This window comes from Aegilops tauschii, chromosome 2 (genome assembly GCF_002575655.3).
Source record: "Aegilops tauschii subsp. strangulata cultivar AL8/78 chromosome 2, Aet v6.0, whole genome shotgun sequence".
Lineage (NCBI taxonomy): Eukaryota > Viridiplantae > Streptophyta > Magnoliopsida > Poales > Poaceae > Aegilops > Aegilops tauschii.
In genome coordinates, this window is record NC_053036.3 from 603,296,059 (window position 1) to 603,368,147 (window position 72,089).

Here is a 72,089-nt window from a genome sequence, read left to right on the forward strand (position 1 = left end):
AACTTGGCATGGTGCCTTGAATTGGTCATACAAGCGCATGAACAAAAAAAGAACCATTTCAAGGATGTCAAGAAACAATGTGCTCTCAGACAGAGCTTTCTGGGACTCGAACAACCTCCATTCAACATGGTCTATTTTTGGACATTCTTGAAATTACCTTAACTTTTGCAAGCAGGTGGGCATGCCCATGGTAGGAATCCGTACCAGGTTTGAACGATTTCTGACACCGTATGCAAGTTGTGACACGTCCGGCCATTTATCGGCCTTTTCTCACTGAAAAACTCCATAAAATGCAAAACTTGTTAAAACAACTCAAACAACTTGGCATGCTGCCTCGAATTGGTCATAAAAGGGCATGAAAAAAACTGGGGCCATTTCAAGGATGTCGAGAAACAATGTGCTCTCAAAGGGAGAGTTCTGGCCAACCTGGACATCCTTCATTCAACATGGTGTATTTTTGGACATCCTTGAAATGATCTCTACTTTTGCAAGCAGGTGCAAATGCCCACCGTAGGCATCATGTCAGGTTTGCACAATTTTCGACACTGATGCAAGTTGCGACACGTCCAGCCATTTATCGACATTTTTTCACCGAAAAAAACTTCAAAAAATGCAAAACTTATCGAGAAATGAAACAACTTGGTATAGTGGCTTAAATTTGTCATATAATGCCATGATAAACTGAAGTTATTTCAAGGATGTCGAGAAACAACGTGCTCTCAGATGGAGCTTTCTGACCTATGCGAAGGCCCTTCGTTCAACATGTTCTATTTTTCGACATCTTTGAAATAACCTCAACTTTTTTCAAGTAGGTGGACATGCTAGTGGTAGGAATTCATGCCATTCATCGGCCTTTTTTTACCGGAAAAACTCCAGAAATGCAAAACTTGTCAAAACCCCAATTAAATTTGTGTATGTGTATATTCTTGTTTTGCTTCAGTACAATTTTTTCGCAAAAAGTAAATGTTTCCATCAAACAGAAATATTTGTTTTGCTACATCAGAATATACTTACAATTCATTGAAATGCTACCATAGAGCATAGAAATAATGCTTCTATAGCTATCGAGGCGAAAATTATTTCTATCAATACGGTCAATAAATATGGAATAAATATGTTCTCATCACACCATAAAAAGGATGCTTCTACTGATAAAGAATAATGCTTCCATGCCACTTAAGCTTGTTGGGCTGCACAAAATGCATCTCGAATAACGAAATTCCTATTTTGATCCCGAGATCAAATGCACCCTTAAAAAATTAGTAAACACAATAAAAAAAATCTGATTTTTTTGGTTGTAAACTTTGACAAATTTTTGCATGCCTGAAAATTTTGAGCATGAAATGACATTCGTGGAAGTCGTGGCAAAAAAAAAATTAGTACTTCAAATTGTTTATAAAACTAGCATTTTTTGAGCATTGATTTTGTTTTTTTTTTTTTGCCACGGTTTCCACGAATGTCATAATGTGCCGAACTATGGCAAGCATATATAGCATTTATCAAAGTTTACAACATAACTTTTTTACTATTTTTTCGATTTACTGTTCATCAGGGTGCATTTGAGCTTAGGAGCAGCTACTCCACGTCCCTCGAATAATAATTATTCTCTTATATTTGTATGTGTGAAGCAAATCACAACTTACTAGATTTTTTATAATAAAGGAAATTTGGCGTGATTTATGGGAAGCAATTTCCGGCTAATGGTCAAGTACTATAAATCTTTTTTTTTCAAGTACTAAATCTACCATATGTCGATGCGTACGTTCAATCAGGAAGCACTAAATTAGAAAGCAACGAGAGGGTGCATATGTAGCGGACGTGTTTAGCGGAACGATTAACTAGAGCAATGAATTAAGGATGAAGGATCCAAACCAACAAACCATGTGTGAGCCATATTAAAATATTGGACCTCTATAGTCTGATGGGCAGCCCGGTTTTTAACTAAGAGCAGTGTCATATCATAATGATCACAATAGTTAATCACAAGAGTTAAGGTGGCCTGTTGGGTACCACTTTTCATACGAACGCTAGAGGTCTAGAGTTCGAAGGTAGGTGTTTGCGTATTGTTTGAACTTTAATAGAAGAGAACACAAGGGTGTTAGTGGGCCGGCCCAGGCCGGAGGGATACTTGGACGACGTATATACGGACGGATTACCCATCATACATACGAACTAGATACGATTTGACAAAGGTCTATATTATCCTTTATACGTTTTGTGAGGGGGGTCTACCGAAGCGGGGCTCAAGTTTATGAGTTTTGCTTACAAAAATTGGGTCGATGTTTTAAGAAAAAGGCAACTATGGGTCGGAGTTTGCAACAAAAAAGACCGAGATAGGACAACATTCTGGGCGGAGAAAAACGAGGCGACCAGCAGGAGATACAAATGGGTGTGAGAAAAGCACTAAGGCTTAGTCGCTCCCAAACTTTAAATGAAATATAATGGGCCCAACCCCACACCTCGTTGCACCCTTTTGGGTAAACCAAGTATTCGAAAGCGATGTACGAGTATATATCAAAGTACTACTAATTTACAGTAGATCCAAAAGGGTAGAAGGGTAGCTTCGCCCACGGATGTAGTGGTTGGTATACAGTGTAGTCTGGTTCCATGGCGGTCACCACGGTGGCGACGGCAGCCCAGCTGGCATTGTACGTCCATGGGCTCGTCACGAAGATCACCAAGGCGGCGGAGACAGTGAAACAGAACAAGCTAGAGTGCGACCACCTCGCGCGGCGCGTGTCGGTGATCGGCAAGCTGCTGCCTCGCCTGCAGCTGCAGGACCCGGAGGTGGCGCAGCCGCTGGCCGGGCTGGGCGACACGCTCCAGGAGGCGCACGACATCATCGTCGCTTGCCAGAAATGGAGCGCGAGCAGGAAATTCTTCTACGCCGGCGTCCAGGCCGAGAAGTTCAGGGAGGTCAACGGCAGGATCGACTCCCACCTCATCCTCATCCCCTTGCTCAGCCACATCTCCATTACCCGCCGCCTCGATCAAATCATTCCTGCTCCTACTCCTACCAGAGTTCTTCTACCTATAGTTGCAACTGCATCTGATATGGTGCCATCGCTGGAGCTGCAGGTAAGTAGCCAGCAGTGGGGTAGGTTTCATCTTGTTGCTTTTGCAGCTTGATTACTTGTGTGTAATTGTGCCATCGTCTTCATATATAGGAGTTCACGTCAGCCGAGATCACAATCTTGACCGGAAACTTCCACCATGTGCTCCGTGAGGACAGCTCCATGACGGTGTACAAGGGCCGTCTTCACGATGGCCTGGACGTAACAGTCAAGTGCCTGAAGAATTACGGGCGACAACGGCAGGAACAAGAGGGTGCGTTCGTGGCGGAGCTCGAGATCCTCCCCCGCCTCCGTCACGACCACATCGTGGGCCTCGTGGGCTGGTGCTCGGAGGACGGCGATCGCATGTTCGTGTACCAGTACCAGCACACTAGCAACGGCACGCTCAGGGACCACCTGACGCTGGGCGGAGGCCGCGGTTCTGCCTCTGCGTCGCCGGCGACGTCGTCGTGGAAGGTGCGCGTCCAGGCACTGCTGGGCGCGTCGAGAGCCGTCGACCACCTGCACCGCGTGTCCGCTCCGCAGATCATCCACCGCAACGTCAGCTCGTCCAGCATCCTTCTGGACGAGAGCTGGTTGGCCCGCGTGTCCGGCTTCGGCGCCGCTGTTTTGCAAGCGGCGACGAAGGGCGAGCTACATGGTCAGCTCGTTGGGGAGGTCGTCGGCCACTTTGGGTATATCGACCCGGAGTACCGCCGCACGCACCGTGTGACTCCGGCGAGCGACGTGTACAGCTTCGGCGTGGTGATCCTGGAGGTGTTGACGGGGAGGCCGCCTAGCTGGGAGGAGGCACATACCTTGGTTGGATTTGCTGTCCCGTTCATCGAGGGTGGGAACCTGGGGCCTTTGCTGGACAGGCGCCCATCGCCAGAGCCGACGCCGGGGCAGTTGCAGGCGCTGGAGCTTGTGGCGTACACGGCCGCACGCTGTTTGTGGCGCCGGGACCGGCCCGCCATGTCAGACGTGGTGACCAACCTCGATATGGCGCTCGGGCTCATAGAGCGTGATGACTCTAAGCCGTACACTGTTGGAGCCGAGGCCGCAGCCAAGATTGACGAGAGGGCTACCAAAACCGCCTTCGCCGAGATCAATGTCGAAGAGTCTGTAGAACCAGACGAGGACTCTTGGTCTTGGGGAGAATATCAGATGGCAGTGGCACCATCACTTACATGCTCGTATGACACCAATTTAAAAAGTCTGATTTAAAAGTTTAAAAAGTCAAAAAATATTTTGAATGTTCGCAACACATTGCGTCTACATCTCCTAAAAAATCCAGATCCAAATTCAAAGTACATATAAAGAAAAAAAACAGATGTGAATAACATAGTTTTTGACATTGTGTTAAAAACTCCAGTCTTGTGGTTTTCTCTTTTTTGTTTCTCTATGTGTACTTTGAAACATGTGTTTCGAACATCCATATATTTTTCAGAATTATTCGAAACATTTAAAATTGGCTTCTTCAAACTGGTATTCATGGGAAGAGTGAAATGCACCACTGATTCATTAACTAAAATTGATTGCACACTTTAGGTCAAAAACACTCTCTCGAGCCATTAGCAAAAGCATCGGATGTCCATACTGAATGCCTCAATTTTCAGCCTACTTTCTCCACTCCTTTTCGCGCAACGTGAAAGTACCGCTATGCATTTGATGAGAAAACTTGGCCACATCAGGATCCAAGCTGCCAGCGTTCACGCATAAGACTTTTTCTTCCTCTTTTGTATTTTCATGTACGAGACTCTGCATTCTTTTTCCCCTTGAGCTCATTGCTCTTGGCACATGTCTCCTCCTTCTTCGTCATGATGCATGGACGGAGCCAGGATTCTAACGTTGGTGGGTGGGGGGCGAGATTTTGCCTATAGTGTGGAGGCTTGTCGGAAAAAAACCATTGTAGATATAGCATAGGTTAAGAAACTAAATTTCCATCAAGGGAATTCTGAACAATTTAATTTTGATCAAAAGTTGTCACTTTTTTTTTTGAGAGAACTATGGCGCTATATTGATTAAGGAACATCAGAACACAAAATCTCCCAGATCAGGTTCGGAGCAGAATGAAAGATAGAACATGAAACAACACTCTCACACGACCTAGCTAGGACATGCGCCGAGTAGTTCGAAGTCTGACTAACATGACGAAAGGAAACACGGGAGAAAGGCTCCAGCATCAGCTTGATGTCCGCAACCACTGTGCCCACAACAGATCTGTCGACGACCGACGAATTCATACACTGCACCAGGGACAAGCAATCTGAAGCAAAGATAACCGAAGAGAAACCTTCAGCAGAAGCAAGCAAGACTACATGTCGTAACGCCTCGGCTTCAGCAAGTTCGGACGTTGCCATTCATGACAAGGGCTGGCTGCAAGCAACCAAGCATGCTCCATGGTGGTCTCAAATGACAGCACCCACTCCCACCTTGTGTAGACCATCAAAAACTACAGCATCAACATTGATCAATACCATAGCTGGCAGCGGCGGAGACCATCGACCAGGGGGAGAATTCGTCCCATTGTTGTGTCGGGTGCGGTTTATAACAATGTTGCTGAATTAGGTCCACATAGTCTTGAATCTTGAGGGCAACCTGTTGGAAATATGCCCTAAAGGAAATAATATTTGTATTATTATATTTTCATATTCATAATTAAAGGGTTTATATTCTATGCTATAACTGCTATGATCATGGAATATGCGATTCAGTGAAAAACTCAATGTACGCGTGGAATAATAAATGGTAAATAAAAGGTTCCTAGTCTCGCCTCTAAGACTAGCTCAAATGTTGTTAGTGATCACGTTTTCCAGATCTTAGGATAGCGTTAAGTGTAACGATGATCCTAAAACAACATTGAGATTATGACATTAGAAGAACAATCATATTGAACCGACCCAATCTTGTTTGTTATGAATTGAGTTAATATCGTCTACATTCAATTATAATAACACGGAGTGTTAACATGTGATATTGCTCCTTAGACCATGAGAGTATCGTGGTCACTTCTTACCGTACGGTGGGCTTTGGGGTTGCTCAAACGTCACCTGTAACAAGGTGATCATAACGACAACTTACGGGTTCATCGGAAAGTTTGACAAGTGGCCGGATAGCTCGAGAATGGAATTTGCTCCTCTAACGATGGAGAGATATTCTTACGGCCCTCTCGGTGTGATGGCATTGATCATCGTCTGGCCAGACACACGTAACTTCGTCACTGGGATGCCGAAACACAATAACGAGAAAGAAGAACAAAACCGGTAACGAGGATTTCGGTCTAGTGAGCATAGTGATGACTCAGGAGGATACCGATGCATCCCGGGTTTTGTGAAGTATCGCGAAGCAAAGAGAACATCACATAATAACCAAAGGTTCACTCAAATATCATTCTTCCACTCATAGGGACTGACCCGGACGTCCATGGTCCCGTCGTCGGTCATTGAACGAACGGTTTCGTTCATGTCTATGAGTTACCGAACCTACGGGGTCACAAGCTTAAGGAAATCACGATCTGCTGAGTGTTAGTAGGACGGGGGTCATGAGAATATATTTGTGGAATTATTTCATGAATGTTCGGAATAGTTCCGAGAGGATCCGGAAACGTTTCGGGGTCACCGGAGGGGTTTCGGTGAATATCGGGTAATACCGGGTATTACCCGTGTGTGTGTCTATATATATATAGGTGAAAAATGTTTTCGGAGATGTTAAAATATATATAAAATGATCTAGAGTTATTTAGAACATTTTATATTTAATTTAAGTATCAATGGGTCTTAAAAGGCCAAGAGGTGGAGGAAGTTATGGCCACATAGGCCCATAAGGAAGTGCCCCCCTACCCCCCCCCCCCCCCCCCCCCTCCTTGTGGGGTATTTTTTTGATATCCTACTTTCATCTGGTATAACTGCATGGGACTGTAATTATTTAATGCATTTTGCATCACATACTTTATTACTGTACATATTACTTGTATTTTTTGTTTTTTCTTATTGCTTCTGTGCTACTGATTCCGCCACAGCAAAATTTATTTTGTTCTCGGGCGTAAAACCTTAACTTGAGCTCTTGATTTGTCAAGCTATCCAGCTATTGTCATATATATTATCACACAATGTCATGTTAGAAGGACCCTTGATTTCATCAGACCCCGATGGTTTTAGTTTCTCATGATGGTTGGGGAAGTAGCTTCTGGCCAAGCTATACTATGATGACGAGTAGAGTCAACATTTTTATTGTTGCAAGGATCACAAAGAAAGAAATCAGTATTCAATAGATAGTAGATTGATCTTTTGTAGCATCTTTCTTATAAATTAGCTTGCTTCATAATCAGTTGCTCTATCCAGGTTCTTTGGACTGCATGATGAGACATGGATTCCTAAGGATTGTTCAAGTGCATTCAGCGTCAATGGATGGAACACAGAATAGCCTAGGACACAATGAGCAGGCGAGCCTTATCATCTTGCATCTTCGTAATCTCATGCATTTCATATAGATATGGTACAAAACATACAACAGAAGTGCTACTCTTTTTTCCCCCTTATATCATCTGATTTCTTATCAATATGGGTGACTGCAGGTACGTCCCCAGGGAGACCGCTACTACCGTCACTGTTGAAGGAATCACAGTTGTGCTGGAAGGTCTTGCCTTCCTGCTTGCTGTGTCTGCCTTCTCATCTTATTTATGATCGTTTATGTGAAGAAGCAGCAGCAACCTGATTTGTTTTCTTGTGTAGTAATATGTGAGTTGCATTTGCAGGCATATATGTGTCAAGTCAATCTTTGTTAGTTAGATGTTGTTAGTGTTTTTCTATCAGACATGGTTCTGCAATGAGCTTGACTGCTTAAGTCTCACTCAGATTTTAGACTTGATTATTAACTGCTTCATTTCATTAAGATGTGAGGTCCTGATCCCAATGACAGAGCATCATCGCCCTCTGAACTAATATTCATGAGAGCTCACTGTTTGATTTTGTTGAACCATGCAAGTTCAAAATTTGATGAAGCCATGCATTCCTCGGGAACGAAAGTACCGTGGTCCTTCTGTACTCGATAAAATTAATGTTGTATTTGCCTGGTATAAGAAATATAGTGCAATGCCGACAGATAGTGTTGTATTTGCCGGGTATTAATTTACAGGTGTTGTGTCGAAAGCAGGCTTAGGAGAACACACATGCACGGCCAGCAGCACGGATTAGCCGATGGAACCAATAACAAGAGAAATGACGGAAAATAGGAGGGAGACGGTGAGATTGACATTGGGCAGTCGTATGCAATTGTGTCACTAAGCTAATCCGTGCAGCTGGCCGATGTTGGGCAGACGTATGCAATTGTTGGTCGGATTAGGCCCAGCTAGTCAATTGTTTTTGGGCAGCACTAAGAATTAATGAATGCATGCTGTACAATTTTCTCTGATTTTCTAACAAATGTGAAATGTTGCCCAGCTGATATTTGAGATGTAAATTACTCCCTCCGTTCCAAAATGTAGTTCATATAATTTTTTTAAAAAGTCAAACCACACAAACTTTAACCAATTTTGTGAAGAAAAACATTTACATCTACAATTCTCTATTCATTCCATAATATAGTGCGCCCACGCTTTTTGAGATTCAATTTTGACCATAAATTAGATCAATAATACATAATTTCACTAAAAAAATTATACTGTTGAAAACTTCTTTCGAATACGAATTCAAAGGTATCTGTCATGTTCCCGCCGCAGTCATCCATGTTGGTTAAATTTATGGTCAAAAATAAATCTCAAAAAATGTGGGCGCACTTCATCATATGGTGAACCTTTGAATTTTGTAGTTTCATATTTTATATATTTGATATTATAGATATAAATAGTTTTCTCTATAAACTTGGTCAAAATTTGTAAAGTTTGACTTTATAAAAAATCCATGTGCACTACATTATGAAATGGAGGGAGTAATATTCAGTCGTAGAAATTGATATATGTACTTCCTTCATTTTCCGCTATTTTTCCTACTTATGTGTTCATGCCTTCAAGTCCAGATAGACAACTTCATGACAATTGTTCTTGCTATTTAGATCTACTATTTCGTAGTTTTTTCTACAAATACATTGAAAGTTAAATTGAAAAGATTGCATGAATAGCATAAACACACTATTATTTCTATGTCTCTTCATGCTTCCAAATTCAAAGAGACAACATTATTGCAATTCTGGTCGCCGGGCCTCAATTTGTAATTTACTTTACAAGTACTATGAGGGATTTAACTCTACCAGACTGCGCATGAATAGCATACACGGTGTGATCTCTTCACGTCATGTGTCGAAATAAATCCACATGTATATCGTATGTGCAAAATTGTAGTACTCCCGCAGACCCGTAATCAACAAGTATATATATGAAAAATTATAATACCTCGAAGACCAGTAGGGAAGAGCTAGCCTCTGCCCTCTCTGCCACTACATCACCGAGACAAACTAGCTTTCTCTGGCCTCTGACTATATCACCGAGAGAAACCAGCAAACTCTAAGAGCAACTCCAATGGGGCGACCCAAACGGACGGTGATTTAATCCGCTTTTTGTCCATTTGGGTCGGCCGCTCGTCTGGCGTCCGCCTTTTTTTAGATTTGAGTCGGCAGCACGTCCAACGCGTCGACCCATATGTGCCGGCATGGCCGGCTGGCCGTCCAATATTACATTGATTTGCATTCAAACATATTATCAAATAAACATAGTTTACCCAATAAAATAGTATAGTTTTACAAGCCGGATACAAATAAAAATGTTTCACATAGTTTTGCGAGCGAATAAAAGAAGATACATTTATTGGTTGTCAACATGAGCCCACATATGCTCAACTAAATCATTTTGCAGCTGCACGTGAGTTTCCTAATCACGCATGTCTTCATGAAATTGGGTGAACTGTTCAAACGTTGCCGCTACTCCATGCTCAGGCACAACATTCTCACCCTAAAACTGAAAGCTTTGATCGTACAGACGTTCCGGGCGCTCGTCTTCTACAATCATATTGTGCATGATCACACAAGCAGTCATCACCTGCCATAGTTTCTGCGTGCTCCAGGTATTAGCAGGATACCGAACGATGCCCCATCAAGATTGCAAAACACCAAAGGCACGCTCGACATCCTTCCTAGCACTCTCTTGCTCTTGAGCAAATCTTTTCCTCTTCTCTCCAACAGGGTTGGGTATTGTCTTGACAATAGTGGTCCACTGAGGATAGATACCGTCACCCAGGTAGTATCCTTTGTCGTAGTTGTGACCATTGACAGTAAAGTTCACCGGTGGGCTGTTGCCTTCGGCAAGCGTAGCAAACACCGGCGAGCGCTGAAGCACGTTGATACCATTGTGTGATCCAGCCATGCCAAAGAAAGAGTGCCAGATCTAGAGATCTTGGGATGACACGGCCTCTAGTATGACTGTGCAAGCCCTGACATGGCCCTTATGAAGGAAATATACCCTAGAGGCAATAATAAAGTTATTATTTATTTCCTTATTTCATGATAAATGTTTATTATCCATGCTAGAATTGTATTAACCGGAAACTTAGTACATGTGTGAATACATAGACAAAACATAAGTGTCCCTAGTATGCCTCTACTTGACTAGCTCGTTTATCAAAGATGGTTATGTTTCCTAACCATAGACATGTGTTGTCATTTGATGAATATGATCACATCATTAGGAGAATGATGTGATGGACAGACCCATCCGTTAGCTTAGCACTATGATCGTTTAGTTTATTGCTATTGCTTTCTTCATGACTTATACATGTTCCGCTGACTATGAGATTATGCAACTCCCGAATACCAAGGAACACTTAGTGTGCTATCAAACGTCACAACGTAACTGGGTGATTATAAAGATTCTCTACAGGTGTTTCTGATGGTGTTTGTTGAGTTGTCATAGATCGAAATTAGGATTTGTCACTCCGTGTTTCGGAGAGGTATCTCTGGGCCGTCTCGGTAATGCACATCACTATAAGCCTTGCAAGCAATGTGACTAATGAGTTAGTTGCGGGATGATGCATTACGGAACGAGTAAAGAGACTTGCCGGTAACGAGATTGAACTAGGTATGATGATACCGACAATTGAATCTCGGGCAAATAACATACCGATGACAAAGGGAACAATGTATGTTGTTATGCGGTTTGACCGATAAAGATCTTCGTAGAATATGTAGGAGCCAATATGAGCATCCAGGTTCCGCTATTGGTTATTGACCGGAGATGTGTCTCGGTCATGTCTACATAGTTCTCGAACCCGTAGGGTCCGCACGCTTAACGTTCGATGACGATCGGTATTATGAGTTTATGTGTTTTGATGTACCGAAGGTTGTTCGGAGTCCCGGATGAGATCACGGATATGACGAGGAGTCTCGAAATGGTTGAGACATAAAGATTGATATATTGGAAGGTTATACTCGGACACCGGAAAGGTTCCGGGGGTCACCGGATAAATACCGGAGTAGTTCCGGGGGGGGGGGGGGGTCAATGGGCCTTAGTGGAAATAGAGGGCAGCAAGGGAGCTGTGGGGCGCGCCCCCCTAGGCCCAAACCGAATTGGTTTAGGGCTTGGGGGGCCGGCCCCCTCTTTCCTTCTCCCCTCCTCCTCTTTCCTTCCCCTCCTAGTTGGACTAGGAAAGGGGGAACCTACTCCTAGTAGGAGTAGGATTCCCCCTTGGGCGCACCCTATGAGGCCGCTGACCCCCTCCCCTTGCTCCTTTATATACGGGGGAGGGGGCACCCCTAGAACACACAAGTTGACAATTGTTTTAGCCGTGTGCGGTGCCCCCTCCACAGATTTCCACCTCGGTCATATCGTCGCAGTGCTTAGGCGAAGCCCTGCGCTGGTAACTTCATCATCACCGTCGCCACGCCGTCGTGCTGACGAAACTCTCCCTCGGCCTCAACTGGATCAAGAGTATGAGGGACGTCATGCATCGAGCTGAACGTGTGCTGAACACGGAGGTGTCGTACGTTCAGTGCTAGGATCGGTCGGATCGTGAAGACGTACGACTACATCAACCGCGTTGATAAAATGCTTCTGCTTTCGGTCTACGAGGGTACGTAGACAACACTCTCCCCTCTCGTTGCTATGCATCACCTAGATAGATCTTGCGTGATCGTAGGAAAATTTTGAAATTACCGCGTTCCCCAACACCTTATACTGCCCTTGCCAAGCAGAAGGACAGTTCTTCCACTCCCAGTGCATGGTCTATGCTGCCAAGCATCCCTGGGAAGCCCCTTCTGGCATTCATCGCCAACAAACGGGCTGTATCTTCATCTGTCGGCTCTCTCAAGTACTCAGGGCCAAACACAGCAATAACAGCCTTGCGGAACTTATACAGGGACTCTAGGCATGTAGACTCGCTCATACGGACGTACTCGTCAATGAGATCACCGGGAACTCCGTATGCAAGCATTCGGATGGCGGCAATGCATTTTTGATAAGAGGAGAAACCAATCTTGCCGACGACATCCTCTTTGCACTCGAAATAGTCATCATAGCCGACCACTCCCTCTCTAATACGGTTGAAAACATGCCTACTCATACGGAAACGGCGGCGGAATTTTTGATGTTTGAACAACGGGTTTGTTGTATCAAAGTAGTCCTTCCAGAGAAGGAAATGCCCACTCTCTCGGTTGCGATTCAACGCCGAAGGTGGCCCGGAATGGAGCCACGGAACAACGGCCGCTGGCTGTTGAGGTGGTGATGGACCAACACGGCAGCCAATATCTCCTCCTCGTCGTCGGACGACGAATCGTTGGAGTCGCAAAGGAAATTGTGGAAAAAGAACTCATCGGCGGAGTCCATTTGGTACCTTGGCAAACTGTCGAACAACTTGCGGGCGTCGAAGAAGGAGACAGCCGGCGAGGGGAGTCGCGGCGCGCAAGGACCAGCTAGCTGCCCTGCCGGCGTCCGATGAGTGGGACGGCGTCCGACGAGCGTGCCGGTCGGATCTGGCCGGGGCGGCGAGGCGACTTCTTGGTCGCGGGCGGCTGTGCAGTGGGGGGAGCGGCGGTGGGAAGCAGTTTGCTCCCCTGTGGCAAAACGACGGTGGCGGGCGACGACGGGAGTGGGCGGCGTTGCTGGGCGAATGTGGAGGCGGCGGCAGCTGGCAGAGTCGCCGGCAAAAATGGGCGGCGGCGTCGGCGACGAAGGAGGCGGGCGAGGGTTGCTGTTGGCTGGGGGTGAGAGGGGAGGCCAATGTGCCACCGATCAGCGGGCCCGGGGAGAGGAGAAGGCGAGCGCGCGCGCATCCGTCGCGTGTCCGCGCCGACGCAAATCCGGCTCAAAAATGGGTCGGGAATGGGTCGCCCGCGGACGAAAAGCGGACGCGCATCTGTTTGGGTCAGAGCGTTGGGCCGCCTTTTGTGTCCGCGCCGACCCAAACGAACGGTGGCGGACAAAATGGGTCGCCTCATTGGAGTTGCTCTAACTTCTGCCCTCTGTCACAATATCACCGAGACAACCCAATAGGCAATTCCACCTCAGCTCTTTTTTTCTCGAATATGCACGAGTGTGCGTATCATATATTGATAGAAGAAAGGGGGGAAGAGCCCCGTCCACATTATTTACATGGCGCTTACACAACGCGATCCACCATGCTAGCTAGAGGTGGATTACTCACCGTACACCCACCTCTCTACCTCTACGTCTACTGGTAGGATGTTAAGATCCGCGTGTAGGATGTCTGCCTGCTTCCATACTACGCCCTCAGCCTGTATTCTTCGTAGAAAATGCCGCACGTCCGGGGTCTTAACATCAAACACGACCGAGTTACGATGTTTCCATAGCTCCCAGAGGACTAGAATCTGAATGGCGCGCGCCGTCTTTGTTTATCTCCCAAGCCATGTCGCCCGAGTGCTCCATGCCCGTAAGTCTTCTCCTTGTGCCGGCGCCAAGCCGACCATGCCCACGATGAGGCCTACCTTTGCCCAAACTTCACGCGCGAAGACACAACCGGTCAGGAGGTGATTGACAGTTTCCTCCTCCTGGTCACACAGCGGGCAAGTGTCCTGGTGCGGAAGCCCTTGCCGTGCAAGCCTGTCCGAAGTCCACACTCTACCCATAAGTGCGAGCCACACAAAAAAACGGCACTGCAAGGGTGCCCGCGATGCCCAAGTGAAGCCAGCTGTGGGCGAGACATGATGCGTGGCAAACCTAGCCGCATATGCAGATCGGACCGAGAACTGGCCATTCTTCTCCCATGACCACAAAAGCTGATCTGGCCGCTGTGGCTCCAAGTTCCTTCCCTCCACCTGCGCCCAAAGTTGCATGAATTGGCCAAGCTCATCCTCGTCCATGTTCGGTCCAACATCTTTTGCCCATGTTGCGTTTTGCATTGCCTCCTGCACTGTCCTTGTGCCTCGCACCCTCTTGGCTACCTTGGCATATATATATCCCTGGGGCTAACTCCTGGAGCCGATAGCCATTGCACCACCTGTCTTCCCAAAACAGAGTCGTCTTGCCGTCGTCGAGTTCCACTTTTGCCGCTGCCTGGAACAGAACTCTGGCTTCATCTAGAATGCTGTACTTGAACTCCGCCCACAGCCTGGTAGCATCTGCACGCTGAAGCCACAGCCACTTCGCTTGGAGCGGAATATTCATCCACTTGAGGTTGGTCACTCCCAGTACACCTGCCCATCTAGGCCGGCAAACCATGTCCCATGCTACCGCACACTTTCCTCCACCTGCATCCTCTTTCCCACACCATAGGAAACTTCTGCAGATTTTCACTAGTGCCTTGATCGTTTTTGCGGGCAGTCCCATAGCAAGCATGGAATGTACCAGTATGGCCGACAGTACCGACTGAACTAAGATCATCCTGCTGCTCTTGGGTAGCGATGCCGCCTTCTAGAACGGCGGCTGCGTTGCAATTTGCTCGACCAGGTCCTGGAACTGCGCGGCGCCTTGCTTACGAATAGAGAGAGGCAAGCCCAGGTACAGGCAAGGAAAAGTGGCGAGCGTACATCCCAGCATATCTGACAGCAGCTGCATTTCCTCCTGTGTGCATCTGATAGGCAGCACCGAGCTCTTTTGCCTGTTAACTCTGAGGCCCGAGGCATATCCGAACATGTCCAGAATCGCCGAGCAGGCCAGTATATCCTTTTCCTTGGGCTTAAAAATGATCATCACATCATCCGCATACATCGAGATCCGATGTTTCAAACCAGTCCGTGCTAGAGGGGCCAGCACATCCCTTGTCGTCGCTTGTGCAAACAGCCTCTGAAGCGGTTCCATGCATAGTATAAACAGCATGGGCGAGAGTGGGCTTCCTTGTCTTAGCCCCTGACAATTGAAGATTGTTTCTTCGGGTATACCATTGATCGAGATCTTCGTGGACGGGGTCGCGAGCAAACCACATATCCACGATATCCACCTCAGCTCTAAAGATAAATAATTTCTGCCCTCGGTAGATCTAACCGTACTTCCCAGTTTCTTTGCATCCACGTTCGTATTATGTACAAATTTCGTTAATAAACAACCAGGGCACAATCGTCTCTCACATCTTGTACAAGAGCTGCTCATCCGCAAGAATGGGGTAAGACCAAGAAGAATTAGAAATACAGAAACAGTAAAAAAGCAAGCCTTGTCAAGGCAAACAAGAACCCTAAAAAAAAATTTGTCTTCAACTTCAAAATATTTTGCCAATCCGTCCGAGAGCCAAAACGTGCATCCAGCAACAACTTTAACATTATCTACACAGGAAACAAATCACCAAAAACGAGAGTAGAAGAACTAGGTTCCTTTCTCTATCACTACATCACAGAGACAGACCCAACTGGAGGATCAACATCTCAGGTCTAAGAAAAGAACAAGAGCTTCACAACTCTGCATCTAGTACTCACTGTCACTACGTGTTCTAGATCACTTATGTATGTATGTACCAACTAAATGTACCCTTTACTTGTATGATCTACTTTGTGACGAATCAAGTCTTGAAACGACTTACCAAATATTACAAAAAACTAAATTGCTTATCAATCCATTGGCGCGGCGTGCCGCCGCGCACTACCCACTAGTTCCCAATTATAGATTGGAAAGCTCCTAGACCACGACAACACGCATCGGAGGAAAGATATAACTGACAATCTGACTCCGTCAAATCGTCTTTCGGTGGTGGGCTACTGCGGGCGTAAAATAGATGGGCTTGTTAGTTTAGGTTGGTCGAAACGGACATAAATAGCGTCCCAAGTCCCAACACAGTACAAGGGGCATGTGAAAGATTGCACTGTTATACTTGAAGTAGTGGCTTCACAAGATCTTTGGTTTTGACACTTTTTTTTGGCATGGCTGGTTCTCACAACGATATCAACGTGCTTCAGCGTTCTTCAGTGTTCACAAGGCTTGCAGAAGGCCACTGCCTAGAGGTCAACATTGAAATCAACTGCCACAACTATAACAAGGGATACTACCTAGCTGATGGTATCTATTCTCGGTGGTTAACTCTTGTGAAAATAATATCGAATCCGAAAGGAGAGAAGAGGAAGAGATTTGCCCAAGCACAAGAGAGTTCTAAGAAGGACGTGGAGCGTGCTTTTGATGTGCTTCAAACTGAATGGGCTATCGTTTGACACTCTTCTAGAACATGGAGCACAGGGAAGCTTTGGGAGGTGATGACTGTTTGTGTGATCATGCACAACATAATCATGGAGGATGAGCATGATGACAATATCTACGACCGAGGGTTATAATTTCAGAGTGAAAATGTTGTGCCTGAGCACCAAGAACCGGGAACGTTGGCACAGTTCACCCAATTTCATCGTGAAATGCATGATTGGCAAACTCACATTCAACGCCATGATGACTTCGTTGAGCACATGTGGACTCACATTGCCAACCAGTAAATGTATCGGTTCATTTTTTTCCGATGTATTCGTGACAATTTAAATTTGGTTGTAAACTTTGTGATTTTTATTCGGTTGTAAAACTATTTATTACTGTGCACTATGTGATTTATTTGGTTATACACTAGCAATGTTTCTTTTAGTTAGACATATACATTAAAAACATGTGTACATTTAGCCGCCGAACGACTGGGTGGACCAAATCTGTCGGCTAGTTTGGTGCACTGCCAACGCAAACACAAAAGCGTTCGGAAGCTGTTCTGTTGTCCGACCTAGACGAATTGAATCTGGACAAAACGGACGTTTGTTTGTGGTCAGGTTGGAGTTGCTTAGGCCAACTCCACCGCGCGACCACATCCTGTCCGGGTGCGTCAGTTTGGGGTAGAACGGACGAATAGCGCGGCACAACGCGCGGCCCCAAACGGACAAATGTCCAGATTCCGTCCAACTTGCGCTAAGTTTGGGGTGAAATGGACATCGCGCGGACGGGCTCGACGCACGCCCTTGTCCCCCCTTGGCCCGCCTGTCGGGGACACTAGCAGTCCCTTCGCTTCCAACGCCTCCACCCCCTCTCCCCGCGCCACCCCGCCGCCGGCGCCGCCACTATACTCCGGCCGCCTTCTCACTGCGCACCCCCCGGCCGTCCATACCAAACCATGTCTCGACATGGCCGCCACCACGCCCGCGCTTTCGCCGTAGTTTTGGCCGTCGATTGGAGGAGATTTGGCCGTCGCCGTCGTAGCCGGTGGCAGAGGGGATACGACCGCCGGCGACGTACCACGGCGGCCACGGCAGCTTCCGACGAGTGCTCCAGAGCGGCCAGTAGCCGGCCGCCAACCACCCCTGCTGCATCGAGGTGATCATCGCGACCTCTTTGCCACCACGACCGCAAGGCGATCTGGTGGATGAGTATGTGCGTATGAGTGAGACCACATGTCTGATGTCCTTGTACAAGTTCTGCAAGACCGTGGTGGAAGTGTTTGGCCCTGAGTACTTGAGGCAGCCAACTGCCGCTGATACAGAGAGATTGTTGGCGATCAACGCAGCTAGAGGCTTTCCAGGCATGCTTGCAGCATAGATTGTATGCACTGGGAGTGGAAGAACTGTCCATTTGCTTGGCAGGGCCAGTACAAGGGGCATGTCAAAGTGTGCACTGTCATATTAGAAGCGGTGGCTTCGCATGATCTTTGGATATGGCATTCTTTCTTCGGCATGGCAGGTTCTCACAATGATATCAACGTGCTGCAGCGTTCTCCAGTCTTCGCAAGGCTTGCAGAAGGCCACTCCCCACCTGTCAACTTTGAGATCAACAGCCACCAGTACAATAAGGGATACTATCTAGCTGATGGTATATATCCACAGTGGTCAACTTTTGTGAAGACAATCTCGAACCCCCAAGGTGAGAAGAGAAAGAGATTTGCCCAAATGCAAGAGAGTGCTAGAAAGGATGTGGAACGTGCTTTTGGTGTGCTTCAATCCAGACGCGGTATCGTTCGAAACCCTGCACTGTCATGGAATGAAGGGAAGCTTTGGGAGGTGATGACTGCTTGTGTGATCATGCACAACATGATCGTCGAGGACGAGCGTGATGACAGGATCTTCGACCAAGGATTTGATTATCAAGGTGAAAATGTTGAGCCCCTGCACCAAGAACCGGCCACGTTTGAACAGTTTGTCTAATTCCATCGTGAACTGCGTGATTGACACACTCATATGAATCCTCAAAATGACATGGTTGAGCACGTGTGGAGTCACATTGGCAATCAATATATGTATTGGTTCATTATGTTCATTCAAGACAATTTCGATTTGGTTGTAACTATTTTATTAAGACAATTTCGATTGGGTTGTAAAACTATTTTTATTTTCAGACAATTAATATTTGGACATGCAAACTTGTTTTGATATGAGGAATATATGGGCATTTTTGGCCGTGGCGGACAGGATGGAGCCAAAGGATGCGGCCGCGCGCTGGGCGCACGGCCACCGCATCCCAGAACAGGCACGGACAGGACCCCATTGCCCTACCCAAACGGATCAAATCCGGACAAAGTGAACGTCCGTTTGGGGTCGCGCGGTGGAATTGGCCTTAATAACAACAAGAGGGGAGAGAAGACAAGTCCTGCCGAGCTAGATCGGATCTGATTGTCTAACACGTATCCACATAGAGACATAGGGACATAGGGTCACCCATACCAATAAGTGTTGGGACATAAATGGGCTGCCCATTTGATAAATAAATACAGTGTCAACGTTGTCTGCGTGCAGGCCCGTCGATGATGGGGAGCGAGGTGAGCGATTGCACAGGGCCCCCAAAATCGTGGGGCCCCCGTCGAGAGGAAAACCGCTTCGTTTGCCTCTCTTCCGCTGAAAGATCGCTAAAAAACCAGAAAACCAATGTACGTGTACATTTTTTTTAGGCAACCAATGTACGTGTACACGAGTCGTGGTTTCTTTGCTGCTTACTGGGGGTCTGGGCTGCTAGAGGCCCAAATTATAGACTACAACAAAGAAGGTTAGAGGCCCAATGGCACCATGGAAAGAGTGGTTACAGATCGCCCGATTCCAGCGATTGCAGCCGAACAGCAGCGAACTGCCGCCTCGGTCTCGCAACCGGCGACCGGCGATTGAGGAAGCACCAAACTCTCGCCCTACACCAGGCCCTAGCAGTCTTGCGGTGCCCGCGCAGTTGCCTCCCATCCGATCCCATCGATCGACCGATCGTCTTGCTGCTGTGAAGACGCAACAGTTGTGAACCTTGGTTCCATTCATTGCTTTGATCAGGATTGAGGAATACATCGACGCAGACTACAGACTGTGTTTTAATCTTCACAAGAGCAAGTTTCTTTTTTCAATTTATTTTCTTTGTATTTGAATGATCTTGTAATGTAGCAATCATTACTATTTGTAACTAATTAGATTCCGTTTGATCAATGATCACTTATAATTTATTAGATTTTGTTTCTGAATCTTCATCATGTCTACTAGAATTAGGAAGAAACAAAGATCGGAAGTCGAGGATCAATCTCTAACGGGTGCCCTTGGTAGATATTTGGTGAGAGACTCCCAAACCTAAAATACTAGACGAATGTTCCTTTTTGGTAGAACCTGAAGCTAGCTTATTGCTTTGCTATCCTTTTACCCTTTTAGCATTAGTATTTGATATATGCTAAATAAGGTACAAATATAACATACTTGAAATTATATAATAAAGTGAGTGTAACCTTTACGCATATAAGTTTTTCTATTATGTGATTTTTTCTAAATTTTGGGCCACATTTTTGTTTTCGCCCGGGGCCCCCAATTTCTGGAGACGGCCCTGCTGCGTGTGAACTCACATGATCAAGACGAGTCATTCATGCATGCGTCGCGAGTTGGAAATATGGTTGTCGTCTTGTCGAACAACAAAAATGTACTCATACAATACTACTCCCTCCGTTTCAAAATAACTATCTCAAGTTTTGTACAACTTTATATTAAAATTAGTATAAAGTTGAGACACTTACTTTAGGACGGAGGGAGTATGAGTTATGAGGGGTACTACAAGACATATATGCAAACCAACCCGTGGTTGAATGGTTAGGTGGGTAGTGGTATCCCTGGCCCATCAGGGTTCAAGTCCTGATGCTCGCATTGATTCTGGATTTATTTCAGGATTTTCGGCGATACACCTTCAGTTGTCAACTACGAGACGTCTATGATGACCTCATAAAATCTTAAGATAATATGCATGCTTAATCTTTCGAAGGTGCCCATAGAGGTAGGGTGAGTGTATGCGCATATATATATGAGCGATTGTGTCTGTACTGATGTTAAAAAGAAGATGATGATGACGATGATATTGAATGAACAAGCAACCATCTGAGACAACAATCAGATGTTGGAAAGATGGCACGATCTGCATGTCCATTCGCACTTATTGTTCTACTACTATATACTGTATCCGTGAAAATTTTCCACATTTTGAAAACTTACAAATGTCGCATGCAACACATATATAGACGAGTATTTCACATGCATGTGCAGTGCAGCAGCATTGAATAACCATGCCCTCTGACCTCGGTATGCTTCTTTCAATTTCGGGCGTTCAACGGTACTCTTCTGGATGCTCGTAATAGATCACTTCTTTCTGCACTCCGGTTACTACACCCATCCGACTTACTTCCTCCTCCGTTCCATAACATAAAAGCATTTTTAACACGAAAAGAGTAAAAAGGAAGATACACATGTTTTTGAACTTTGAGTTTAACATTTAACCAATAAATGTGGATTATGTGTCACAAAAGAGAACACATCAATGAATTCTTTTATTTTACTTTTTGCGGATGTGAACAATGAAAACTTATACTATCTTCATTCCAGATCATAATAAGGTGCAGACAATTTCTGAGATTCAAGTTTAATCATGAATTTAACCAATTAAATGTGGGTTGTGTGCCACGGATAGTATCTCATCAATGGTTTGTTGTAGAAGTAGCATGATTCATATATTACTGATTAAATTGATGACTAAAATTAAGCCTTGAAAATATGCACACCTTATAAACTACTCCATCCGTCTCATAATATAAAAACATTTTTAACACTAATACGTCTCCTAATATAATAGCGTTTTTTACACTAATACATCCCATAATATAAGAGCGTCTTTTGACATGGACAGAGGAAGTAGAACAAAAAGAGTACTGACATAATGGGCAAAACCGACAGCTCCTTGCACACATTTGGGCTAACAAAGTTTTAAATTGGTAGTCCTAAGAATATCTTGCTTGCGGTGGAACCGACCTACCGAGGGTTTTTTGTATTTATTCAAGTGTTCCTGACGATGTTCGTTTATTTTATTTTGAGATAACGTTTCCGTCGACTACGAGGAGTGAATTTGTCGATCTCAAGATTTATCGTCTCAGTCTCTCGGAGATGCTCATTAAGAGGTAGCATGTGAGCGCGTGCGTTCATATAGGTGATTGTACGTGAAAGTATACAAAAACGTGTGCGTTTAATTTGTATTGTGTTTCTAGAAACAACTATAAGAAAAGAATGCTATATCAAAATAATTTAGATTCTAAGACGAACATCCTCAAATCCTACCAAGGTCTTTGATCCCAGATGAAAAAGAAAATCTCATGGGGCACCAAGATTTTTAGTTACCACGGTAGCCGACAAATACAGAGTACCGAATGAAATTTTCGAATGAATTTTAAATCCGAATAAATTAATCCAAAATTTAGTCAAAATTCATTTATAAATACAAAAATTTGGGCTATTTTGCTCGGTAAGGTGATTTCTTGTTGGGCACCGAGATCTGCGGTTACCGCCCGATAACCGAATATCTCGAGCGGTAACCAAAACCCTGAATCCTATACGTTATGTGTGATCATAAAATGTCTGAATTATTTTCCGACAGAAATACAGAGAGATAATGCGAAAGCCATAACGCGGCGTCCTATACATCCCACCCCTTGTTGTCGTTTGATTGCTAACTGACGCTTGCTTAGTTAGTAAGTACTCCCTCTGTAAACTAATATAAGAGCGTTTAGATCACTACTTTAGTATTCTAAACGTTCTTATATTAGTTTACGGAGGGAGTAGCATACAGTGTAGAGTGTGGTGTTATGGAGCTTGCAGCTCTGGGAGTGGCTGTGACGGTGACGCGGAAGGCCTTGTACACCTGTGAGCTCATCTCGACGATCGCCAAGGCGGCGGAAACAACCCGGCAGAACAAGCTACAACTGTAACACATGTCGTGTTGTAGAATATTTCCGCAACACGGGTTATGCTGCGATTTTTTTTTGTGACATAGGTCAAGTTGCTGATTATTTTTGCAACAGATATCTTGTTATAGTTTTTTTTTGCAACAAAGGTCTTGTTGTATTTTTTGGCAAAAGAGGTCTCATTGAAATTTAATTTGTCTTCTAACAGAGGTCTTGTTATAGTTTTTTTGCAACCGAGACATTCTTGCAGAATTCACTGTAGTGAGCAGCAAGTAGCGACCACGACAGCCGAAAGAAAGGTCGATGCTCCCTCGTGACGGCGAGGCAACGATGGATGCATCTCCTCGAGGTGGACGTGGACGCCGATGCTTTCCCAGGACGACAGAACTTGAGTGCGGGCGCACCACGACGGCCGGTGTTCATGGTGGAGGCAAGCGGCAGCGACGGCGCCTCGTCGGCGTGCTGTCGGTGGCGAGCGTCGGTGGCGGCGTGTTAAAATACGTTGCCTCAGTTCGGACTTTTGAGAAACTTGGCTAGCGCATCAGTTCAACATGGTATCGAAGCCACAAGGTCTTGGGATCAAATCCTGCCCAACGCACTATTTAATATAAAAGTAGTTGTGATCTAATCTCGACCCCACGTCTAAGGTCTTCCTGTTGACTTTTGAGAAACTTGGCTAGCGCATCAGTTCAATACGGTGGTCGAAGCAGCGCAAGGAGGCGTCGCCTTGATGGGGAGCTCGAGAGAAGCACCGATGGCCACTGCTCTCGGGGAGATCGAGATCCAGATCCCGCAACACACCAGTTGTTGCGGTAGGGGAAATTGCAACAACGACTCAGTTGGAAAACCTAATCTAGGTGATACGTTGCTCCTAGCCATCTGGTTAAAATCCGATTCAATGGCCACGGAGGTGGCAGACGCACACGTCGTTATCCATCGGGTGATCCCAATCATTTTCCTTTTCTTTCTGAACTTTTTAGATTGCTTACCACATGTGTCACGTGCACGTAACAAATTACGGACTACTTATAAATAAACGTCACGTACCCTTTAGGGTTTCCTTCTCCTAGGCAGCGGCCGAGGAGACCTCTTGACTACGGCGAGGCTAGATCGGATCTTGTATCTGGTCTTCAGTCCGGCGAGGTCCTCGCGATCCAGAGGGTGCAACACGAGGGAACAACTGACCTAGGTGGGGCGATCATGGCAAGTGCTGACTCGTCCACATCTAGGGTTAATGGGCGGAAGACCAAGGAGCAGGAGGGAGGGAAGGCGAATGCGAAGGGAGACTGGGGGTCGGAAGGGTCGATGGATGGAGCTAAGGTGTCGCAGGAGGATTGGCTGAACGATAAGCTCAAGTACATGAATCTCAAGGAGGATGAGGAGGAAGACGTGGTACTGGAGGAAGATCTGGAAGAGTTGGAGAAGGATGCTGAATTCATGGCGCTGGCTAGGGTTCATACCAACAAAAAGTTCAGCCATGGTGCCTTTTATGGTAACATGAGGTCGGCGTGGAACCTGGCGGAAGAAGTAGAGTTTAGGGCAATTGAGGACAATTTGTTTTCGGTGCAGATGAGTTGTTTGGGAGATTGGGAGAGGATGATGAACGAAGGACCATGGATATTTAGGAACTGCCCGGTTCTGCTGGCTCCTTATGATGGATGGTCGGAGGTGAAGGAGGTTGAACTATATACCTACCAGGTGTGGATGAGGGTGATGGGGTTAAAGGAGAAAATGAGATCTGCTAGTATTGCTAGGCAACTAGCAAAAAAGGCAGGGGATGTGGAACGAGTGGATGAGCGATCAGTCAAGGGGCAAGGTGGAGGAATTAGAGTGAGAGTCACTTTGGATGTGCGAAAACCTCTGACGAGATGTGCAAGTCTTACGCTAAGGCAGAAGAAGGTGTTTTTTGATTTTGAATATGAGAAGATGCCGGTATTCTGTGGAGTTTGTGGCTTGGTTAGTCATGTCGCCAAGGAGCATGGTAATGGAGTTCATGATGAAAGTGCTATAATATACCCTATTTCTCTAATCGCTCCGGAGTTTAGAAGAGATGAACAATGGGCGCAAATGGGGCAGGAAGGGAGAGGGACAAAGGCCACTCAGGGAGGAAGAGGAGGACGAGGAGGTGGAGTATGGAGGAATCAGACTGCAAAAGAAAGGACCGATGATGATCTGCGTAGTACAGCTAGTAGCCCGGTTAAACATCCGAGCTTATCTCACTCAGACGGCTCCTTTAAAAGACGTTTGGAGTTTGACGAGAAGAACCAGGGGGTTGGATCGCAGATGCTGTTGACTGATGGTAAAGTGGGGGATCAGATAGAGTCAAATGAAGCATGCAGAGAAGATAGAGAGGAGGGGGAGGATGACACAAACTCGCAGGGAAGTAAGAGGCATAAGGTGGACGAGACAGTAACTATGGACTTGGCAACATTGGCGGCCCCTGGCTCGGGGGACCGCCAGGCCCAATGATTCTCTTAGGATGGAACTGCCGCGGGATACGTCATTCCCGGGCAGTTCGGGCACTCCTGGAGGTCCAGAGGTGCTATAAACCAGATGTGCTATTTCTGTCAGAAGCACATTTGTCTGACGCGGGGGCAGAGAAGTTGATGACCAAGTTAGGGTTCCAGGAGAGGCCGGTCGACCCGAGTGATGGTAGGGCGGGAGGTCTAGTGATGTTCTGGAGAAGGGGGATGGACATTACAAAACTCGATGTAACGAGTAACTTTATTGATGTCATTGTTGATGATGGGAGGAAGTGGCGATGTACAGGCTTCTATGGAGAACCGACAAGAGAGCATAAGCATAAATCTTGGGACTATCTACGATCGTTACACCAGGTCATGGATGTACCCTGGATGGTATTTGGAGACTTTAATGAAATCCTCTTTGCTCATGAGAAGGAGGGGGAGCGGCACGGGAGCGGCGTCAGATGCAAGGGTTCAAAGATGCTTTGGTTGACTGTAACCTAGATGATATGGGGGCGTTGGGGGACAGCTTTACGTGGAGCAGAGGACGGATCAAGGAGCGATTGGATAGAGCGGTGTGTAACTCACGATGGAATATCCTGTTCCCGCATGTGGGAGTGCTGAATTGGGAAATGACAAAGTCGGACCATCGACCCTTGGTGGTGAACACTGAATTTTACGCGGAGCAGAGCAGGCCAAGTGGAGTCAAGCGAAGGTTCGAAGCAAGATGGCTAAAGGAGGAAACGGTGGAGGAGGTGGTACGAACGGCGTGGCAACGTGCGGCGATGCTAGGGATTGGGCCCTTTAAGCCAAAGGTTGATGCTGTACACACAGAGTTGCACAAGTGGGATAGAGAAGTGTTGAAGAGACCGAAAAAGAGGATGGCAGCCCTCAAGGCAGAACTGGAGGACCTGAGGAGGGATCCGGCTATAGATGCAGCCATAGGTAGGCAAAAGGAGATACTGCTAGTCATTGAGAACCTGCTGGAACAGGAAGAAATGGAGTGGGTGCAGAGAGGCCGAGCGAATTGGTTAAAACATGGGGATAGAAACACAAACTTCTTTTACATGTATGCCTCAGCTAGAAGGAAGAAAAACACCATAAAGAGTTTGCAAGATGAGAATGGAGTGGTGCACGAAGGGCAAGCAGAAATGGCGAACATTATACAAGCTTACTTTACTAACTTGTTTACCTCGCAGGTGAATATACCAAATGAGGAAGTAATACAAAAAGTTGTGCCTAAAGTATCGGTGCAGATGAACGAGGCCCTTCTGGCGCCGTTCAATGAGGAGGATGTTCGCCGAGCTCTTTTCAGTATAGGAGATTTCAAGGCTCCTGGACCGGATGGATTACATGCGGCTTTTTACAAGCGGTTTTAGAGTATGATCAAGGACGATCCGGTGAAGGAAGTGTTGGAAGCAATTAACACAGGCACGATACCTGAAGGGTGGAATAGCACCACCATCGTGCTGATTCCAAAGGTGGCTGCACCGACAAATATTATGCAATTTAGACCGATTAGTCTATGTAATTGTTGGGGAACGTAGTAATTTCAAAAAAATTCCTACGCACACGCAAGATCATGGTGATGCATAGCAACGAGAGGGGAGAGTGTTGTCCACGTACCCTCGTAGACCAAAAGCGGAAGCGTTAGCACAACACGGTTGATGTAGTCGTACGTCTTCACGATCCGACCGATCAAGTACCGAACGCACGACACCTCCGAGTTCAGCACACGTTCAGCCCGATGAAGTCCCTCGAACTCCGATCCAGCCGAGCGTTGAGGGAGAGTTTCGTCAGCACGACGGCGTGGTGACGATGATGATGTTCTACCGACGCAGGGCTTCGCCTAAGCACCGCTACGATATGACCGAGGTGGATTATGGTGGAGGGGGGCACCGCACACGGCTAAGAGATCCAAGGGATCAATTGTTGTGTCTCTAGGGTGCCCCTGCCCCCGTATATAAAGGAGCAAGGGGGAGAGGTGCGGCCGGCCAGGAGGGGCGCGCCAGGAGGAGTCCTACTCCCATCGGGAGTAGGACTCCCTCCCTTTTCCTTGTTGGACTAGGAGTGCAGGGGGAAAGAGAGGGAGAGAGGAAGGAAAGGGGGGCGCCGCCCCCCTCTCCTTGTCCTATTCGGACTACGGGGGGAGGGGCGCGCGGCCCTGCCCTGGCCACCTCTCCTCTCTTCCACTAAGGCCCACTATGGCCCATTAAGCCCCCGGGGGGTTCCGGTAACCTCCCGGTACTCCGGTAAAATTCCGATTTCACCCGGAACACTTCCGATATCCAAACATAGGCTTCCAATATATCAATATTCATGTCTCGACCATTTCGAGACTCCTCGTCATGTCTGTGATCACATCCGGGACTCCGAACAACCTTCGGTACATCAAAACATATAAACTCATAATATAACTGTCATCGAAACTTTAAGCGTGCGGACCCTACGGGTTCGAGAACTATGTAGACATGACCGAGACACGTCTCCGGTCAATAACCAATAGCGGAACCTAGATGCTCATATTGGCTCCCACATATTCTATGAAGATCTTTATCGGTCAGACCGCATAACAACATACGTTGTTCCCTTTGTCATCGGTATGTTACTTGCCCGAGATTCGATCGTCGGTATCTCAATACCTAGTTCAATCTCGTTACCGGCAAGTCTCTTTACTCATTCTGTAATACATCATCCCGCAACTAACGCATTAGTTACAATGCTTGCAAGGCTTATAGTGATGTGCATTACTGAGTGGCCCCAGAGATACCTCTCCGACAATCGGAGTGACAAATCCTAATCTCGAAATACGCCAACCCAACAAGTACCTTCGGAGACACCTGTAGAGCACCTTTATAATCACCAAGTTACGTTGTGACATTTGGTAGCACACAAAGTGTTCCTCCGGTAAACGGGAGTTGCATAATCTCATAGTCATAGGAACATGTATAAGTCATGAAGAAAGCAATATCAACATACTAAACGATCAAGTGCTAAGCTAACGGAATGGGTCAAGTCAATCACATTATTCTCCTAATGATGTGATCCCGTTAATCAAATGACAACTCATGTCTATGGTTAGGAAACATAACCATCTTTAATTAACGAGCTAGTCAAGTAGAGGCATACTAGTGACACTCTGTTTGTCTATGTATTCACACATGTATTATGTTTCCGGTTAATAGAATTCTAGCATGAATAATAAACATTTATCATGATATAAGGAGATAAATAATAACTTTATTGTTGCCTCTAGGGCATATTTCCTTCAGTCTCCCACTTGCACTAGAGTCAATAATCTAGTTCACATCGCCCTGTGATTTAACATCAATAGTTCACATCTTTATGTGGTTAACACCCATAGTTCACATCGATATGTGACCAACACCCAAAGGATTTACTAGAGTCAGTAATCTAGTTCACATCGCTGTGTGATTAACACCCAAAGAGTACTAAGGTGTGATCATGTTTTGCTTGTGAGAGAAGTTTAGTCAACGGGTCTGCCACATTCAGATCCGTATGTATTTTGCAAATTCTATGTCTACAAGGCTCTGCATGGAGCTACTCTAGCTAATAGCTCCCACTTTCAATATGTATCCAGATTGAGACTTAGAGTCATCTGGATCAGTGTCAAAAACTTGCATCGATGTAACCCTTTACGACGAACCTTTTTTCACCTCCATAATCGAGAAACATATCCTTATTCCACTAAGGATAATTTTGACCGTTGTCCAGTGATCTACTCCTAGATCACTATTGTACTCCCTTGCCAAACTCAGTGGTAGGGTATACAATAGATCTGGTACACAGCATGGCAAACTTTGTAGAACCTATGGCATAGGGAATGACTTTCATTCTCTCTCTATCTTCTGCCGTGGTCGGGCTTTGAGTCTTACTCAATTTCACACCTTGTAACACAGGCAAGAACTCTTTCTTTGACTGTTCCATTTTGAACTACTTCAAAATCTTGTTAAGGTATGTACTCATTGAAAAAACTTATCAAGCGTCTTGATCTATCTCTATAGATCTTAATGCTCAATATGTAAGCAGCTTCACCGAGGTCTTTCTTTGAAAAACTCCTTTCAAACACTCCTTTATGCTTTGCAGAATAATTCTACATTATTTCCGATCAACAATATGTCATTCACATATACTTATCAGAAATGCTGTAGTGCTCCCACTCACTTTCTTGTAAAAACAGGCTTCACCGCAAGTCTGTATAAAACTATATCCTTTGATCAACTTATCAAAGCGTATATTCCAACTTCGAGATGCTTGCACCAGTCCATAGATGGATCGCTGGAGCTTGCATATTTTGTTAGCACCTTTAGGATTGACAAAACCTTCTGGTTGCATCATATACAACTCTTCTTTAATAAATCCATTAAGGAATGCAGTTTTGTTTATCCATTTGCCAGATTTCATAAAATGCGGCAATTGCTAACATGATTCGGACAGACTTAAGCATAGATACGAGTGAGAAACTCTCATCGTAGTCAACACCTTGAACTTGTCGAAAACCTTTTTGCGACAATTCTAGCTTTGTAGATAGTAACACTACTATCAGCGTCCGTCTTCCTCTTGAAGATCCATTTAATCTCAATGGCTTGCCGATCATTGGGCAAGTCAATCAAAGTCCATACTTTGTTCTCATGCATGGATCCCATCTCAGATTTCATGGCCTCAAACCATTTCGCGGAATCTGGGCTCATCATCGCTTTCTCATAGTTCGTAGGTTTATCATGGTCTAGTAACATGACTTCTAGAACAGGATTACCGTACCACTCTGGTGTGGATCTCACTCTGGTTTACCTACGAGGTTCGGTAGTAACTTGATCTGTAGTTACATGATCATCATCATTAGCTTCCTCACTAATTGGTGTAGTAGTCACAGGAACAGATTTCTGCGATGAACTACTTTCCAATAAGGGAGCAGGTACAGTTACCTCATCAAGTTCTACTTTCTTCCCACTCACTTCTTTGAAGAGAAACTCCTTCTCTAGAAAGGATCCATTCTTAGCAATGAATGTCTTGCCTTCGGATCTGTGATAGAAGGTGTACCCAACTGTCTCCTTTGGGTATCCTATGAAGACACATTTCTCCGATTTGGGTTTGAGCTTATCAGGATGGAACTTTTTCACATAAGCATCGCAACCCCAAACTTTAATAAACGACAGCTTAGGTTTCTTGCCAAACCATAGTTCATACGGTGTCGTCTCAACGGATTTAGATGGTGCCCTATTTAACGTGAATGCAGCTGTCTCTAATGCATAACCCCAAAATCGGTAAGAAACATCATAGATTGCACTATATCCAATAAAGTACGGTTATGACGTTCGGACACACCATTATGCTGTGGTGTTCCAGGTGGCATGAGTTTGTGAAACTATTCCACATTGTTTTAATTGAAGACCAAACTCGTAACTCAAATATTTGTCTCCGCGATCAGATCGTAGAAACCTTATTTTCTTGTCACGATGATTTTCCACTTCACTCTGAAATTCTTTGAACTTTTCAAATGTTTCAGGCTTATGTTTCATCAAGTAGATATACCCATATCTGCTCAAATCATCTGTGAAGGTCAGAAAATAACGATACCCGCTGCGAGCCTCAACACTCATCGGATTGTATACATCAGTATGTATTATTTCCAATAAGTCAATTGCTCGCTCCATTGTTCCGGAGAACGGCGTTTTAGTCATCTTGCCCAAGAGGTATGGTTCGCAAGCATCAAGTGATTCATAATCAAGTGATTCCAAAATCGCATCAGCATGGAGTTTCTTCATGCGCTTTACACCAATATGACATAAACGGCAGTGCCACAAATAAGTTGCACTATCATTATTAACTTTGCATCTTTTGGCTTCATTATTATGAATATGTGTATCACTACGATCGAGATCCAACAAACCATTTTATTGGGTGTATGACCATAGAAGGTTTTATTCATGTAAACAGAACAACAATTACTCTCTAATTTAAATGAATAACCGTATTGCAATAAACATGATCAAATCATATTCATGCTCAACGCAAACACCAAATAACACTTATTTAGGTTCAACACTAATCCCGAAAGTATAGGGAGTGTCCGAACGTATCATTATTTAGGTTCAACACTTATTGCGATGATGATCATATCAATCTTGGAACCACTTCCAATACACATCGTCACTTCATCCTTAACTAGTTTCTATTCATTATGCAACTCCCGTTTCGAGTTACTACTCTTTAGCAACTGAACCAGTATCAAATACCGAGGGGTTGCTACGGACACTAGTAAAATACACATCAATAATCTGTATATCAAATATACCTTTGTTCACTTTGCCATCCTTCTTATCCACCAAATACTTGGGGCAGTTCCGTTTCCAGTGACCAGCCCTTTGCAGTAGAAGCACTTAGTCTCAGGCTTAGGTCCAGACTTGGGCTTCTTCACTTGAGCAGCAACTTGCTTGCCGTTCTTCTTGAAGTTCCCCTTCTATCCCTTTGCCCTTTTCTTGAAACTAGTGGTCTTGTTAACCATCAACACTTGATGCTCTTTCTTGATTTCTACCTTCGTCGATTTCAGCATCGCGAAGAGCTCGGGAATTACTTTCGTCATCCCTTGCATACTATAGTTCATCACGAAGTTCTACTAACTTGGTGATGGTGACTAGAGAATTCTGTCAATCACTATTTTATCTGGAAAATTAACTCCCACTTGATTCAAGCGATTGTAGTACCCAGACAATCTGAGCACATGCTCACTGCTTGAGCTATTCTCCTCCATCTTTTAGCTATAGAACTTGTTGGAGACTTCATATCTCTCAACTCGGGTATTTGCTTAAAATATTAACTTCAACTCCTGAAACATCTCATATGGTCCATGACGTTCAAAATGCCTTTGAAGTCCCGATTCTAAGCCGTTAAGCATGGTGCACTAAACTATCAAGTAGTCATCATATTGAGCTAGCCAAACGTTCATAACGTCTGCATCTGCTCCTGCAATAGGTCTGTCACCTAGCGGTGCATCAAGGACATAATTCTTCTGTGCAACAATGAGGATAATCCTCAGATCACGGATCCAATCCGCATCATTGCTACTAACATCTTTCAACATAATTTTTCTCTAGGAACATATCAAAATAAACATAGAGAAGCAACAACGCGAGCTATTGATCTACAACATAATTTGCAAAATACTATCAGGACTAAGTTTATGATAAATTTAAGTTCAATTAATCATATTACTTAAGAACTCCCACTTAGATAGACATCCCTCTAATCTTCTAAGTGATCACGTGATCCATATCAACTAAACCATGTCCGATCATCACGTGAGATGGAGTAGTTTCAATGGTGAACATCATTTATGTTGATCATATCTACTATATGGTTCACGCTCGACCTTTCGGTCTCAGTGTTCCGAGGCCATATCTCTTATATGCTAGGCTTGTCAAGTTTAACCTGAGTATTCCGCGTGTGCAACTGTTTTGCACCCGTTGTATTTGAACGTAGAGCCTATCACACCCGATCATCATGTGGTGTCTCAGCACGAAGAACTTTCGCAACGGTGCATACTCAGGGAGAACACTTATACCTTGATAATTTAGTGAGAGATCATCTTATAATGCTACCGTCAATCAAAGCAAGATAAGATGTATAAAAGATAAACATCACATGCAATCATAAATGTGACATGATATGGCCATCATCATCTTGTGCCTTTGATCTCCATCTTCAAAGCTTCGTCATGATCTCCATCGTCACCGGCATGACACCATGATCTCCATCATCTTGATCTATATCAATGTGTCGTCACATGGTCGTCTGGCCAACTATTGCTCTTGCAACTATTGCTATCGCATAGCGATAAAGTAAAACAATTATTTGGCGCTTGCATCTTATGCAATAAAGAGACAACCATAAAACTTTTGCTAGTTGCCGATAACTTCAACAAAACATAATCATCTCATACAACAACTTATATCTCATCACGTCTTGACCATATCACATCACAACATGCCCTGCAAAAACAAGTTAGACGTCCTCTACTTTGTTGTTGCAAGTTTTACGTGGCTGCTACGGGCTGAGCAAGAACCGTTCTTACCTACGCATCAAAAAACCACAATGATATTTCGTCAAGTTAGTGCTGTTTTAACCTTCACAAGGACCGGGCGTAGCCACACTCGGTTCAACTAAAGTTGGAGAAACTGACACCCGCCAGCCACCTGTGTGCGAAGCACGTCAGTAGAACCAGTCTCGCGTAAGCGTACGCGTAATGTCGGTCCGGGCCGCTTCATCCAACAATACCGCCGAACCAAAGTATGACATGCTGGTAAGCAGTATGACTTGTATCGCCCACAACTCACTTGTGTTCTACTCGTGTATATTACATCAACGCATAAAACCAGGCTCGGATGCCACTGTTGGGGAACGTAGTAATTTCAAAAAAATTCCTACGCACACGCAAGATCATGGTGATGCATAGCAACGAGAGGGGAGAGTGTTGTCCACGTACCCTCGTAGACCGAAAGCGGAAGCATTAGCACAACGCGGTTGATGTAGTCATACGTCTTCACGATCCGACCGATCAAGTACCGAACGCACGGCACCTTCCAGTTCAGCACACGTTTAGCCCGATGACGACCCTCGAACTCCGATCCAGCCGAGTGTTGAGGGAGAGTTTCGTCAGCCCGACGGCGTGGTGACGATGATGATGTTCTACCGACGCAGGGCTTCGCCTAAGCACCGCTACGATATGACCGAGGTGGATTATGGTGGAGGGGGGCACCGCACACGGCTAAGAGATCCAAGGGATCAATTGTTGTGTCTCTAGGGTGCCCCCTGCCCCCGTATATAAAGGAGCAAGGGGGAGTGGTGCGGCCGGCCAGGAGGGGCACGCCAGGAGGAGTCCTACTCCCACCAGGAGTAGGACTCCCTCCCTTTTCCTTGTTGGACTAGGAGTGGAGGGGGAAAGAGGAGGCAGAGAGGAAGGAAAGGGGGCGCCGCCCCCTCTCCTTCTCCTATTCGGACTAGGGGGGAGGGGCGCGCGGCCCTGCCCTGGCCGCCTCTCCTCTCTTCCACTAAGGCCCACTATGGCACATTAAGCCCCCGGGGGGTTCCGGTAACCTCCCGGTACTCCGGTAAAATTCCGATTTCACCCGGAACACTTCCGATATCCAAACATAGGCTTCCAATATATCAATCTTCATGTCTCGACCATTTCGAGACTCCTCGTCATGTCCGTGATCACATCCGGGAGTCCGAACAACCTTCGGTACATCAAAACATATAAACTCATAATATAACTGTCATCGAAACTTTAAGCGTGCGGACCCTACGGGTTCGAGAACTATGTAGACATGACCGAGACACGTCTCCGGTCAATAACCAATAGCGGAACCTGGATGCTCATATTGGCTCCCACATATTCTACGAATATCTTTATCGGTCAGACCGCATAACAACATACGTTGTTCCCTTTGTCATCAGTATGTTACTTGCCCAAGATTCGATCGTCGGTATCTCAATACCTAGTTCAATCTCGTTACCGGCAAGTCTCTTTACTCGTTCCGTAATACATCATCCCGCAACTAACTCATTAGTTACAATGCTTGCAAGGCTTATAGTGATGTGCATTACTGAGTGGGCCCAGAGATACCTCTCCGACAATCGGAGTGACAAATCCTAATCTTGAAATACGCCAACCCAACAAGTACCTTCGGAGACACCTGTAGAGCACCTTTATAATCACCCAGTTACGTTGTGACGTTTGGTAGCACACAAAGTGTTCCTCCGGTAAACGGGAGTTGCATAATCTCATAGTCATAGGAACATGTATAAGTCATGAAGAAAGCAATATCAACATACTAAACGATCAAGTGCTAAGCTAACGGAATGGGTCAAGTCAATCACATTATTCTCCTAATGATGTGATCCCGTTAATCAAATGACAACTCATGTCTATGGTTAGGAAACATAACCATCTTTAATTAACGAGCTAGTCAAGTAGAGGCATACTAGTGACACTCTGTTTGTCTATGTATTCACACATGTATTATGTTTCCGGTTAATACAATTCTAGCATGAATAATAAACATTTATCATGATATAAGGAGATAAATAATAACTTTATTGTTGCCTCTAGGGCATATTTCCTTCAGTAATGTGGCTTACAAGATCATCTCCAAGATGTTGGCTAATTGGTTGAAAGGAATCTTACCGGAGATTATTAGCCCGACGCAAAGTGCATTTGTCCCCGGGAGATTGATCACGGATAATATACTTATTGTGTATGAATGCATGAATACCATTAAGAGGAAACAAGGAAAGTCAGGTCTTTGTGCGGTAAAATTAGACATGCACAAGGCATATGACCATGTGGAATGGTGTTTCCTGAAGAGAATGATGGAGAGGCTGGGTTTTGATAGCAAGTGGTAGCGCTGATCATGGCATGTGTGTCATCAGTTGAAGGAAATATGCCCTAGAGGCAATAATAAAGTATTATTTATTTCCTTGTATCATGATAAATGTTTATTATTCATGCTAGAATTGTATTAACCGGAAACATAATACATGTGTGAATATATAGACAAACAGAGTGTCACTAGTATGCCTCTACTTGACTAGCTCGTTAATCAAAGATGGTTATGTTTCCTAGCCATAGACATAAGTTGTCATTTGATTAACGAGATCACCTCATTAGGAGAATGACGTGATTGACATGACCCATTCCGTTAGCTTAGCACTCGATCGTTTAGTATGTTGCTATTGCTTTCTTCATGACTTATACATGTTCCTATGACTATGAGATTATGCAACTCCCGCTTATCGGAGGAACACTTTGTGTGCTACCAAACGTCACAACGTAAATGAGTGATTATAAAGGTGCTCTACAGGTGTCTCCAAAGGTACTTGTTGGGTTGGCGTATTTCGAGATTAGGATTTGTCACTCCAATTGTCGGAGAGGTATCTCTGGGCCCACTCGGTAATGCACATCACTATAAGCCTTGCAAGCATTGTGACTAATGAGTTAGTTGTGGGATGATGTGTTACGGAACGAGTAAAGAGACTTGCCGGTAACGAGATTGAACTAGGTATCGAGATACCGACGATCAAATCTCGGGCAAGTAACATACCGGTGACAAAGGGAACAACGTATGTTGTTATGCGGTCTGACCGATAAAGATCTTCGTAGAATATGTGGGAGCCAATATGGGCATCCAGGTCCCGCTATTGGTTATTGACCGGAGACGTGTCTCGGTCATGTCTACATAGTTCTCGAACCCGTAGGGTCCGCACGCTTAACGTTACGATGACAGTTTTATTGAGTTTTGATGTACCGAAGGAGTTCGGAGTCCCGGATGAGATCGGAGATATGACGAGGAGTCTCGAAATGGTCGAGACGTAAAAATCGATATATTGGACGACTATATTCGGACTTCGGAAAGGTTCCGAGTGAATTCGGGTATTTTTCGGAGTACCGGAGAGTTATGGGAATTCGTATTGGGCCTTAATGGGCCATACGGGAAAGGAGAGAAAGGCCTCAAAAGGTGGCCGCACCCCTCCCCATGGTCTGGTCCGAATTGGACTAGGGAAGGGGGGCGCACCCTTCCTTCTTTCTCCTTCCCCCTTCCCTTCTCCTACTCCCACAAGGAAAGGAGGAGTCCTACTCCCGGTGGGAGTAGGACTCCCCCCTATGGCGCGCCTCTCCCCTTGGCCGGCTGCCTCCCCCTTGCTCCTTTATATACGGGGGCAGGGGGCACCCCAGAGACACAACAATTGATCCTTGAGATCTCTTAGCCGTGTGCGGTGCCCCCTTCCACCATATTACACCTCGATAATACCGTTGCGGAGCTTAGGCGAAGCCCTGCGTCGGTGGAACATCATCATCGTCACCACGCCGTCGTGCTGACGAAACTCTCCCTCAACACTCGGCTGGATCGGAGTTCGAGGGACGTCATCGAGCTGAACGTGTGTTGAACTCGGAGGTGCCGTGCGTTCTGTACTTGATCGGTCAGATCGTGAAGACGTACGACTACATCAACCGCGTTGTGTTAACTCTTCCGCTATCGGTCTACGAGGGTACGTGGACAACACTCTCCCCTCTCGTTGCTATGCATCACCATGATCTTGCGTGTGCATAGGATTTTTTTTTTGAAATTACTACGTTCCCCAACATCAGTTTCATATAATGTATGCTTCAATGGGTCCAGCACGGAGGTGTTCAACCCATCGAGAGGACTAAGGCAAGGAGATCCTCTATCTCCTTATTTATTTCTTTTTGGTGCTGAGGCCTTGTCGAGTTTGCTGCAAAGGGAAGAGAACAATGGTAACCTAGTAGGGGTGCGAGTCTGCAGAGAGGCACTGCAAATCTCACACTTACTCTTCGCGGACGATTCCCTAATCCTGATGAGAGCAGATGGGGCTAATGCAGCATGTCTAAGGGAGATTTTGGATGCCTACTGTGAGAGTTCAGGGCAGTTGGTCAGTGATGCGAAGTCCAGTGTTTTTTTAGCCCGAACTTGGCAGTGGAAGAGAAAGTGGTTATATGTCAGAACCTGCGTATATTTACGGAAGCCATGAACGACAGGTACTTGGGACTACCAGCAATGGTGGGGGCGGATAGGAGTGAAGCATTTGAATATCTAATTGAGCGGATCAACCAGTTGGTAAATGGATGGAAGGAGAAGCTACTATCCACGGGAGGGAAAGATATCCTCATTAAGGCTGTTGCCCAAGCCATGCCAGTATTCGCGATGTCAGTGTTTAATATCCCAAAAAAGTTTGCAAAGGGATGACGGATGCCATATCAAGATACTGGTGGGGCGATGATGACAACCACAAGAGGATACACTGGGCAGCTTGGTGGAAACTTTGCATACCGAAGAGCAAGGGAGGGATGGGGTTTAGGGATCTACATAGCTTCAATCTTGCCCTGCTGGCCAAGCAGGTATGGAGACTGTTGGAAAACCCGGAGTCGCTGTGTGCACAAGTCTTAAGAGCAAAATACTACCCGGACGGAAAACTTTTGGATGCGAAGATGAAGAGTGGGTGTTCTTTCACGTGGCAGAGCATTTGTGCAGGGATTAACACTTTCAAAAGAGGAGCCATTTGGAGGATCGCAGATGGCTCTCAAGTTAACATTTGGTCTGACCCGTGGATTGCCGAGAGTGCAGATGGACGCGTAGTTACCCCGAGAGGAGCAAACCTGCTGTCAAAGGTTTCTGACCTAATTGATCCGGTGACAGGAATTTGGGATCAAGAGCTTGTTATGGATACGTTTTGGCAGGTCGATGCGGAGAGAATTCTAGCGATCCTGCTTGCGCCGCAGGGTATGATGGAGGATTTTGTGGCATGGAGATTCACAAAGAACAACCTGTACACAGTCAGATCGGCGTATCATGCTGAGTGGGATCACCAGTTCGGACGATGGTTTGCGAGAACTGAAGGTCAACAATCACAACAATATCCAGTATGGGCGAAACTGTGGGACTCCTCATTGCCGGGCAAAATCAAGATACACGCGTGGAAACTTTTCCATGGGTTCATACCATGTTTCGGAGTCCTGGCAAATCGACACATTGCTATGCCCAGGAACTGTCCAATGTGTGCAGGAGGATGTGAGGACATCAAGCATGTGCTGTTTACTTGCCCAAGAGCGGCTGAGATATGGAGGTGTCTAAAGCTAGATGGATTTGTGGAGGAGCCGAGTAATGTGGACAGAGCTGGCTCATCGGTTCTGGACTATATCTTATGTGCGCCGAAGAGAGGAAGTCTGCTTCCAGATGTGAGTGCACAGTCATTAATCCTCATGGGGATTTGGTATGTATGGTGGGAGAGAAGGCAACAAGTCCATGGAGAAGATATGTTAAGCTCGATCGGCTTTGTCAATATCAGCCCTAGCTGTGAATTACACGCATGCAAGAAAGAAGGAGACGGGGGTAAAAAAGGAAGGATGGACCAAGCCGAGGGAGGGATATGTTAAGCTCAATGTTGATGCAGCTTTCCATGTAGAAACTCTCAATGAAGCAGTCGGGGCAGTGCTGAGGGATGAAAAAGGGGGATTCATAGCTGCACCCAATGAAAAACTTGAGCATGTGGCGGACGCGGCAACAACAGAGGCATATGCCTTGAGACATGGGCTCCTTCTGGCGCAACAGGTGGGAGTGAACAAGCTGGTGGTGGAGGCGGATTGCTTGGAAGTGATCAACACGATGAACTCGGGCGGATTCACGGCGACAGGAGCGGCGACAATTTATGCAGACTGCAATGTCTTAATAGTAGGTTATACTTCGGTGTCTTTCATCCATTGCCCTAGGGAGGCAAATTGTGTCTCTCATGAGCTAGCTAGGCTGGCGGTCTCAAACCTACCCTCGTTGTGGGTTGAGGAACCACCGGCATCTATTGTAAGGTGGCTGGTGGATGATGTAACGGTGATTTAATCTAATAAAGAGGGCCGAAGTTTCAAAAAAAATTACGGACTACTTATTAAACAGAAGAAAAATAATTCCTCAAAAAAAAGAGTAAAAGAGAAAATCGCCGCAAAAAAAATAAATCACCGGGCGGGCACGATAAGACTTCCGACGTGATATATACACAAATGATTAAATCGCTGCCGTTGGACTTGATGAAGACCTAAAAGTTCTATTTGTACTCCTTCGCCGAGGGTTAATCGATTTCATCATCAATAGTTTGGGAACCAGATCTGCCATCAGCCGGCACGGTGGCATGTCATCGTCGAGGTACCGTAGTCGCAACCGCCCAGCGCCAGCGGCCTTGGCTACGCGCAACAGCACGAGCCGACGGGGCAGGGTCTCCGATGCCGACGCCGCCATCACAAGGGACGCATCCCCGTGGGCGTCGCTGCACCAGGAGCTGTTGGACCTGATCGCGTGGCGGGTGCTGGCGGTCGACTTCCGGGGCTACGTCCGGTTCCGCGCCGTGTGCGCGTACTGGCGCTCCAGCACCGCCTGCCCGCGCGGCCGCGGCATCGTCGACCTGCGCTTCCACCCACGGCAATGGATGATGCTGCCCGAGGGCCACGGCCTCTACCCGGGCCACGAAAAGCTGCAGGGGTTCGTCCCCTTCTTCAACCTCTCAACGGGGGCGTTCGTCCGCGTCCACCTCCCGCTCTTGAGTGACCACTGCGTCCTCGACTCTATCGACGGTATCCTGCTGCTGCTGCGGGACCACGACACCGTCGTCCGCCTCCTCCACCCATTCACGGGCGACATCCTCGGCTTCCCGCCTCTCAAAACCCACCTGAGTTCTGTGATCGGCTCGACATCGTTGGAAAGCAAGTGGCACAAGTGGTGCAATATCAAAAATATCAATGCTGCCGCCATGAACGTGGGTGCGGATGAAGTCGTCTCGCTCATGATTCTGGGGGCTTACGGTTGGAGTAATGTGGCCTTTGCTACCTCCGGGCAACGGCAATGGAGTGTATCAAGCTCGCTCAACCGCCGAAGTTGTAGTCCATTCTCGTTCCAAGGCAAGATATATGCGGTGCGTTATAACAGTTAGAAGGGAGAGAGGGAGATTGGTGGAATATTTCCTTGTATTGCTTGAGCCTCGTGGGCATATATATAGGAGTACATGATCTACTTGGAGTACAAGGCAAGCCAGAATATTTCCTAGTCTAACCTATGTTTCCTAATACAATCACGTTACTCAACATCCCCCCGCAGTCACAACGGTAGCGATGCAGACGGTGAGACTGGAGAAGAATCCGAAGGCAAGCCGACGGACCCCCACAGTCGTAACGGTCGACGCATCGCGGAAGTCGTGGCTGGAGTGGAAACCGACGAGGTTGCTCAAGCAAGGCGATAGCCCTTTGTGCCGATGTCGATGCAGCCGAGAGCGTAGGGTGGTGTAGCCGTGGTCGAGGTAGCCGTGCGAAGAACGCCGTGGTCGATGTCGAGTCGGGGTAGCCGGTGTCGAGGGAGTCGCCATGGAGCCGCAGGCGCAAGGAGGCGCCGAGTTAGTCATGGGTGCAGTGGTGTCGAAGAAGTGATGCGCCAGGAAGGAGCATGGTGTTGACGACGCGTCGCGCCGGGTTTGCCAACCCCGGGGACACATCGTAGACGAAGGCACGCGTTGGTGTTGCCAGCACCGGGCATGCTTACACGGTCGAAGACGAAGTTGACGAAGCGCCGCACCAGGCTTGCCAGGCCCGGGGACACGTCGTGGACGAAGGCACGCGGCGGTGTTGCCAGCACCGGGCATGCGTAGACTGGGACCTGCACAAGCTGTACGCCATGTCGAAGAGGTCGGAGAGGCCAGCAGAGAAGGACTCGACGACGGTTGCGGCGCCAATCGGCGCGGGGCCAATGTCGCCCGCGGTTGTCGGAGTAGATGAAGCGGTCGGGGTAGATGACGGCGACGCTGACGGCGATGCTGGCGACGAGCTGGTGCTGGACGAAGACGAAATGGGGTGGACGGGCGGCGGCGACAGCTACGTAGGTAGCCGCGGCGGCGGCCAAAGAAGAGCGGCGGCAGCGGCCTGACGATGGTGGCGGCGGCTAGGTTAGGAGTGCGGCGGCGGTGCTCGAAGTAGGCGAAGAACCCTGACAGCGTGACGAAGACCGGTGCGGACGGTGGCGTTCCCGCGCCAAGGAAGACGGCGCGGCGCATACCACGGGTGGTCGACGCACGGTGACGGCGGAGCGGACCGCGGGCCGCGGCGCTACGGCCCGAAGGGGCGACACAGCGGCGGCAGGCGGGTCGGGGCGACGGCGGGAAGACCTCTGGGCGGCGGCGGGGACCGCGGCCGCGACGCTGCGGCCCGAAGGGGCGACACAACGGCGGTTCGTGAGTCGGTGCAACCGCGGGAACGGCCTCAGGGCGGCGGCGGGGACCACGTATCGCGACACTACGGCCCGAAGGGGCGACGCAGCGGCGACGCACGAGTCGATGCAGCCGCGAGGAGAACCACGGGGCGGCGGCGCTGCGGCCCAACGGGGCGACGCAGCGGCAGCCCGATGCTCGATCGGTGGAGAGGCGCGCTGAACTCGGGACGGTCTTCACGGGGCTTGCGGAGGCGCGCGCAACCGACGGGCCAGGTCGGTCGCACGACGTAGATGAGGCGGATCGCGGCGGCGGGCGGGTGATCAATCCGATCGCGCGCGAGGTCGGGGACGCCGCTCGGTGGAGGAGCGGTGGCGGCGGAGTCCGAGATGAAGCCGGCGGCGGCGGGCGGCAGAGCGGCTATGATTGGCCGCCGCATGGCGCGAGGCCGCCGGGTCGGGGTGATGCAGGAGTCCCGGTCGGAGTAGGGCGGTGACGGCCGGCGTAGATCGACGGACGGGCCGTCGCGCGAACGGCGGCGGTGAAGGGCCGCCGCATGACGCGAGGCCGCCGGGTCGGGGCGACCGGCAGGCCGACGCGCGGACCGACGCGCGAGGCCGCCGAGTCGGGGCGACCGACGGGCAGACGCGCGGACGACGCGCGAGGCCGTCGGGTCGGTGAAGAAGCCGGCCAATCGCGCCGGTGTTGGAGTAAGGCGCACGGGGTCGACAGCGGCGGTGGGCGACGCAAACCGGATCACATAGACCGGAAAACCAAAAAGTAGACGCCGGTCAAAGCAACCGGCGAGAGAGAAATCCGGATCAAAGGATCGGGAAAAAAGACTCTCTAGGGCAGCCGGCCAACACGGCCGGCGGACGAACCCTAGGTACGGGCGGCGCGGCCCCCGGCGGCGGTCATGGAGGTCGACCGCCCCGGGGGCGGCGCGCAGGTGCGGAAGCGGCGGCGGCTAGGATTAAGGATCGACTTGCGATAGATACCAAGTTTCACCGAATCAGAGGTCCTACAGATCGGCCCACCTCAGCTAGAAGGGGTGGAACCCTATCTGCCACCACCAACCGTGATTGCCAGATGTCCGGCGAGCACACCCGACACCACTTATTTGTACCGTCTGGTAGAATGTGCCCAAGAGATTCTGGTGGTCAGTATAAGGCATAATTATAAGAAAGTTCCAGTTTACAAACTAGCTGACCTTATGCTGGGAAGAGCCGTCCCGACGACATGCATTGGTGGGAACGCCCTCTTCATGGAAGGCAGGACGTTGTGCGTCAGTTCTAAGGCGTTTCCTACCATCATGGGTGACACCATTGTCTTTCTCGATTGTCGGAAACATTATCTTGCTCAATACCACCTCGGCAGCGGCACAATATTGTCGCCAGCAATAGATATATCGATGTATGAAATGTCAGGTCCTTGTAGCATCATTTGTCATATATACACATGTTGCTTTCGTAAAAGATGGTGAGTGACCTTTTGTTTTTCATTCCACCATTATTCACCCTGATGATAATCATTCTTTTCCCCACAATAGTTTGTGCTTCCAGGTAAACTCATTGTTTTCCCCTCTATCTATAGGAACAAAGGAGAAATAGCATGTCGGGGGCAGGAGGACAAGTGGCAGGTGAAGGAAAAGTGATGAATTGGGGTGATTGGTGAGACGCAGGAGGCCACAGCCTCTTTTTTTCATGTTTTTTTCATGTTTTTTTTTGTTTTTTGTCCTTTTTTTACTTTTTTCATACTTTCAAATGTTATACATAAATATATTACAAAAAATACTTTACATGACATATTTGAAAAAAGTCTTAACCAAGCATTTAAAAAATGTTAAATGTATATAGAAAATACTTCTGATGTATACAAAAAATATACATTATGTGTGAAAAAAGTTGGGTAGGTACCGCTCATTCTGAGGGTTGTGCGAATCAAAAGGACCATATTGAAAAACAAATCTTAATCAAGTACTTTAAAAAGCGTTAATCAAGTATTTGCAAAATTACCACATGACACATGTGGTAAGCAATTCAAAAAATAAAATAAAAAATATTTGAACAATGTTAATGTGTATAGAAAAATTGTTGACCATTCATTCAAAAAATGTTAAACTTGTACCTGAAAAATGTTAATCAAGCATTTGAGAAATGTTAAATGTACTTATATAAAAAGGTTGACCATGTATTAAAAAAATGTTAAACTTGTAATTGGAAAAAACTGGGGAAAAGCATACCTTTAGCCGGTGGATCAAACGCGAGCGATCCGCCGCCTCCTCTGTATGACGCGTGTCCTTTGTGTTTCCTCTTTTGTAATTTTTCCTGCAATATCATGTGTGCTGCAAAATGTTTTCCGCAACAACACCCATGTTGCAAAAAAATGAAGACGGAAAAAATTGTAAATATTTTCTGCAACATCATTTATGTTGCAACTTTTTTTCACAACAATACCCATATCGCAAAAATAGTGAAAAAAGTCGGCAACATCACCTATGTTGTAAAAGGCTTTTGCAACATTAGCTTTGTTGCAAAGAATTCTGCAACACACTCCTTGTTGCAATGATGAGGACAGTGTTGGATACATGAGTGTTCTTGCGTAAGGACTTCTGCAACACAGATGATGTTGCATAAATTTTTTCATCTCAACTTTTTTGCAACATGGATATTGTTGTAGAAAGACTTTTGCAACACGGATGATGTTGTAGGAAAATTGTCCAAGTGGCACAGGCACGCGTCGAGTGATGAACGTCTTGGCCAGCTGATTAGAGGTTATGTGTTGTCAGATCAAACTCGTATCTGGCGGTTGCGCATGCGGCGGAACTCAACGCGTGATCGGCCGGCAGATTATAATCGTTTCCCAGGAAAATGCTTGGCTTCAGCCGACGAATCGTACGCAAGCATCCGTAGTCTCTTCCGTGTGACGCGTGTCATTGATCCACTATAGCGAGTTTCTGCAGCAATGTCTTTGTTGCAAAAAGAGTTGTAACAAGACCTCTGTTACAACAAAAATGCAACGAGACCTCTATTGTAATAATAATAAATTGCAACAAGACATCTGTTGCAAAAAAACTGTAATAAGACCTCTTTTGCAAAAAAAAATTATAACAAGACCTCTGTTGCAAAAAAAGTCTACGACTTGACCTCTGTTGTAAAATTTTCTGCAACATGACTTCTGTTGCGGAAACTACTTGCAACACGCCATGTGTTGCAATGATAGATGGTAACGATCGGCGGCTCAATCAACCAGATCTGATGGCTCGCAAGATGGCGTATCTTTTAAAAAGATCTGCCAACTGATGCGTATCAGCATCCAAAAAATGCAATCAAGCATTTAAAAAATGTTAAATGTGTGTACAATTTTTTTGGCCATGTATTCGAAAAATGTTGACCATGTATTTAAAAAATGTTAAATATTTGTTAGAAAAGTATATCAGATATATATACCAACAATGTGTATAAAAACAGTGAAAGACGAGAGAAAACAAAAAACCTAATAAAACCAAGAAAGAAACAAACAAAACCAAATTAAAACAAAGGAAAAAAGAAAGAAAGCACAAAAACTAAGGAAAACAAAGAAAACCGACAAAAAAATAACCCGAAGAAAACCTGTGATGAAACAAAGAAAAACAGTAAGAACCATGAAAATGTAAAAAAACGATGAAAGACCAAAGAAGACAGAGAACCAAAGAAAGCTGTAAAGAAAAAAAAAAGAAAGGTAGAAAAAAATTTGGGAAGTCAATCCCAGCGAACGAACGCAACGAAATCTAGCGAACAGGAAAAATCATTGCATATGGGCTGGACCAGTAGCTACAGGTGGGAGGGAATCCCTCAGCGAGCCCGAACAAACACTCGCGTGTAGCGAGATATAGTCGCCGCGCCGTGGGTTGCCTGTTGTTGCTTCCCCTAGGACCAGTGAGGTGCCGGCAGGCCATACTAAAAGACTTTTTAGAAGTTTTCAATATGGGAAACGTTTCTGGCCGGTCCGCCGGCTAACGCTCGCGCCGGTCGCTTGCGGGCCATCCGATCAACAACTCTTTACTCACTGCTAGGCCGTCTGATCGAACAGCACACGAGGTCCCGCATCGCTCGCTAGCCACCACATAATCAGCCCACGCGTCCTTTATCTCGTTCTTTTTCTCGCGAAGCCTCTCAGCCACACGTTTCCTTATCTCCCCAGTCCCCACGTCTCTCGCACAATGACTAATCTCTGCTTTCCCAATCTCTCTCTTCTGAGCCGCCGCGCGCCGCTTGAAGCCCCGATGAGCCGCCCTGCTGTTAGCCAGCCATCGCTGGCCGGTGCGCGGTGTGCTGCAACCAACAGGCCGCGGAGTTACAACGGCGATGCCACAACGCTTCAAACAAGCAGGCGGCCGTGTAGTGGAGCGGGAAGACGCGCATCTGCGGAGGAGAACACCTAGCCCGTTCCAGCTCCGCCGCTCGCCGATTGCAACTCTCATATAGCCGGTTGCAGCTCTGCCACTTGCCGGTTCCAGCTCCGACACAAAAGGGATGCAACTCTACTATCTTGATTTTGCTGACCAGCCCAATTTTTGCTACCACCGCTTTCAATTTTTGATGGAAACAGCAATCTTTTTGCTACCACTGTCTTTTGTTTTCACTGGAACCAGCCCCAGTTTTGCTTCAACTGTCTTTTGTTTTTACTGGAACCAGCCCCAATTTTGCTTCCACCGGCTTCGATTTTTGCTGGAACCAGCCCCAATTTTTCTTCCACCGGCTTCGATTTTTGCTGGAACCAGCAATCCTTTTTTTTTGCTACCATCGGCTTTGTATGCAAGCGACGCCGCCATCACCATTGATGCTGCAACATGCGGTGGGCAGCACCGGCGAGGGACGGTGTTGCGGTCGGCGCCGTGAAGCTACCATGGATGCAACACGGAGGCAAGAGAAAAGTTGCTTTGGTCAACGGCTTATTTATTGCGAGCGACGGCGGCAAGCATGGGCGGTGAGCATCTGCGGCGAGGCAAACGGGCGATGTCGGCGAGCGTGAGTCGACGGCGGCCGAGGACGAGCGGGCGCTGGTCTCTTTCCCCTTTCATTTTTCCCCTGCTTTTTTTGTTGCAGCGTTTTCTATAAGGTTGACGAAGGAATCATACGGTCTACAACAGCTAGATCGTGCGGCCCACGCGGGACCGGCCGAAATTTTCAGCCGGTGCGCCGGCGCCTATCAGTCGCCAAAATACAGATGTATGTACTTCATATTAAAATCTCTAAAAGGTATTATATTTAGGAATGGAGGGAGCACTTGATTTTATAAACAAGTACACAAAAAAGAAAATACAATAGCAGATAGTACACGCCCTGGCCTCTGCATAACCGAGATACACACATAAACTAAGCTGCAACAAAACTCTAAAAACTTGAGTCGGGAGTCACGAGCCGCCACCTCCTCCTCCTCAAAATAAGCTAGGGTTCCCGCTTCTCGCCGGAGCCGCTGCAGGTCCGCCTCGTCTCCGGTGGCCCTAGGGCCATGGGGGCGCAGTGGATCCTGGCAAGGGCCGGCGGGAGGGCTCTGATTTTTGTCGTTCCTTTCCGTTTTGTAATGGTTTGTGTCCTACTCAGAAAGACGAGACGGCAACGGCTCCCTGAAGATGGAATAAAGTTCTCTCCGCCTAGCCCTTGTTCCGGCGGTGCGTCTAGCATTGTTGGTGGGCGTGTGGAGGTGTGTCTCTGGCGGATATATCTTTGGTGGATTTGCTCGGATCTCGTCGTTGTTCGTCTATGCTCGTGTGTCTTTTGATTGGATCCTTCCGATTTACATTATTCTTCATCGGCGGCGGTTGCTGTTCTGGTGCGCTGGTCCTATGGGGCCTTAGCACGACGACTTCCGGACTGTCTACTACAACAAGTTGTGCCCGACTCTAGCGATGGAGGGGCGATGACGGCGGCGCGCCTTCGGCTCGTTTCAGTCCTTGTAGTCGTTGCTAGATGGTCTACGAATCTGGATGTAATTTTTATTATTCTTAGTGTTTGTTGTACTACCATGATTGAAGATGAAATAGACTGATAGTTTTCTCGCAATAATAATAATAATACACACACTGTTTGCCATTATATATAGATAAAAATATGAATATGTTGCTCATGTTAAAGTATCTCCTAGTGAAACTTTACACATGTATAGAACAAATCTATATACTGCATGTAAAATTATTGTAGGAGCTTTTCCAAACTTTTAACCTTAATTTTTAAAAAATCACTTACTGGAGCCCTCCAAATTGTCCATACATATGCCAGTGACCAGTTGTGAGTGATTGCATATTTCTTTGACGAGACAAAGATTTTGTACGCGCAAGTTATGGGGGACTGGATTGGTAGAAACATTTGAAAATAGTCTTACACCTTTCACCCCTGAATTTACATGTACGCAATCTTGTCGTCCATTCGTCCTAGACTCTACATAGGGAAGATGCAAGCGGCCCAAGTTGACAAGTCTTAGGAGCTGTTCAGCAATTCACCAGCTTCGTAAAATCCCAGGATCTGCGGAGCACCTGTTTCCTGCTCTTTCATTTTCAACTACAACTCCGCCAGCTCCAGGAGCGGAGGGACTCCGATGGGCCCTTAGTCTCTGTAAACAATGTATAAGTGTCTAAAATATCGGTGATCCTACCAAAATACCATAACCGGCTTATTGCGGGATATAGCCGATTAATTGCTCATCAGCACTCCATATGGGCTGGTCCCAGTTGCGTTCGGTTGGCAAAGTAATGTTCTGGTTTTCAGTGATTGCAATTTCTGATTATGGTTTACTTCGCTTTTCTATAGCTTTTTTTATTAACTATTCTTCCAGTTTTTTGTCCGTTCTTTTATTTTCCCTTTTCCCTTTCATGTTCATGTTCAAGCTTCTTTTTTTCCCTTTATTCTTTTCTTTCGTTTTTCCTTTTCTACATTATAATTTGCCAACCTTTTGCCATTCAGCTTTTTTTCGGTTTCATTTTTTCCCTTTTCTCCAATTTTCATGAGCATTTATAAAAATGCATGAAAAATATTAAAAACTGCATGACCATTTTTAAAAGCCATGAATACGTTTTGAAATTACATGACATTTTTTATAATGCGGGAACAATTTTTTTAAAAATTGCATGGTTTTTTAAAGGAGTGAACACTTTTTAAGCTGGGCCAAACATTTTTTAAAAAGTGAACTTGATTTTAAGTAGGTGAGCACTTTTTAATTGTGAAATGTCGTTAAATAGGAGAATTCTTTTGAAAATTACATGAACAGGTGTGAACACTTCTAAAATTAGCCAAACAGTTTTTTAAAAGTAGAAGAACACTGCCACAAGAATGGTCTTGTTTGAAAATCCTTGTCGCAACAAACACGAATATGCAAATGAAACATAATATTAGACTTTCAGTTCAAATAATGTACTAGATCTTCTGGAATCGCGAGGCAAATGAACGACCGACCAACTGCGTGTGCGGCCGCTGCGTTCCACTTCAAAAAAAAATCACTTTTCTTTTATTTTGAAGCTAACTTAATATCCTAGAGTGCTAGGAAACATGCAACACTATCAAAGGTCTAGTATAGGGGTAGAATATAAGGCTCTTGCATAGGGGCAAACTCAGCTCAAAACGTAAGTGGGAGCTCAAGTGAGTGGGGACACAATTGTCGGGCTAACTAGGGCCTAGCTAGTAAAACATTGCTATTAAGCTAGAAAATGTAGAAATTCACTGGGGCCTAGGCCCCTGGTTGGCCCAACATAGGTTGAGCTTGCTTAGGACATATCTCAGAGCCCTAGGACGAGGACCTCAAAAAGGGATGTGAGTATGTGACATCCGCGAGAATCGTCGTGATCGACATCAAAACGCAGAGTTTTCTCTCGCTAACTCGCACGCACCACAACGAGGCACCTAGGACACCGAGACCACCCTGAGGGAAGGCCTGCAATGACAAAGTCAGGACCTCTAGATCCAGTTCTTAGCTTCGCCACTATCGTCAGCAGTGACCTGGACAGGACCACTCGCCACCGCTACCCCCGCCACCTACACAACCAAGGAAAATAGCCACATCCGCCGCCACGATGCTCGCAGGAGAGCCGGTCGTGCAATTTGATGTCCAGAGGGCCGCCAACCCGACGTTCGAAACCACCCTTACCTGCTTCCTACATGGAGCTGGACTGCTGACATGCAGTATGTCACCCCCACACCGAGTCAGCCCTGCATGGCAGCCCTCGGAGTCAAACCGACCGCAGCGACATCTTGCACTTATGTAAAGGCGCGGGAAGAGGAGCCGGATGAACGAGGAAAGAGGGAGGAAGGAAGAGGAAGGAGTGCCTTGCAACCACGAGCCAGGCGTCGACAATGACGGCGAGGGGAGGCGGGTAGAGCTATGGTGGCGGCGGTGGGGAAACCATGTTCGCTCGAGCGGCCACACACACACAGAGAGAGAGAGAGAGAGCAACGACTAGTCAAAACTGTGCATACCCATGCGGAACCACGCCATATTCGTCGAGGGAAGAAAGATGTCTTGTGTGAATGGTTGAGGCTGCAAGATGTCTTGTTAGGGAGGTCGAATAGCTGAGGGATCAAAAATAAACTTTTCTCAATAAACTATAATAATATCTCTTTGATTCTTTATTTTGAAAAAAATGTAAACACCTGTGTCAAGTCTACAACTTGAATCCTAATGTGTTGGTTCCGACAAAAAAACTAACCAACTGAGTTACGCTCAATTCGCAATATCTCCCTAGTTTGCAAATACAATGCTAGTACGTGGCAAGACCACATCGAGTCAACTCTATGCAGAGCAATTTATTTCGTTCAAATATATTCGACGGTTGACACGATTAATTAGTGTATATCCTCTCGAAACAAGCTAATGTATCCTATGAGCAGCATCCCGTCGATCGTGCCATCCATCCATCTCCAAAGAAAACAAAAATGCATTCAAAATTTCAAATCAGCTGCGAGTCTAATCTAAACACCACGTCAACTCATGACTTCCCCGAGATTCCAAATGTCACCTCGTAATTAACCTCGTCCATGATTGCTTACAATCATCTCATGAAATGGACAGCTTGTATATATGCTCACAAGGTCTCAGATGACTAGCTACGCGCCTAGCCCTGGCTTGTACCTGGCCACCAATCCAATGGACACTACTGTCGCGGTCGTGTCGCTCCTGTTTCTTCAGCTCCTAGTGACAGCACTGGCCGCTCCGATCGCCCTGCCTGGTTGTCCGGAGACCTGCGGCGACATCACCGTTCCCTATCCATTCGGCACCCGCGATGGCTGCTTCCGGCAGGGCTTCGACCTCATCTGCGACGAGACGCGCCATCCGCCAAAGCTGTCCCTGGGCGGTGACCATGGCGCGGAGGTGGTCGGCATCTCGTTGCCGGACGGCACAGTGCGGATCCGCACCAGGATTCTCGACACGAGCTCCCTCCAGCAGCTGAACGGCACGTGGTCCGCCGGCCTGCGGCCCGGCGGGCCCCTGGCGCTGTCGGCCAGGCACAACCGCTTCGTCGCCATGGGATGCAACCTCCTCGCCAACCTCGTGGCGCACGACACGTTATACTCCGCCAGCGACCGCATCGGCGTCTGCGCGGCGCTCTGCGTGTCCCTCTCCGCGCTGCCGCCGCCGAGGGACGCCTCCTCCGCCTCCTGCTCCGGCGTCGGCTGCTGCCAGACGCCCGTCGCGCGGGGCCTCTCGTCCTACACCATCCAGCTCAACGACCTAGCCCAGCGACCTGCCGCTGCCGCTGCCTCCCCACTACTAGTGCACGCGGTAGCGTTCATCGCTGACCAGAGGTGGTTCAGGGGCCAGCAGGACGCGCTGAAGAAGAACTTCCTCGACGATCCGCGGAAGCTGGTCGATTCGACGGTGGTTCCAACGGTGTTGGAATGGTCGCTCCACGTGGACGCCGACCAGGATATGTTCCTGTATGATCCCGGTGTCTCCCAGTGGAAAAGATGCATCAGCGTGAACAGCGTCGTTGTCGATGCCGTCAATGGAAATGCTTTCGACAGAACACGGTGCAACTGCTCAAGAGGATACGAGGGGAACCCCTACATCGCCGATGGATGCCAAGGTACCCTCTTTTTCTGCCAATATTACAGTAAATGCTAAAAACTGAAGAAAAAATCATGGTACCTTTTTCCCCAGAAATAAAAAAGTGAAGACAAAAATATCGTACTTAATTGACTAGTTAGAAATTAGCATCGGATAAAAAAATGAAACAATAATGGTCGGTTATAAAACTAAAATTTACGCCAATATTATGGGTTTGACAACGGTGATGGATCCAGTGGTGCCGTGCCCCCTCAAAAAATGCAAAACTATTTTTTTATCTCCTACTAGTTAGTCTAATCATGTGTGTATTATAGGGTTAGAATGACACTGACAATGTTTTAGGGTTATATGCATGGCATTTCTATTGTGAGAGATGAGGTTGGCACCCCTGTGGTCAAGCCAAGGTCCGCCATTATTTGATAGATTCAGGAAAAGAACAAGGTTCTTGTATAATTTAATACTCCATATATGTCTGAAATATAGTGCGTATTAGATTTTCAAATCAAACCTTGTAAACTTTGACCAAATTTGTGGATAACTTATTAACATCCAGAATACCAAAACAACACCATTAGATTCATCATGACATATATATATATATATATAAACTTGATCAAAGTTTAGGAAATTTAAGATTTTGCGAAAACCAATGCACACTATATTATAGAAAAAAGAGAGTATATTTTTAAGCTATCAGCCAAATGTGCACAAGCTGGGCTAACTCTATTTTCTTTAATTCCACATAATCTAGCCATCCCAATATGTGAACTAAGATCTTGTAAATGAAGCAGACAATAAAACCGTTCATTGCGGTTCACTGGACATCCAATGGTTGAAATTCCCAGGAAATGAGAGGCATATGAATGGATTACATGGGAATTTGAAGGCCTCAATCCAATGGTCCAAAGGGCTTCCATAGGAACGGGTTCCTAGGATTCAAAACCTCCAAAATTTATAAAAATATCTTTCAAACCAAAGAGGCCCTTAGACGCAACCATTGGCAAGAAAATCTAGAACACGGGGCGGCAATTTGCCGTATGAAGAACCAACAATCCCAGGAGACCAAAACACCATAGACTCCTGACGCCAGCTACGATCACCCATCATGATTACAATAGAATCCACATTTATATCCTTACCGATTTAAAAAGACCCAAAGAGTCAGATCCAATTAATCTAAGCCATCAAACCATGTTAATCCGACGATCCATATTGCTTCAAGGGTGAGCGCTCAACATGTTTAGTATGCAACTAATATCATACCAAATATCAATGGTTGTACTAATCACATAATTAATTTATAATTGATATTCTGCCTACTATCGGCCAGTAATTAATTTCCTTCCTATTTTCGTAATATCAACATGCATTGCACGTATGTATTTACTAGTCCCTCCGTTCCTAAATATAAGACCTTTTAAAGATTCCACTATGGACTACATACAAAATGCATATAGACATACTTTAGAGTGTAGATTCACTCATTTTACTCTGTATGTAGTCTATAGTGGAATCTCTAAAAGGTCTTATATTTAGGAACGGAGAGAGTAGTAAGAATAAACACACTGGACATTTATTCTACATGATTTCACCTTAAATTTTCTGTTAATTCCATTTTTACCCCCTAGTTTCATGTTTGTGACAACTTTTACCCCATGCAATCGAAAATCTTAACTTTTACTCAATCTAAGCAAACTTGTGCAATTTTTTACCCGATCTATTCTATACGAAATACCAGCCCGTCAGATGTGCTCCACTAGCTCAGCCTCACCGTCCTTGAGGAGCGAGCCTCTTCCTCTCCTCTATCTTAGGAGCTTCCATATCGAGGGAACATCGAGGGCTCTTCCCTCTATACCTTGTAAATGTTCACAATATGCATGACACATAATCATTCCTAATACGAACTAGAGCACATTTCCAATCGAGAGGCTTGATTCTCCTGCTGTTCGACACGGTAGAAAAAGAAAAGAAAATCAATTGGATACAGAACAACACAGATCAAGATTCATCCCTATTTTTTTGTTTGCGGGAGTAAAAGGAATTTCCCCCAAAATTATAGAGTTACAATCAAGAGGCACGAGATCCTCGATACACCGGGGCCCTCTATGTAGTCAAACAGAGTAGTGCAACATTCAGTACGGCTATAACTTGCTAAACAGTCTCCTACTCTATTTTGTTCAGAACGAAGCTTATGTGTTTTGAACTCCCACTCACCCATCAAGGCCTTATTCTCCCAAGCTAGCTGGCCATATGCAGATTAATCCAATGAATGTCTAGAAAGATCGATAACGCCATTGACGAATTTGATTGCACCAATACTGGAAGTTCTGGATGTTGTATAACCAAAGCCATACCTTGCATCATCGCATGGATTTCCGTTTTGAATGCATCATTGCAGTGAAACTAGTACCTGTAGGCATTATAGATAACTCTTTTGTCATGCCATCTAAGGATCATACCGACTGATGACGTGTCATCCGTCACCGAGAAGGAGCCATCCATCGAGAGGGCTACCATATTTCACATGCAAGGAAAAATGAAAGCGAGAAGGAATGAGAATGGGAGACATGAACATGGATCAAGATCAATCCCTTCATGGATTCGTGCAAGGAACTTCACAAAGCTCGGTGGAACTCAAAGACGTTTGGTCCTCCTCCCCGCACACAAAGCTTGACGGACGGCGCTGAAATGTAGGTCCAATGGATCAAATTATAAAAATAATTAAGAGGGGTAAAAAGTTGTGCAAGTTTGCTTAAAATGAGTAAAACTTAAGAATTATGCTAAATGGGGTAAAATCTGTAGCAAACAGGAAATTAAGGTGTAAAAATGAAATTCACTCTCAATTTTGTCCTGGGAAGACTTCACCTCCATTGCTGACATATTCCCGCGAACCACACACAATTATAACATGGAAGAAACATAACTATACTTCAATGTTGACCAGTGGTTTCCTGACCTCCCAAGTTGTCCTCGAAGGGCTACGGTTTCTTTAGAGCCTATGCACACGAAACCATCATATGATATCATGTAATTACGGTTAAGGGGCATTGCTTAACTGTATCATGGTCATAACATGTAACGCCTTGAATATTTGAATTTGAAGTCTTTCAGAAACAAGTAGTTATTAACGGTGCTCAGGTATATCACCCGAGACACAAAACAGCCACAGTGGGCGGTACACTAGAGTTTCGCTCCATACAATTATTAGGTAAACACATTCGACCTATCTTGCCTAGTTCATGTGCTGCTGAGTTCGCTGTGCGCCTACATGCGCTCACACTATGTTTTGAAAATCACATCTTGAGCTGATATTTGAGGTCTTCAATAATCGTTGCATATGATGAGGACTCAAATGTGCGGATATTCATAGCATCTGTAAGCAACTGTGAATCTGTTTCGAAAGCAACCCGGGTGGCTCCAAGCTCAGCCGCTGTCGTCACTGTTGCCGCCATCACATTGACCTCCACACCAAAGGCGTCCTGGCTGTGATCCTAGCATCCAGCTCAAGCAACTATTACTTGTCCAGTGCTATCACGAGCGATCACACCCCATCCGCTAATCGAAATGCCAGGGACAAAAGCTCCATCGAGGCTGAACTTGAGCATCTCTATGTCGGGCGGCTTCCATGCCCTAGAGGGTAGCTTTCTCTTCGTCGGCATAAAGTCTTCCTCGTACTCTAGTGCATTGCATCGGATGCGTCTGACTAGTTCTGACACTTGCACTGGCAGCTCACCTTCACGTACTTTTTTCTCTGGTTCCACCACTGCCACTAGAGGGTAATAATGAGGACCCATTTCTTCTCATCTAATTCCCACAACGCGTCTAGCATTGCATGCATGCCCCTTGATGCATTCGAGTTGGCTACGTTCCAGCTCCAAGCCCAGCTGCCGCCACACTTCTTTAACCCACTTGCATTTTATTAAGATGTGCCCGCCATCCACCTCTCCTCTACCGCCTAGGAAACAACTTGATTTCTCCTGTGGTATACCCCCTCTCACTAGGTTAGCAGACAGGGCCAGGGACTCATGTCTGATTCTCCATAGAATCATCTGCAATTTCGGCGGGCACGGTAGCTTCCATATGCGCTTCCAAGTCTGATCTTCAGTTATTTCTATTTGGCCGGCTCTCGAAAAGCTCGAACCCGGTGCTCCATTCTTTTCATGTTTAGTTAACTCGACCTGAGGTTTGTAGGCACAATTCACCGAGTGGTTACCCTTGCTATCAATATGCCACGCTATGAAGTCATCCACCCCCTCCCTCAACGGGATGCTTAGTACATGGCGAGCATCTTTTGCACATAAAGCATCCTTGACAAGATGTTCATCCCAGCCGCCTGTAATTGGGCATATCAGTTCAGAAACATGAGTTAGCAAGTTGGTTCCTTTCGATTTGATGACCCGTCTTGACCAAGGTCTTGGTATCCATGGGTCCAACCAGATGGTCGCGGCGGGTCGGGTGGGGGCGGAGCTTGTCAGCGGCCTCGCGTGGGACGGTGTGGCGGCGCCGCCGGTCTCCGGTCGCTAGCGATGGAGGTGTGGCCACGGGCGGCGACGTTCCTTGCGATCCAGGCAGCGACGGTGTGCACTTGGTCGGGGCTCGGGAGTGAATAGAGAGAGATGGAGAGATAAGGTAATGTGTGAGTGCCATGCTGACTATGCTGCCCAGTCAGCTTTGACCGGGTCAAAATCGCTTGACCAGCCTAAAACTGAGTCAAGGATTGTTATTTGAACTTCATGACAACTTAAGGGTCGAATCCGACCGGTTTCAAAGGTCAGGGTTGAAAATCAAACCATATGGTTAGTTTAGGGTTGAAATGTGGACTTTTCTCTATGATCAAAGATTCATTGCCTGGTCGGGTAGATATAGAGAAAATATGTTGACGATGCAGCCTCGCCAGAGTTGGGAGGGAAAATATAGGAAATCTGCCTAGTCACTTGCCGGAAACAAAATTAAATGCTTGTGTCATCTGAGCTAGAATGGGCGAAACTAATGGTGCATGTCTCGTCAAGTTTCATTAAATGGAATTGACGAATTTTGGCGGTTGCGTTGAATCTTCTAAATTTGGATGTTTTCCCTCGCCAGGTTGAGTGTACCGGCAATGTTGGAGTGGTTGGATTGATTGGCAACGAGGACATGTCAACATCATTTGTCGGCCCAAATCTTCTATATTTGGATGTTTAAGCTTGAACAATGATAGCTATTACTTTTTGGAGATTATATAAAAAAGGATGGTGTAGCTGTTCTCTAGGATATGAGGGCAACCCATATATCACTGATGGGTGCCAAGTTATATGTTAGTAGGTCGTTTCTTACATATTTGCAGTAGTTATATCGTTACAAGAGAACATGTGTGTTCTATCTTAGTTTATTTTTCCATTTGATATATAAAGCCTCCTGCCTTCCAACAGTGTATTTTTCCCTTCAGATATCAACGAGTGCCTCCGACCAAAAGTTTATCCCTGCAATGGTACCTGTATCAATATGCAAGGGACATACGGATGCTCAACAAAGAAAAACATCATTAACTTAGCAGGTACAGAAAACACACTCAATACAAGGCTTCATTGGTGATAAGTGCAAAGAGAAAATTTCATGTTTTGTTCATCAATTATTGTGAGTTTAGATTTTCTTCCTGAAATAAAATATAGATAAGTGTTACTAGAAAGTTAGCTTTTTTTTAACGCTACTACTGCTAGGACCTAGTTGCTTGATCCATCAGTTTACTGTTATCTCTAGTGCTAACTCAAAGCATTAGTAGTATTGTAGATTATTCAGACATGGATAACAAAGGAAATAAAAAGAACGACTGTAAAATACTTCCAATATAATGGTCTAATAGATATTCTTATTACAAGAAAACTATTTCATGGCCTATTTGAGAAGTTTGAAATAGATTTAATGTACCAGCTTGATTTCTTGAAGTGAACACAACAAATATTGTTCTCAATCTTACGTTTGTTTTCTGCAGGTCCATTTACCTTAACAACAATTGTTGTTGGTTTTGGCCTACTGTTTTCACTCCTAGGTGTTGCCCAAGTCACGAAAAAACTCAAGAAACGAAGAGCCAAGAAATTTAGAGAGAAGTTCTTTAGGAAAAACCATGGATTGCTTCTGCAACAGTTGATCTCTTCAAACAAAGATATAGCCGAAAAGATGAAGATTTTCAGCTTACAAGAGCTAGAGCAAGCAACCAACAAATTTGACCACAATCGGATCCTTGGTGGCGGTGGGCATGGCACGGTGTATAAAGGCATCTTATCTGATCAACGTGTCGTGGCCATCAAGAAGGCCAAAAATGTCATGCAGAGGGAAATTGATGAGTTTATAAATGAGGTTGTCATACTTTCACAAACAAACCATAGGAATGTGGTGAAGCTCTTTGGTTGCTGCCTCGAGACAGAAGTTCCTCTGCTAGTTTATGAGTTCATATCAAATGGAACTCTCTCGTCTTATCTCCATGGCCAACTTGAGAACCATTTGTCATGGAAAGATCGATTGAGGATTGCACTGGAAACTGCCAAGGCTATTGCATATCTACACTCAGCTGCTTCCATATCAGTATACCACAGAGATATCAAATGTGCCAATATACTACTTACTGATACTTTAACAGCAAAAGTATCAGATTTTGGAGCTTCGAGGTCAATTACAATAGACGAAACAGGAATACTTACAGTCGTCCAAGGAACCTATGGTTACCTTGATCCCGAATACTACTACACTAGTCGACTGACGGAGAAGAGTGATGTTTACAGCTTTGGTGTCATCCTAGCAGAGCTACTAACGGGGGTTACACCAGTTTTTTCTTCTCATTCATCGGAAGCCACAAGCCTAGCATCACACTTTGTATCACTAATGAGAGACAATCGTCTATTAGCTATTCTAGATACACAAATTGTTCTTGAAGGAGGAGTTGAAGATGTTGAGGTGGTTGCAAGACTTGCACATGCATGCTTAAGCTTAAAAGGGGAAGAAAGACCAACAATGAGGCAAGTTGAGACAATACTTGAAGATGTGCAGAGCTCAAATATCCATCACAATTCTCAGACAATAAGAGTGAGCCAGAGTCCTCTAAAAGACCAGCCATGGAAGGGGGGAAATGGTGGGGAAGGAACTAGAGTATATAGCTTGGAAAAGGAGTTCATCCATTCATTGGAAATTCCAAGATGAGTTTACTTGCAAGGCAAATTTTTGTAGTTATTATTAAGAGTTCTGGTACCATAATGTGGAATGTATGTTATGTGCTATAAGCCTATAACCATATGTGTCTTTCCTATGCTAGTAGGTGATGTACAACCAAATATGTGAAAGTAAATAAAGTTAATTCAGCTGCAATTTATACCTGACGTATAGTATAGTTTGTCTCACTGAATATTAGAAGTTTGCAATAAAAATATGTTGACAGGTCCATGAATGTACACACTATAAATAGTTCCCATTCAAGCACCAAATTTGCAACATGCATGTTAACCTGATGCCATTGAAAATGAAAAGACAATGCTTTGTTGCAAAAAGTTTACGTTGACGCTTTGTCGAAATACTTGTACTCCCTCCGTCCCAAAATTCTTGTCTTAGATTAGTCTAGATACGGATGTATCTAATACTAAAATGTGACTTGCTACATCCGTATTTAGACAAATCTAAGACAAGAATTTTGGGACGGAGGGAGTATTAACTTAGCTAGGAATCCACCAGGCACACACAATATACATGGTCAACATCAAACGTGACCAGCCTCATTGAGATAATATCATGGCGTTTTGATTGACAACCCTAACAAAAAACATGTAAATCATAAAGAGAGAATGTCGTTTGTATTTAATATATACTAATTTTAGATTTAGTTTTAAAAGGGCATCAATTTTGGTTACAAATGCGTACAGGTAAAAATAGTTGGAGATATTATGTTTGCATAGGGTGTAAATTAGTACATCGAGTTCTCAAAGTATTTTAAAAATGGACAACAACTCCGGGTGCGGAAATTTTGAAAGAGAAAATTTAGCCAACCAGCGAGCACTAAAATCTTACCAATTGAGCCGATTAATTACTGTTCTCTGAGCCTTCATCCACCATGTTGTCCCTTGTTTAATAAGTCTCCAAATGAATCTTCTGTAATCTCAAGTTTGGATGTGTAAAAGTTAATTAAAAATTTATGATAATTATGTTCATAAAAAATATTGATGATTTAATAAATATCTCTGAATGAATATTATAATTTCAAGAAAAATTTAACTTTTATAGAGATAAGAACAATTTAAGTTTTATTTTGTTGGGGTGCACCAGCCGTAGCAGTAGTGCAACACTAGGGTGATACTCAAGGATCCATGCATGCAGCAAGCTACATGTGGATCCTCCTTCACAAAAAAATATTTAATATCATGTACTTATATTATATTATTACTATTACTATCTCTACTACCTAAAAGAAACGTAACGTTCCCTCTCCCATCTTACGTCGCCGACCCTTCGTCCATCCTTCACGTACGACCCCCACCCCTCCACCGGTTTTTTCTCTCGGTTCCCTATTTACTGGTTTTCTAATCTGTATTTGGAACCAGAGAAATCAAGTGTGGTAACCAATCTCTTAATTGTCACCGCAAATAAAAAACCCAATCTCTTAAATTGCTAATACAAACTCAATTAATACAGACGCAATCAATTCATACATGGTACTAACAAATATCTTCTTTGATAAGGCAATAAACTCTATGGCGGTGATCAGTCTCCTTCCTTCTTTCAATCAAACTCCCCTTTTCTCTACTATCTAAAAAAAATCTAAGTTTTCCTTTGCTGCCAAAGGGATCGCGTCATGCGGAGTCTTTCGTACATCGTCCCCTCCCTCGGCTCACCTATAACACGATCAGGAAGACGGACGCACGTCTCGCCCAAATTTTCGGAACGCAATATGATAATCCAAAGAGAATGGGAAAAGCAGGGCTGCCTCCCCTCTCTATCAAAGGGGAAATTTGATCTCTGGCACGTCGCCGCCGGGAGGCATCATGACTCTGCCATGACAACACCACTGCTGGCTCGCACAGCGCTGCTGCCACCCGACTACCTGTCACCGCCGCCGCGTGTGGAGGCCGCCTCAGACAACTGCGACACTCATGTCACGCCTGCACGACACCGGAGGGCACGCGTCTGGACATGGCCACAGCATCTGGACGACAAGATCGCGAATGGACTGGCCGTCGGGGTGGACGACAATGACCAATGACTCGCGCCTGGATGACATCACGGCTAACCTAGACGTTTCCCTGCTTGTGCACGCACGAACCAAAGTGCTTAGGTTTGCACAAGTGCAGCCCCATCGATCTACGTCACTGCCTCAAAGGCCGGATCGACGGTGACCACCACGCTGCGTGCGATCCTGCGACCCACCTATGGATCCATGGCGTGCATAACCCATGGATCAGGACAGTATTTGATCGCCTCTGTCGTATCCAAGGCGATGGAACCGCGGCCCTGGTGAGCACATCCTTATCAAGTTTCTCTAGCTCTTTTTGTTGGGTTTATTTTCTCTTTGTTTCCTAAGATTTTGAAAGGAGTTCTTGTCATGCAGCCATTCTTTACCATCAGCCTCCACTATCGGTAATCGAGAGACCTTCTCTTAACCATCACTGGAGGCAATACTCCCTCCGTTCCTAAATACTTGTCTTTCTAGGCATTTCAAATGACTATCACATACGGATGTATGTAGACATATTTTAGAGTGTAGATTCACTCATTTTACTCCGTATGTAGTCACTTGTTGAAATGCCTAGAAAGACAAGTATTTAGGAACGGAGGGAGTACAACGCAAGGTTGCCCGACATTCTGAAAGGCATTACTTTTTATTTCCTTCCTATAAGAAACTGCTTGTGCTTCGTTAAAAGTGAAAAGTGTGAAAATTGCTTGTGCTTCTTTAGAACAAAGGTTCCTTATATTTGTTTTTTTCGAAGCAGAACACAACTATTTTATCTCACATAGTACATATATATTTCTGATTTCTTTTGATTATGAGAATTCATACGACATAGTTGAATTTTCATGTTGCAACACAGGTCTAAGATAATTAAAACTACGTTTCTAGATTTCTTTTCAAAATCAGGAAAATCATTTCCTGTAGGCTGCATGTTTTTTTTTTGCTACATGATTTCTTGTGTTTGTTGTATATCCTAAGTTTATATCTTAATATATAATTATATTAATTCAGCCGAATATTTATGCCCCGTTGCAACGCACGGGCAATTGGCTAGTTACTAATAAAAGAAATAGGTATTCTTAGTCCATCATGTTAGAAAACCCCCTAATATTTCTGACATTAAACCCGCAGTACATATCAATATTAAATCTTTCCCTAATAATAAAGCACGGATTGACTTTGTCGGGTTCACAGTCACAATACATTTTATTTCTGTGAATTTACACTTTCAATTTGAATTTAAAACATATATGCGAGATGGTACTAATTCGGTCAACGACGTCGCAAAATTTAAGTACATGATCTGTCGTCCGCTGTACTACCTTGCCTTGCCCTGAGATCGCCTCACATGGCTGAAGAGTTGCCACTTGGGCCTTAGCCCGTCAACGTCGCGGCGTTTTGCAAAAATATCCTTGTCTTTTTTTGATATTGAACCCGACTCCCTATTTTAGTGGATCTGAAAAAAAAAACGTTTCGGGGAAAAACGGTGGGATGAGCACGGCGGCTCGGTGGACCAATGTGGTGCTGGTCGAGCGCGCGTGGTAGAGGTGGCCGGAGCCGAGGACGACGGGAGGCGGCTTGGCAGGGGCTGCTCGGCTGCCGGCCATGGCCGCGAAGGTCGGGTCTTGGGGCACAAAGCCGATGCGAGGGAGAGAAACAGGGGGCTGAGAAGGGCAGCGGAGCTCCACCGGAATGGAAGTCGGGCGGTGGGTCGATGTGCGAGCATGGGAGGCGCGGCTCTCTCCCGAGGATGGTGGCTCCATGGGAGGGGATCGAGGGGGAGATGGGGATCGAGCAGACGCTCTCCCTGACGCTAGGGTTGAGGGGGAGATGGGCCTTGGGTCGGCCCAGCTATGCAGCTCACCTCTATTTGGGCTGCTTCTTCCAGTCGAGGCCTAAGCAAGGCAACGTAGCTTGTCTAAAAAAAAGCAAGGCAACGTAGCAGCAATTTTGGTTTATCCAATTAAATAGTCCCATATGGAATTTTTACATCAAAATTTACCGAATTATATACGTTAGCACGTGTCTAAATCAACAGACTAGAAAATTAGTACACAGAGGCGAGATGGGACATTATGAGGGCAATGGCGGAATGGAAAATCCATAAAATCGGCGAAAGAAATATAAAATCCTACAAAAAATGAATTAAATAGGGACTTGCATGTTGGTGGGAGATTATGATGGGCAACAAGAGAAAGGAAAGACCCGGTAAATGGGTAAAAGAAATAAACTCTGGCATGCGTGGTGAAACGGAATTAAAGAGAGGGACCTGCATGAACGGTTGATGGGGGGGGGGGGGGGGGGGGGGAGGAAAGACCCATTAAATAGGCAAAAGAATTTAAGCCCTAATATTGCGACATGCGTGACGGGGCTAACAAAAACAAAATTAAATAATGGTGTGGATATACTAAGTAGAACATTTAGTCAAAATATGATGTTGTCTTTTTTTCGCGCGTGACTTCTGTCTGTTTTCTGATCGCTATATTTTTTTATGAGAGGGTGATTCTTTAGCTAATTTGCACAATTGTATTTACCTGTTTTGTGAGTGATGTGTTAGCACTTTTGTTGCTTTTCTAACATATTCCTAGCAAACTTATTAGCACACCATTTGCTCGTTGTATTGGAAAATCTAGCCCCGATGTTAATTCCGCTTTATACTATATTTTGTTGCATAGCCTTTCAACATTTGCATTTTATGAGAATATTGCGGACACTTGATTTTTAGTTACATTATTTGTTTCTAATATGTTTTCATTCATTGCAATCAACAAATACATAGAGAGAGAATAAGCTGTAACACGAGTGGAGTGTTGTGTTCAAATGGAGGATGTGGAAATAGGGGACGTGGACCTGTGTGTGTGGGTGGAGCAGATGGGCAGGGTTTTGGGTCGTTTTATTGTGTTTTCTCGCGTTGCAACACATAGACATATTTTAGAAAGACTATTGCTTCACGGAGAAGAATGTGCAGCGGATTTTCCTTTGCAAAATTATTTTTGGTGATAAGGATTTATTTTCTCCCGTTGCAACACACGGGGCCTTTTACTAGTGTTTTTTAAAATACTTATATCTTCTAAACCGTAACTTCAAATTAAACATGTTATATATGGAATTTGATTAGAAAAACATATAGAATTTGATTATGATGTAATTTTAGCCGTTAATCATTTTAGAAAACTACTATCTAGGGTGCAATCTTAATCAACAATGGATGAACATCTCAGCAAAATCAGGATTGGAGACGAAATTGAAGATCACTTGCCCGTTTCTTTGTACGTATTAAATTTACATGCAAGCCATGTTTAAATAAAAAACATGTGGAATCTTGAACTTGTGCTTTTGTAGGCAAAGACCATCTTTGTTTGGACCGTAGCTACAAATACTCAGATTATACACCATTTTTGTAAATTAAGAGTGTGCCGTATTCTTTGCTCCCGTTACAACGCACGGGCCCTTTTGGTAGTCAAATATTAAAATGATAAGAATAGATACTACACTTGATTTGAGTCGAAAGGCTGAGAAGGCTATGACTTGAAGTAAGGCTTGCTCCTCCTTTTGTATCCTTCCCCACCGACTCTTCTTTCGTAGCCAGGCAATGTGGTACTAATCAGAACTTAAAACACTATATTTTAGAAACTACCAGGAGCTGGCCGTATCCCTATGTGCTAGGCAAGTCGACAGGGCCGTGCTTCCACTTTGAGTTTTGAGTTTTTGACAGACCGCCCAATTCCGTAACGTGTAGCGCGGCACAAATTAGGCCCAGCTCGTTTGCAAATTCTTCGAACTTTCAGCACACAAATTGAAAAATCTGATTTGTCTCGAAGAAAATTAAAAATCAGATCATCAAACTTATATAGTGCACAAAATCGAGTAACATGCATCCACACTCAAGCAGCTTCATGTGATCTTATTATTCCTTGTTTGTTATCATTGTATTTGTAGTACTGCAACCGTTGGAAGCAGAGCTCATCATCACACACACAATATGACAATTGACATGATCACCATAGTGAGAAGCCTGGCACAGTTGACTCTACTTCAGTTGGCCTTCCTGCAGTTCACCCTGACCTGCCCGCTGGATCCGGTGAGCACGCCGATGCCGCCCATCTTCACCATGGCGTCACGGAAGTCGTCGAAGAAGCCGGCGCCCATGCCGGACGCGTAGGCGGTGGTCTGCGCGTCAGCCGAGCCGCCACCGCTGAACAGCTGCTGGTCCGAGTGCAGCAGGCCCTTGTTCCGCAGGAGGTTCTTGTAGTAGAAGTTGTCGAACACGTAGGACGTGGAGGGGTCCAGCGGCGAGGTGTTGTCGTCGCCGGTGCCGTCCGTGGATGGGCACCTTGGCTTCAGCGACGTGGCGAGCGTCGCGTCGAGGCTGGGCGCGGTCTCGTTATAGAGGCGGCCGCGGAAGTTGACGCACCGCGCCTGTCCGATGGTGTGCGCGCCGGAGAGCGCCACCATGTCCTTCTGGGTGAGGCCCTTGATCGAGAATGCCTTGGTCAGGGCGCCGAGGTCGGAGGTCGGCGCCGGGAGGTCGCTGTTCGCTGTGTCCTGGCTCGTCGTCGTCCCGTCCCTCCGGCCTAGCTCCACGTCCCACGTAGGCCCGCCCAGCTGTAGATCACAACAACCGGAGTTCATAGCAGAATTAAGCAACTAGACTTGAGTTCTGATCTGAAGCTTGTATTCGTATGGTGCTTACCGCGACGACGGAGTCACGGGCGGCGACGGCGAGGATGTCGGCGCAGGACACCACCTTGGCGCAGGCTTTCTCGAGCTGCGCCTTGATGTCGTCGACCAGCTCGAAGCCGCGAAGGGAGTTCTTGTTTGGCACCGCATTCTTCTCGCCGGTGGCGCCATCGAGCAGCACTGATCCGTCACAGCCCTGTACACGTCCACGGGTCAATGGTTAGTCCTGCCGGAAAGAGAAATCGTATGAAGGCGACGAGCGTATGAAGAAGACACTTGCATTGACGAAGCAGTCGTGGAAATGGAGGCGGAGCAGCGACGCGCCCATGCGGGATTCTTTGGAGACGGCGGCTCTCACGGCGTCCTCGATGATGTCCAGAGCGTCCGGGCAGGTTTCGTCGTAGAATTCAGCGGAAAGATCCGCTGAAACAATGGCCGAGGAGAAGAAGAGCAAGGCCACGATACCGTAGGAACCGAAGGCATGCTTGGGTGATGTCATTGGTAATGCCTAGAGCTAGCTACGCACAAAGAGAATTTTCTATCTTGAGTATATGTAGTGTAGTGTGTAGTGTGTGCCGGCTAGGATAGCTAATTAGCTACGTGCACCGAGGTATTTATAGGGGATATTTCCGGTTATGCCGCTGACTCGCTGTACCCTTTTGTTTCTCTAGATGCAGAGGCCCGGGATATATCCTCTTTTAAAAAAAAAATAGAATAGCGCTATTTTTTTTCAATGACCTTCTCTTGCTTTAAAATGCATCATAATGTTTCGTTGTGTACCAACGAATAAGAATGAACTTGCTTCAGTGTGAATTTGCTGCTACCCAACAAATCGCTATGATACATTTTAAAACAAAAAAGTAACAAAAACATCATTTTATACACAAGACAACCATGCATTGTCAAAAACAAGGAACGTAATATGAACCTTAAACAACATCAGACGGCGGATATCATGTGCATGATAGAAAACCCAATCCCGGTGCCACCATTCCTATTTCCTTGGTAAAAAAAAAAAGAAGGGTGACACTTATACGTCTCTCTTCACTTTTATTAAGATTGCTTGAGTTTGATTGAATGAGCACATAGAGACCATATCTACGATAAGGGACAGTTTCATCATCTCTTTTCATTCATCATCTGCTACATACTCCAACATTGAACATCGGGAGTAGATAACAACCTGATTCGACGAACTAAGAGACGACGCCAACATTGAACATCGGGAGCAACCTAATAACTCTGTGGCTTAATTGGTGTCCCATATCAAAGTCAATAGAGAACCAGCCACTTGAAGTTTGGATAAACCATTGCTTTGTCCGGTGTCTACAATACATATAGTATTAATTTCACTTTTACCAGATCGAAAAAAATTATGCTGAAAAGAAAAATATATGTATTGGCATTCCTACTCGGGACATAATTTCAAAAATCACAATCAACATGCGGCCATGTGGGTCAGGTTCGCACTATGGAGGTTAAGGTTGAACTTAGCGACAACATTAAAAATCAATGGCAATAACCCCATAAAGTATAAGATTTAAACCTTCATTTACTCTTAAGCCCAGGTGTGAAAAGCGCCGCAGCTGGCCATACCTAGCTAGCCTGACCTAGGTCAACAAATTAGGCCGGCGGCATGTTTGCCTTTGTTAATGATAGTGAACTTACTCTAAGCAAAGAAAAGGGTATATACTACTCCCTCCGGTCCTTTTTACTCTGCATATAAGAATTGTCTGAAGTCAAACTTCGCAAAGTTTGACCATATTTATATGAAAAAATATCAACGTCCACCATGCAAAAGTTATACAATATGAAACTTTAAGTCATGACGCATCTACTGGTATTGATTTCACATAGTGAATGTTGGTAGTTTTTTTTATAAAGTTGGTCAAACTTTACGAGGCTTGACTTCAGACAAATCTTATATGCGAACTAAAAAGGACCGGAGGGAGTACTTAATTTGGATTTTGGAGTCCATGCATGGATGGGGATCTCCCAAACTTTGTGGCTTTTTTTCATCATCGTCGTCAATGCTGCTTCTTTGTCTTGGCTCTTCACCTCTGTGCGACCCGGAATGATTTCCATCTTGTTCCTTGGAAGAAAAAGCGTATTTTTTCATATTAATTTGTTCCACTTCATTACCTTTTGTGATTTAAGAACTTGCATCGTCCATCTGTGGAATAAAACAAGTACTAATGCTAAAGCTTGTGTGATTAAATATTGGATTAGGCAGTTCCAAGAAAGGATTAGGCGGGTGAAAAGTCTTGACGTAGAGCTGTCCTAGCACTGATGACGGCGGTGTCTGGCGTGGCACACACAGTGCTTGCCAAACTTCTGCCTCTATTGTATTACTGTTTTTGCGAAGTATAAAGGGCGGTAAAAAAGCAGTTCAACATTAGAGAAAACAACCGAAGAACAAAGCACTAATGCTGCTTCGTCTTGAGGCTGGAACTTACCGAGGCAAAGTTGTGCACTACCCAGTGATCCGGTATCCTAGCTAGACAATTATTGTCAGGTTGAGCAATATTGGGTTGGTTGGTGCGGGTTTAGTGTGGTCAGGTCGGCACTGCATCCATCCATTTTCTGCGCATGCAATGCACTTTTGACATCCGGACCGGCGACTAGTACGTGCGATGTGATCGTTGTTGCAACACCCACCCGCCACAGGTTACAGCCGCCAACGAGATTTTGTGGTGCAACACCGACCGTATGCTAAAACAACCTCGACGAGATCCCTGTGGTTGCAGCACTGACGGTAGGCAACCTGCAACATGTAGGCGGCGAGATGCCGTTTTTTTCTATTCAACATTTTTGGTGTTGCTAAATGTGCATACCGCACATGACTTTGCCAAGACATGAGCTTGATCCAGCTTGTGCATCGTCGGGTGTGCTTCCATTTGGAGTCAAGACCTCAATAGGCCCACACTTTTCATTATAAAAACTCTTGCATAAATTAGTATATTTTAGTGTATAATTAATTTAAAATGGTCATTATCATCAGTCATTATAGAAAACTAAATTACTCAAGATTGGAAATGTAAGATTAATTTACAATTTGTTATAAATTTGATTATGTTTACTTATAAAAATATATTTTATGTTTCAGTAAATATCTACAATTTAGCTTTCCATTGGTTGGGGTGCATCAGGCCCTACCAGTAGTGCAACGCTAAGACGATTCACAAGGACCCACGTAACAAGGTACATATGCGCACCCCCCCCCCCCCCCCCCAAATGATGTCTTTGAATTACCGAACGACCAAAGCCGCCGTCAGAACAAGCCATCGACGCGCCGCTATCGCCGCTCCCATACCAAAGCCGATCTAACCTTGTCGATGGCAACTGGAAGTCTTCGTGCACGCGCCCCTATGGAGTAGCGCCACGGAGCCCCGGACGTCGTTTTTGAACTCTTGAACCGATATGAACAACCTGAACCAAATCTCACTGTCGTGCACGCACGGCGAGTAACCCTAGCCCCACCGCCCGAGGAGCCGGCAGGAAGCTACGCCGAAGCTCCGTCCAGTCCGCCTTGACGGACGAAGTCGAGGAGGATCGGAGCCCGAAAGACTAACTCGAAAATGAAGCATCACACCATTTGCCCCAGCATAGCTCCTGCGAGGACTAAAATCCTATTCTCTATCTACTAGTCAAAGTCGAGGCACCAGAATTCCCATCCCCGCCGCCGTTCACCGAAGCGGCAAGTAGAGGGGACCACTGGCTCACCGACAAAGATCAAGGGAAGGAAGACTTTGACATAGGCGCCTTGCGAGGGGGGAGGGGGAGGAAGAAGAAATACTACTTGACATATACTTGCAAAACTTTATGTATAAATAATAAATATATTTACATGCTCCATATACTATATAAATAAGTTTTGTATGTATGAATATTGAGGTTATGACTCATGAATTATTCAAAGAGAGAACATTGATTTCTTTTATTAATCTAATTATATGTGTCTCTCACTCATTATATTACAATCAATTTCTCAGTAAATTAATTGTAAGACAATAAAATGGTACATACTATTTTGTGCAGGATGTAATTGGTCACTTAGTCATCTTAAATATCGTACAGAAAATAAAGTAAATATTTTTAACCAAAATTACCAAAAATCTAACGACGAGATGCAGCTTTGTTTCCATTTCACTCCTATCAATTCACAACTAACTCTACGTGTTAAATATTATGTTTAATTATTTGTTAGATTGATCCATAGTAATTTTAGATTATCATGTTGTCTCGCATGTGTTACTATTTATTTAGTAAGTTTGAGGTCGAGCAGCTTGATACTTAAGCCACTAGGTGGAAAATCTTAAAACTATGTTTTTCTATTTGTTAATAAATTCTAGTATAATTGTATCTGTTTTAAAATACATGTTACATATATTACATTTTAACATTTTGTAGTGTTTATTTTCACACTTTTATGCATTTTTGTTTTTTTCTATGTTAGGTGGAAATCAATGTATAAAGAAAAATCTCAATGAGACAACACCATGACCTCGCATGTCTACCTTTATGGCAAGTTTAGTGGGGAGGCTCACATGGTCTACAAAAAGAGTATCACCAGTTTTTCCATTCTATGTAAGCAATGTATAATTATGACAGGTTTATTTTTTGGTTGTATACATATTGTTCAACCACTAAAATAAATATTTTAGTGAAAGACCTAGAGTGCACTAGTATCTAGCTAGGTCATTATATCTTAATTTTTTCCCCATGAATTTGAATTTTAACCCCCACAAAATGAAGTCACACCCTCTAGGGCAAATATAGCTAGCACCCACCTTTGACTATTTTAAGTACCCATGAATATCTATCTTAGGTTAAGATCCTATAGCGCATTAGTTTGTATTCGTATGTGCCATTATACATCGATGTTAATTTTTGAGGTGCGTGATGCTAGTCATAGTGGGAGTAACTTAGTTAGTAACATAACGCATCTCAAGATAAATTTGCTTATGTGACATGTAGTTAATTACCAAAAAGGCTTTCGCCCCACTTTTATAAATAAAGCAAACCACCACAGCCACAAGGTTTCAACAAGGTCCACATACACACACGCACACAGCAATAGCATGACAAATAGTACAAAAGGGTTCTGCTGAGGGCACAACTCAACAAGCCCAGAAAATAAAAACAAGGCGGACGTGCCGCATCAAGGAAGCTAATACAGCTCAGGTGGTGAAGGAGGAAGCAATGGCGCCAAACGAAGAGCCATCACGCGAAGGTGAGCAATGATGATGTTCATGGCGTCTTGGTCCTGGTGACGGCTAAGCGGCCACCAAAGCTGCAAGTAACCACACATTTTGAACACCGCGTCAGTAGCACGTCGAAGAGGAACACGCTGGATCACAAGTTTATACTGAACCGTCCATAACGTCCAGGCAAGGACCCCAATAGCGAGCCACCTAATGTGACGGCCAGATGTGGGCGATGCTTGGATCTCGGCGAAGAGGTCCGGGAAGTTGATATTACACCAACAACCACCTACTACCTCGTGGAGGCAGCTCCAGAGGAACTGGGTGGAGACGCAGGAGAAGAAGATGTGGTTGGAGTCTTCTACAGTCCCGCACAAAGGGCACATCCCGTCTCCCGGGCCATTCCATTTTAACACCTCCACACCGGAAGGTATATGTCCGCGGAACCATTGCCAAAGGAAGATCCTGATCTTCAAAGGGAGTCTGATTGACCAGATCGCCACCAGTGGCTCAGGCCAGGGAATGGCCGCGATGGCCTGGTACAGGGACTTGGTGGAGAAGGTGCCCGAGGGCTCTAAGTGCCAGGATAGGCGATCGTGGGTCAGCTCGAGATCCGGCTCGTGGATCGTGACGGCATTCAAGAGCTCGTGCCAGGCTATTATTTCCGGGGGCCCAAACGGCCGCCTGAACGCGAGGCGCCCTAAGTCAATAAGGGCCGCCTCCATGGAGACCCGTCGGTCCACAGCAACGGCGAACAAGTCCGGGAAACGTCCCGCAAAGGGTGTCTCCCCAGCCCATCTATCAAACCAAAATAAGGTGGATGTTCCCGATCCAACAGTGATGGAAGTCCCAATGCAGAGGACCGGGAGCAACTGAATGATGGGCTGCCAGAACTAGGAGCCTCCCGCCCGCTGGCAGAAGGCCAGCGGTTGGCCGCGCAGGTACTTGTTCCGGATGATTTGGAGCCATAGCCCACCCTCGCCATTGGCTATCCGCCAGAGCCAACGCGTCAGGAGGTGAATGTTCATTCGTTTGGAGGACATGATCCCGAGGCCGCCCTGGTCCGGAGGCTTGCAAATATCGAGCCAACGGACCATATGGTATTTCTTCTTATCACCCTCGCCAGCCCAGAAGAAATG

The 72,089-nt window shown here is 45.7% G+C and overlaps 5 protein-coding genes across 5 annotated transcripts; 4 read left to right on the plus strand and 1 right to left on the minus strand.

Annotated features, from left to right (window-relative positions):
- Positions 1 to 2,607: 2,607 nt before the first annotated feature.
- On the plus strand, positions 2,608 to 7,738 carry LOC109760331 (probable serine/threonine-protein kinase PBL23). The gene is made up of 3 exons (XM_020319161.1): positions 2,608 to 3,078; positions 3,168 to 4,174; positions 7,630 to 7,738. Exons 1-3 carry the CDS (start codon positions 2,608 to 2,610, stop codon positions 7,736 to 7,738), a joined length of 1,587 nt encoding a protein of 528 aa, XP_020174750.1.
- An 18,121-nt stretch (positions 7,739 to 25,859) lies between these two features.
- On the plus strand, positions 25,860 to 26,453 carry LOC141041328 (uncharacterized). The gene has a single exon (XM_073507465.1). The coding sequence runs from the start codon at positions 25,860 to 25,862 to the stop codon at positions 26,451 to 26,453; it is 594 nt and encodes a 197-aa protein (XP_073363566.1).
- Positions 26,454 to 39,789: 13,336 nt separating this feature from the next.
- On the plus strand, positions 39,790 to 40,584 carry LOC109760332 (uncharacterized). Its single transcript, XM_020319162.1, has one exon. The coding sequence runs from the start codon at positions 39,790 to 39,792 to the stop codon at positions 40,582 to 40,584; it is 795 nt and encodes a 264-aa protein (XP_020174751.1).
- Positions 40,585 to 50,913: 10,329 nt separating this feature from the next.
- On the plus strand, positions 50,914 to 59,052 carry LOC109760333 (wall-associated receptor kinase 2-like). The gene is made up of 3 exons (XM_020319163.1): positions 50,914 to 51,901; positions 57,308 to 57,415; positions 57,851 to 59,052. Exons 1-3 carry the CDS (start codon positions 50,914 to 50,916, stop codon positions 59,050 to 59,052), a joined length of 2,298 nt encoding a protein of 765 aa, XP_020174752.1.
- A 5,877-nt stretch (positions 59,053 to 64,929) lies between these two features.
- On the minus strand, positions 64,930 to 66,356 carry LOC109760325 (peroxidase 2). The gene is made up of 3 exons (XM_020319157.3): positions 66,027 to 66,356; positions 65,760 to 65,942; positions 64,930 to 65,671 (listed from the first exon to the last, which is right to left on the minus strand). Exons 1-3 carry the CDS (start codon positions 66,243 to 66,245, stop codon positions 65,102 to 65,104), a joined length of 972 nt encoding a protein of 323 aa, XP_020174746.1. The 5' UTR covers positions 66,246 to 66,356; the 3' UTR covers positions 64,930 to 65,101.
- Between the last annotated feature and the right edge of the window lie 5,733 nt (positions 66,357 to 72,089).

Coding starts and splice junctions, on each gene's coding strand:
- LOC109760331 (XM_020319161.1), top strand. CDS start 2,608: ATGGCGGTCACCACGGTGGCGACGGCAGCCCAGCTGGCATTGTACGTC. Junction 3,079..3,167: donor TGCCATCGCTGGAGCTGCAG/GTAAGTAGCCAG, acceptor CTTCATATATAG/GAGTTCACGTCAGCCGAGAT. Junction 4,175..7,629: donor GCCGAGATCAATGTCGAAGA/GTCTGTAGAACC, acceptor GGGTGACTGCAG/GTACGTCCCCAGGGAGACCG.
- LOC141041328 (XM_073507465.1), top strand. CDS start 25,860: ATGCTAGGGATTGGGCCCTTTAAGCCAAAGGTTGATGCTGTACACACA.
- LOC109760332 (XM_020319162.1), top strand. CDS start 39,790: ATGTCATCGTCGAGGTACCGTAGTCGCAACCGCCCAGCGCCAGCGGCC.
- LOC109760333 (XM_020319163.1), top strand. CDS start 50,914: ATGACTAGCTACGCGCCTAGCCCTGGCTTGTACCTGGCCACCAATCCA. Junction 51,902..57,307: donor CATCGCCGATGGATGCCAAG/GTACCCTCTTTT, acceptor TTTTCCCTTCAG/ATATCAACGAGTGCCTCCGA. Junction 57,416..57,850: donor AAACATCATTAACTTAGCAG/GTACAGAAAACA, acceptor TGTTTTCTGCAG/GTCCATTTACCTTAACAACA.
- LOC109760325 (XM_020319157.3), bottom strand. CDS start 66,245: ATGACATCACCCAAGCATGCCTTCGGTTCCTACGGTATCGTGGCCTTG. Junction 65,943..66,026: donor TCCACGACTGCTTCGTCAAT/GCAAGTGTCTTC, acceptor GGACGTGTACAG/GGCTGTGACGGATCAGTGCT. Junction 65,672..65,759: donor CCCGTGACTCCGTCGTCGCG/GTAAGCACCATA, acceptor TGTGATCTACAG/CTGGGCGGGCCTACGTGGGA.